Source organism: Protopterus annectens, chromosome 5.part0, assembly GCF_019279795.1.
Source record: "Protopterus annectens isolate FY-2018-M chromosome 5.part0, PAN1.0, whole genome shotgun sequence".
Classification (NCBI taxonomy): domain Eukaryota; kingdom Metazoa; phylum Chordata; order Ceratodontiformes; family Protopteridae; genus Protopterus; species Protopterus annectens.
This window is the reverse complement of record NC_056735.1, coordinates 963,205,615-963,277,703: the sequence shown is the minus strand read 5'-3', so window position 1 is coordinate 963,277,703 and position 72,089 is coordinate 963,205,615.

Sequence of the window (72,089 nt, the reverse complement as noted above, 5' to 3'; positions counted from 1 at the left end):
CTTGGTATAATAAAATAACAAAATTTGCAACCGGCCATAGATCCACTTCCCATCACTGCACTGCCCTACACCAACTGAATTGGCTTGAGCTGTCCAAGTACCTCATCTATATTCAACTTGTCCAAGCACACAAACTTATTTTCACCCCCTCTCTCTGTCCCTCTCTTGCCACCACTTTTAAAATGCATGAACCAAATAGACTTTTGAGATATAATTCCCAATATTTAATTGAACTGCATAAACTTGCCCGTCCACCAGGCAAACATCTAATGTCCTTCTCTCTAGCACACCATTGGAATTCCCTCCTACCTCTCATCCATACCACCAGCAGCCTCTCGCCATTCAAAACCTTACTGCACATACACCTAACTTCACTATGGGAATGCTCTTGCTCCCACTCCACTGTGGGAATGCTCTTGCTCCCACCCCACATAATCTCCCTACACTATAGCTACTCTCTATAAGCTATAATTCACAATAGCCTCCCATTGTTTTGTACCCCTAATAAACTCTAGGAATTTGCATACCTCCTAGAATGGTATAATTCAGTATCCTAGAAATTAATTGCATGAATTAGCATAACTGTTAAAAAATTTAGACTGTTTCTGTTATTGCATTGTGCTAATATGTTAAAATGTTAAAAACTTTGACTGTTTGTAAATATTACTCTTGTTGCATTGTACTAATATGTGCACTCTACTAATATATGTTTTTCTGTGTTTTTAATTTTGCTTCATTTGTGCACATTACATGTCTCTAATAACTTACTCATGTTAAATCTGTAATTTGTAATTTTCTGGAGCTTTTCTCCCCAGGAGTCCATTGAAAACAAGCTAATCATGGCCCAATGGACTATCCTGGCAAACAAACTATAAATAAATAAATCACTAAATAAATAAGTAAATAAGAGCACCAAATTAGCATGCACTGGGGTGCAAGCAGTGCCCATAGCCACCCCCTTTTATTTGTTTGAATAACTCCCCTTCAAAAAATATAAAATTATCATTAAGTATCAAGGAGGTCAACTCCACTATAAAGTTTATCATTGGACAAAACGTTATATTCCATTAAATTGTTTTGAAACATTTGTAATCCTGCTTTGTTCTGGATACATATCTATAACATCAGTTGATAATAATACCATATTATACTTCCAGAAATTGTTTTCTAATTGACCTAAAAATCCCATGAATCCTTGACAAGGTGTGGAATTGTATTGTAATTTAGTTTAAGCCACCTATCCATTAATATTGCTAATGGGGAGGTTTTTCAACCATGGGCCACAACTACCAGTGTAAATGGAGGAGGAATGGGATCCTTGTGGACTTTGGGGATCCCAAAAATGGTTGGGATGATGGGTTTTGTAATTTTCAAAAAATTGTAAGTCTGCCCATCAATCCTGGCACTAATGAAATAGTATGATAATAATAGGTCAATTCGATGGTATGCTATATTGACCTAATCTTTAGACACCGGTATGTACGTATTTACATTGTTTAAAATGTTCAACATAGCACTGAAATAATACACAGAGTTGAATAAAACCATCTCCCTCTCTTGTCAGGCTTCATGATGCTTATAGATCTATCCTTCCATAAATCATGAAGTAAACTCCTTTCTTCCTCAGTTAAATTACTACAATAATTAATGCCATGAAATTTTAGGATTCAGGATGCATGTTAAATACTGGACATGAATATGTTGTCTTTTTAAACCATTTTTATGCATTTTTATTAAACACTTTTAGGTACAAGTCATTTTTATTTAAAGGAAAGGTTTCACTGCATATTTGTAATAACTTGTTATTTATTGCTGGGCTTATTTAGGCATAGTTCTTTAAGATTTTATTGATTGAATCATGTGACTTAGTATTCTTAGTTGTTCTTAACAAGATAAATTTGTATTTAAAAGGAACTGAAAGGATGGGGTGGTTTTATTCTAATAAAAGTCCTTGCACAGGATCATAGGATGTAAGCACTCAATAAACATTTTTCTATAAATTTTTTTTGTGTGACTTGAATACCTGGAGAACACCTTTTACAATTTTATCCTATGCTTGGTTAAAGTTTAAAACTTTGACTATGTAAGTATGCAGGCTATCTCCCTTATTCAGAGTGACTTCGATTGTTGCACAGACACTGTTCGTTATGGGTTATTTTACTTCCTTGTTTCAAATCCCCTCAGCCATGCTAAGTGCAGCATCCAGTGTTTTGTTCTTACTTGTACCTGTCTGTAATGATTAAATTATTTGAATCTCCTCTGTTTCATTGTTTGGATTTCCAGAACAGGTTTCTCTTATGAGGAATCCACATGCCCTCACTGTGTTCACATGGGTTTCTCTGTGTAATCTTGTTTCATTTCATCTCATAAAGACAATATAGTAAGCTTGTCTTCTGTGCTTTTTCCTTTGTCATTTTTACCCCTATGCCCAACCTACACTCTCTCTCTATCTCACGCTTTCTCTCCTGAGTGACATTCTGTCCACCATTTGTGTCTTTGTGTGTGTGTGTATGTGTGTGTGTGTGTGTGTGTGTGTGTGTGTGTGTGTGTGTGTGTGTGTGTGTGTGTGTGTGTGTGTGTGTGTGTGCACCCATGTTTGTGTGTGTGTGTGTGTGTGTGTGTGTGTGTGTGTCTATATCATATGAGCGAATCACACAAATTGCGAAAGCTCATAATATCGAACATACCGGACCTCGAACTTCCTATTGTGGGGGGGTTGCACCCCCCCCCCACTAAATATATATTCCAACTCCAAGATTGCACTACAGTGAGGAAAGGGCAAATATCCCATTCTTCACTGTACCGCAATCTCAGAAAAAGCACTTTGAGGTCCGGTAAATTCGATATTATGAGCGTTTACTATTTGTGCGATTCGCTCATTGATATAGACCCATGAGTGTGTGTGTGTGTGTGTGTGTGTGTGTGTGTGTGTGTGTGTGTGTGTGTGTGTGTGTGTGTGTGTGTGTGTGTGTGTGTGTGTGGACATAGCTATAGATATTGACAGACAGACAACATATATTAGATAGATAGATAGATAGATAGATAGATAGATAGATAGATAGATAGATAGATAAATAGATAGAAAGATAGACAGCTATATAAGGAGTCTCTTGGCCCAGGGTTAAGTAGTAAATCAAAGTCTTGATGTTTTTGTTACAAAAATGCTAACTTCTTCTGAAAGGAAAATAACTAAAACAAAGCAGAGTTTCTTTATTACGAGTTGAAGCAACCATAAGCACAGTGACCTTTGTCCTAGCAGGCCACAAAGAGCAGAATGCAGCAAAATCACCAGTGCTTCCAGATACATACACCAATCATTGATATGCTCAGAGTTTCTCCCAGAGTCTAGTTCTAAAAACAAAAAATACTCTGGACAAAATACTCATCTTCATTTCCATAGGAGGAAATAAATGTTTCCTCAAAGGCAGTCTCCTTTGCACTCTCTTTCTTTATTTCTCCCACTCAAATGAAGGAATTTTAACCCCCATTTCACTGTGGCACTACCCTGCCCTAGTTTCTTCTACTTATAACTCTACAGTATCCTGAACTGCCTATGGCCCAGGTGACCTGAATATGATTAGTTGTTCAGAAGCTTCACGAGGGAGGTAGGGAAGATGGCTGAGTCCTTCCTCAGGACAATCTCAGAGGTTCCATTGATTTAATTCCTCAGAGGCCAGGGATTCACAGGATTGAGGGGTTGTACTGTAGGGGACAATGGCTAGCTGATTCAAATGAGGAAGTGGAGCTGAGATATCAAAGAGCCCATTGCATACCAGCTTTTGGGAGCAGGATAACAGCATTTGGGGGGGATTAGGTAAAAAAAAATCTCCATGGCGACAGTGTGATGATCTGCCAAATACACTCACCTCTGCAATAACCCCAAATATGGGTCAGGATTAAGCCAGGGGAGGCTATGACAGATCCAGCAGACTTGGTGGATGAGGACAGGTATTGTGAGCAGAAGATATTTAGCTGTAGGGTACCCAAAAGAGAATAAAACAGCACAGCTCTACCTTGCCTTAAAATCTGGAGGGATTTAATTCCTTCTTTTTAGCTGCTGCTTAGGGATCTCAAGCCATACTATATCTAGTCAAGTGCACTCAATTTATAGTGCAGCCATGAAGTATGAATATATATATATATATATATATATATATATATATATATATATATATATATATATATATATATATATGTATGTGTGTGTGTGTGTGTGTGTGTGTGTGTGTGTGTGTGTGTTTGTGTAGGTCTATTTAAATTAATACATAGTGTATCAACTCGGCATGCAGTAGCCTATACATTAATTTAGGTAGTGAGGTATTGTGGGTTCTGTCTTTCATGCTGTCATGTCAGGGATTTTTTAACTCTAAGAAAAGATTTCAGGGAACCACCATTATCAACAAAATAAAATGTAAAAACAACACACATTTGGCAGAGGTAATTGGTGCTCATACTTAACTCTGGAACATGACCAATACACTTTAAAGGCACCTCCTCCTATGCCATATTTCATGGTCTGATAAAAGCTAATTTAAGTACCCAGTATAATTATCTAATTAAAATGTATATGTAATCCAACAGGACTTATAACTTAAACCTTCTCACAACTTTCCTGTCTCTCTATATTCTATTTTCTATCCTCTGTCTTTTTTCTGTCCTCTCTCTCTCTCTCTCTCTCTCTCTCTCTCTCTCTCTATATATATATATATATATATATATATATGGGTCCCTATCAGATAATCAAAATTTAATTTACCCAACACCCACTTAATCAGGACAAAAACACTGAGCGCTCAATTAAGCGAATGTTCACATCACCGGATTTCTACACAGGGAATGGAGGTGGTTGGCCAACATGAGGAAATTTGCTCTTTTCACCACTGTAGTCCGATCTCAAAGTTGTCATATTTAGTTAGGGGGTGTGGTGTGTTTGTTGGTTGAGTGTTGGCCATCTGCCTCCATTCACTGTGTAGAAATCCAGTGATGCACTTATTTGAACGTTAAGTGTTTTTGTCCCGGTTAAGTGGGTTTCGGGTAAGTGAAATTTTAATTACCTGAAGCACACCCAGATATATATATATATATATATATATATATATTATATATATATATATATATATATATATATATATATATATATATATATATATATATATATATATATATATATATATATATATATATATATATATATTATACACACTCACACACACACACACACACACACACAAGCACACACACACACACACACACACACACACACACACACACACACACACACACACACACACACACACATATATATATGTGTACCAACAGATAATTATAAAGTATATGGAAGGTATTTCATAGTAATATGGGAATATTATAGCACATATATGTATTCTAAACTGGGAATACTCAATGTTGTTGTTGTGTCTTTCGGCTTTTCCCAGTTATAGAAACCTAAATATTATCTAAGAATGTCTCTCTTATGCTGTCTCCTGTATTAAATTTCATTATTTCTGGTCACATGTTATATACATATCTTACTATAGTATTGGTTTTCTTGAAGAACATTACAGCATCAAATAAAAATAGTGAAATATAGTTAACCACAAGTAAGAGTAGTGAAACATAGTAAACACATCTACAAATAAATGGCAGAGTACTTGATATACCTCTAACAGGTTCCCTTCAGAATTTTAAAATGCTGAAACTCGAATTTCATATGATCAAGATCATATGATCAAAGTTTCAGAATTTCTAAATACTGAACCGAGATCTGCATACAGAGCAGAATGAGAGAGTTGCCTTTTCCTCACTGTAGTGCGTTCTCGGAGTTGGTATATTTATGTATCAGGGGTGTGGGAGGGTGCAGGGGAGCTTGTCCCCTGCATTATCATTTAACTAGTTGTTTGTTTTGGGGGGGGGGTCAGAATTTCTATATTCCGAAACATTGATCATATGGTCTCAATCATACGACATTCGATGTTTCAGAATTTTTAGATTCCAAAGTGAATCCACCTCTAACATATTTAACATGGGTTCCGTTTCTTTCATTGACTAGATTGTGGTTGACTCACAAAATGACAATCATAATCAATTACACTGCAAGTCACAGAACATCAGCAGTGGGAAAACATAAACATACCATCCTCTCAAGTATCAATTTCATACTTTGGATGCAGCATTACAAAACTTGGCTCCATCTGCCTGAGTTGGTGGTAGATCAGGTAGATGTAAAAGATCCTACAGCACCTATTGAAAAGTGTAGGAGTTCTTTATTTAACACAACATAAAAAACATTAATTGTATGTGTCAAAATTTACATAGTTAAAAGCACATATATACTAATTTCTATTTCTTGCTATTTGTCATTTTTCTTATAACATCCTCATTGTCATTCTTCTATAATTGATGCTTTCTTTTCTTTCCACAACTCTAATCTGTTTTTTTACAATATATGTGCCAAATTCCATTTATCCTTAAATACAGTTTCACTCACTCTTTCATTCCAAATAATCCATAAAATAAACCTTTCTGATGCAGTTTTTTTTATTATTATTATAATATTCATATTTAATCATATTCATATCTATATAATTTCTAATAGTCTCAAAAAATTTCTTCACACAACTTTTTCCAGAGTTTCACTATTTTAGATTTCAAAAAAATATGCTCTGTTGCCTCTTCCTACCCACAAAATAAACACACTCTTTAAACTTTTGTATGACATATTCCCTTTTACTGGTATTTTTTTATTACCAGTCTAATCCTGACACTCTACAATCTTTATGCACTATTTTTTCCTTAGTTTAATGACTTTAATGACTTCTGGTAAACCATGAATTTACATAATAATACTGTTTCATCCCATTATTATTATAAAACCCAAGTATTCTATCTTTCTCTGTAATATCAGTTTTTATTTTCCATGTTAGTATGTTTTCTTTATAACTGTTAATTTCTTCATTTGCATATTCTTTTTATTTTTCTTATTTTCATCATCTCCCAGAATGTTTTGTACTTATATTTACACAGTCTTACTTTTAAATTCTCATTCTGTCCCTTTAACCTCTTTAATACTCTGTAAAAGTTTAAAGAAGCAGAATAGACAACTGGATTAAGTAGTCCTGATCCCCCTTCATCTTCAGTCATATACATCCCACCTCTTTTTCTACTGGGTTTAATCTTGAACCCCATATGAAAGAAAACATCAACTGCACAATTTCCTTTTTATTTCATTGGGATCATAGAAGCATTTGACATGTTATAGTCATAAATAAATAACATTATGAATTTACCATATATGCCTTCAGTCAGGAACAATACTTCAGGATGTGCAAACAGAAATGTTATTGTTACAGCACTGGGAGACAATCTTCATAGCCGTTGATAAATCAGTCTCTCTGAAAAGAGACAAACTACATCTTTTATACAGTTTCTTATCAAAACTGGTCATGCAGTTTTATTACATTACAATGATTCTGACTAATAAAAAATTTTGCAAGTGCCCTCATCCCTCGTGATTTTCACCTCGGACTTTATGTGAACACCTTTCTATACAAGAGCCACCTGCTTTCAAGGGGTCTTGTTTCTGACCTTGGATGTTTCAAACCTTCCCTAGCAACAACCCACTCCTAGCCTGGAGGAGTCAGGCTAACAAATTCCTTTTTGTAGTAACTAACATGCCTCGACTTCATGCTACACGTACTTTTTCCTTATTACATATTAAAAGAATGCAACTAGGACACAGTAATAATTTTAGCTTATGAAGCTGTATTTTTTCCAGCTCTGCATACAAATTATATTTGCTTTTTAACAATCATATTATAGCATCATTAATAAACTGAAATTAATATGCATTTTAATAAGCTGGTCTTGTCCCATAAGAGACATATGCACTATTTTACCATTAATACTGAATTTACCAGACAATTTTTCCTGAATGCTAATATATATGTCTTCCACAGAAATCATTTCTTTCATGTCTTTTATCAAACCATCCCATTGTATTAAAACCATATCATTTTCCCAAATGTTATAGCTAGCAAAGATACTTCATTCATTGAGAAATAGATCCCCAGTTTTAAACATGTTCACCCAAACCCTTACTTGTATCTTTATTCACAGTCATTCCTCACTCACTATCATATTTATCACCATTGCAAACAATACACCACTCACAGGGCATCCTTGTATTATACCACACTTCATGCATATTTCTTTACTCAGCCACCCATTCACTTAGAATCTCACTCTGTTATTCTGATATGCTTGCATACACATTCTTATAATTATTTTATTTATCTTGATGTGACCCTGACTTTTGTACAAGAGAAGGGATGCATTCAAAGCCAAATTTACTGTAAAGGCAGTTTGTCAACCAGTATTTACATAAACACAGTTTGCACCCTCAGCACATGAAAAAATGTTGTAAAGGGTCAGTATATCAGACTTAGTAGATTGACTAGTGGTGATGAATGTTTCAACAGTGAAATTGTCACTCTAAGGGGTTACTTTCTTGAATGAGGTTACATCAGTGATTGGTTAAATAAAATTGAACAAGAAGTGTTATTATTCAGAATGAATAGGGCAAGAGCTATCTTAAATAAAGTTGAGCTTCAATTGTCAACAGATCTTTCAGCCATGCCTATAGTACAAAATAACAACAAGACTGTTTTCAGGAATGCATTTCCCCTTCCTATATATAGAGATATGAACATTATAATAAACAGTTAATTAGAAATGTATTCTGGGCAACAGAGATATAGCTCAGATACTAGGTTCGAAGCCATTGTTTACTTACAAAAAGTGATACAATATAAAAACAATTTTAGAATAGTCTACATGGACAGGCAAGAGGCAACACAATAGTAGGGAGAAGGATAGGCATATTTAGGTGCAGACAATGTAAACAGTGCTGCTATATAGCAAACACTTCAAGTATTCCACGGAAAGTTCATAAGATTGTTTTTGCTGCTAAAAAAGGTTTGACTGCACTTCCAGTAGTACAGTTTAATTATGTGACTCATGTTCAAGTTTTTATATAGGGAAAACACTGAGATGCTTAAAATGTAGGGTTGATAAACACAATTTAGCCATTAGAAAATACAATGCAAATAATGCATTGGCTAAATACGCTTTGATTTGTGAAACTTTTAGGAAGTATACATTCTTTGTCATTGACTCTGTAGCAATCCAGTCTTTAGAATGTGATTATAGGGTTCACCTGGAATGCTGCCAATCTAGATGGCAAATAGCATGTATGGCTGATTGAACACCAGGCTTAAATGATATGATCAACATAAAATGTTGTATTTTGGGAGTGAGTTATTAGTTTAGAATGAATGTGTCTGCTGTTGTCTGACTTTAAAAGCAAAGCAAGACTGAGCCTGGTTAGCATTTGGATAGGAGACTGTTTGGGAATATATTTTTAACAATGGATTTTAACACTGTTTTTTGTTTTTGATTGATGGAAAAAGGCATCCAAGATCTATGATAGGTTCCATTTTCTGATTGGCAAAAAAAAAAATTAAGATCTATTGATTGGCTCATTTTTAGTGCATAATGATTGCTCCTGACATCAGGAATGTTTCTTTTTTCATTGTTGAGATTTCTGAAACTAATTTAAATATTGTATTTTATTGGGTGCATGTGCTTTGAATGGTAGTTGATTGGTTATGTGTGTTTGTTAACATAAAGCCTGAAGAGTATTTAAATGATATTGAAACATTTTGTAAAAAGATTCTGAGGAAGTTCTATGGTGAATATATTAAAGAATGAAATCACTTAATCTTAGATGGACTCTTGTGGTTTGTCTTTGGAACTTGTCATTTTCTTTTGTTTCTGTTTTTTTCCATGTTGTTTTTGTTTGGATTTAATTTTTATCAACTTTGGCATGCGTGGAGAGTCCTTTTCTCAGGATATGCTTCTCAATTTATCAACACTCCCAGTTTCAGATGATCTGGTGGATTTAACACTAAAATTTTCTTTAGCTGTGTTGCAGAATTTTAGCATACTGGAGCAATTCACTGGATGATCTGCACTTGTCCATCCATATGGAACCACAACTTTCAGCAATGTGGATTCAGTGAACAATGATTGTAATTTTATGAGCAACAAGTCGACCAATATGGAGAATGTTTTTGAGTTCATCACTTAGACTGTAAGTAACCCTTTTCCATTTCAAATGCTTCTTTCAATAATATTCTTAGCCAATCGGCCACACAGTTGGATGATCTTGACATTTGTAAAAGAGACATTTTCAAATTTGAAAATCTTGTGACCAAATATAAATCTTGGGAATATGAGATTTTTTATTTGGAAGAATGCATTAAACTCAAGTGTGTACCATTTGGTTTGTGAATTTCAATACTTTCAAATGGTGTTGTTTACAATAATAATTTATTCAAAGATATGGTCACTTTATTCAACGAGACTTGACTTAAAAGTATTGAGTTTGCTTACAAATGATTATTCCCATAAATTTAGACAACTTAAGGATTTTTCACCTATTTTGTCTCTGGCCCCTCACCTGACAAATATTTTGTCCAATTCTCGAACCCCAAAGTGATGCCAAAGAAGGAAATTTAAAGGCAAAGGCAGAGGTAAAGGGAGACAATGTTGGAAACATTAAATTTAAACATTGAAATATCAAATTCAGATTTTGGCCCAGTGGTCTTAAATCTTAGTTTTGCAACATTGTGTCCTGAGCATTTTAAAGTACTAGAGAAAGAATTGTCTTTTATTCCTTCACAATCTGCAAGTCTGACCGATACCATTGTCAATTTTAGGCTGTACTTGAGAAATCTAAATTTAAGGTACATCTTATATGATAATCCACAGTATCAAGAAGACTTGAGGGGGTGGAGCATAGATGGCCAACTGAGAGCAGTGAATTTTGAGAGCTCCATAAACTAGTATAATAATATAGGAAAGTTTTATTATTTTCAAGTTTAAACCATCAGAAATCTATAGATAAACCACTAAACTACATAAATATCAATTTTGGTGGAGATATACAAAATTTTCCTGTCAAGTAACTTTGAGATATATTGAGTCACTGAATATGAACAACTCAACTATCTTTGAAGCTGGATGGCTTTAAAAATGACTTTGAAAACCTCAAATTAAATTCTCAAAAACAGACTGATACTGTTAAGGAGCTATTACAGCAACACCATACAAAAATAAATATAGAGACTTCTCTAAATGACATTAAAGGGAGACTCAAAGAGGGAGAATTCCAAAATGAATTTCTGCTTAAACAGAATACATGACTGCTTAACAAAATAGATGACTTAGAAAACAGGGAAAGGAGAAACAACATAAAGATCTTTGGTCTGCCTGAAAAGACTGAAAGAGAAGACATTTCCCGGGATTCACAATGTTTGCGCCAGGCGCAGGAGTAGCGTTGGTGTTCCAACACCAAATATGGCCAGCAAGAGATCCAGGTATGAGCTGTTTTCATGTGCACTTCCTGCGTACGCTACGCCAGCACAGCTCCTGGCTCTTGTATGCTAATCACCCCATTTTCAGCAGTGTAGCATGCAAATGAAGGTATTTAGCAATCCAGGAAGTGGTGCAGGTGTAGCGTAAGCATGCAGAAATGTAAACCGTAAAAAACTGTTTACATTACTGCAAATATTTACATTACTGCAAATATAAAATCAGAGCCATGAACCCACAGTGGTGGTGCTGCGGTAGCATTGTCACCTCACAGTAAGATGCTGTCCGGTTCGACTCTCAGCTAGAGCGTCTTCTGCATGGAGACATGCGTGAATGGGCGTACCTTCATTGAAGGTTGTGCGTCAGGGCTGGCAACTCGGCACGTAAAAATCAACTGCCAATCATTAGCGGAATGGAGTTCCACTGTGGCGACCCCTAACTGGGAAAAAAAAGCCGAAAGACACAACATAAAATTGGAGCCATGTCAGCTGGCCAAACCCATGCATTATAATGTTAATATATGCCAATGGCTAAATATATAGCCATTGGCATAAAAAAATGTACAAAATGTAAAAATAAACAAAATGTACTTTTTTTTCATGCTACCCTGAAGTTTAAGCATAGGGCAGTGGCACGCAAACGGGATCATACGAAAAATAAAGATGTATTCTAACACAATTCATGTTTTCCCCATAATAGTTAATGGCAGGCATGTTAAACTACACCATGGTGCAAGGGTTGCTAAGGGGCTGCGTCACTGTAATGCATGGTTTCTAGGAATTAGTAGGCAATCCTATGCAAATGAGAGGAGCAATACTGAATCACAGATTCCCCCCTGGTGTAAGGATGCACTTCATAGCGTAGTGTTATAATACCGAGGTGTGACCATGAGCTAAAGATCACATCAAGAGAGGGGTGTGTCACCTTTGCTGTAAGCACATTGGAGCATTGCTAACCTGGTTTGTCCATAGCTAAGCAAAGCTGAAGGAAAGGGGTGTGTTGAACTGGCTTTGGCTTTGCTTAGCTGAGAGCACACAAAGTAACCAAGTATGCATGTGAATGAGATTAAAACATGATTAAACCTGGTAAACGGGTTTCCGTGGTGTGCACCGGAGCTGAAACAGGAAGGATATAGGAAAAAAATAAGGAAATGCTGCAGCAGGGAAATTGGAGTACAAATGAGTAATTAACACCTAGAAACCAACAGTGGGCCATTGACAACAGCTAACAAGGCTGCTAGCAGCTACCTGCAGAACAGGAAAGGGGAGGGGTGGTACTGCAAAGAAAACAGTAAAGTGTCACAGCAGAACAAAGCAGAATTGCATTATATCAGCCACATAACACATTTTGCAACACATGACTGGGAAGGGAAAGTACAAAACAAGAAAGCTGGCAGGTGGATGCAAGCCTGACAAGGGGAGGGGATCCAGGTTTAAAAGGGAATTAAAGGGCAACAGATTAATCAAGACAAGCAAGCATAACTCCACACTACAGGCCCCACACTTGCAGTACTCACTGTAAAACCCATAGTTAAGATACCTTGCAGCTGGAATTGCTCATACACAGCCAATGACATCAGCAGCATCTATAGCACAATAGTAAAAAGTAGGAAAGCACCTCACACACACTTGTGTATTCCCATACACTTTGCACCATTGGTGTATACATACAGGGAAGTTTTAATATGTACATGTTAGGGGCTGCCATAGCTTTGATCCACCAGCATGTGTTGGAGACTGAAGGTGGTGTGGAGGATGATGCTGACAACCACCTCAGGCACCAGAGGAGGAAAAGAGTGTTCAGACCCAGGGTAACCTACCAGGGGCTACATGACCTGGAGATAGTAGAGCATTACAGGGTGGACAGGGACACCCTACAGCAACTTGTGGAGCTGTGCTGGCCATGCCTCAGAGCCAGAACAAACAGAGGGGAACTCATCCCAGTGGATACAAAGGTATGTGTAAGGTTGAGAATACTAGCCACAGGTACCTTTCAAAGGCCAACTGGAGATATCATAGGGATCTCATATGTATCAGCATCCAGGGTACTCCACCAGTTCCTGGATGCCATGTTACCACATGCCAGTGAGCACATATACTTCTCCCGAATGCAGGAGGAGTTGGCCAGCAAAATGCGTCTCTTCCACCATGTGGCAGAATACCCAGAGGTACTGGGTGCAATAGACTGCATGCACATACACATCAAGTCACCACCCAGTGAGCAGGGTAGGCGCTACATAAACTGCAAGGAATACCCCTCCATCAACTGCCAGGCCATGTGCAATGTCCAGGGCATTATCATGGATGTGTGTGCTGGCAGCCCTGGAAGCTATCACGACTCCCACATCTGGCATGCCTCACAGATGTATCAGGTATTTGCCAGGGGGACATCCTATATGGCCACCTGGTGGGGGATGCTGGCTATGCACTGGAACTGTGGATGATGACACCCATCAGAAATGCACACACACCCATGCAAGAACGCCATAATGAGGCACATGCACAAACCAGAATCATCATAGAGTGTCTGTTTGGGATGCTTAAATCACGGTTCCGATGCTTGGACATATCCGGTGGAGCCTTGCAGTACTCTCCAGCCATGTGTGCCCACATCTTCATAGTACGTGCCATGCTACACAATATGATCCTGTGGAAACAGCTGCAGCAGGAACAGCATGGGGCAGGGTCACACAGCCACACACCATTGCCAAGGCCTGCACAGGCACAGAGTGACTCAGAGGAGGAACAACTTGAGCCTGCCCCAGTAGGCAGAAGGAGGTGTGTCCAGTATGCCCTGGCCTTGGCAAAGAGGCAATGCATAGCACATGCACTGACACAGTAGGGACCCAGGGAGTGACACCTCTCTCTGACTCACTCATACAGTAAAAGGGATGCCAAACATGACACTACCTGCACTTAACCATGTATAGGGAGTGTACTATGTGCATCCGACATAGGCAGCCATGCAGCACCACCCTCAATACTGGGACACCCACAAGGTAGTTGACTCATACATGCCAGTTGGGGGGGGGGTCACATACCCAACAACAGTCACAGCCAGCAGGATAGGTGTAGACAAACACAAAGAAATGCTGCACAATGGCCTCTGAATGAGTCCTATGGGTAACCCTACCCCTAGGCCTACACAGACGGACTACAGCAGGCCAGGAATTTGGATGTAAGATGTGAAGGCTGTGAAGTTAGAGACCAGTATGTAGGTAATTAAAGGTAGGATCTGTAGTACACTGGTATGCCTCTAGCCAGCATGATAGGTATGACTACAGACTGAAATGGAGTACCCGAAATACCAGTACAGTCGTGTGTACAATGTGTACAACTGTCAGGTGTGCCCCCATTCTACGTACACTTATAGTAACAGTCAGGTGTGCCCCCCCCACTCCTGTGTAGAAATGTAGAATCAGTCAGGTGCCCCCCGCTATGCAGAAATGTAGGAACAGTCAATGCCAAATGACTGATGGATACCCTGTAGACACAGCACGCTACCTGTTGGTGTACAACACAAAGGTCATCACTGCAGTACAAACTACCTGGACTTGATCCACACATGCAATACAGATGGCCATACTGGGCATGCTCACACACTTAGAGGAATAAAGGCAATGTCAGTAAACAACATACTGAAAGGTCATACTGGGCCTGCTCACACACTTAATCACATGAAGGCCATGTCTGCAAACATCAGTGGACCTGACAAATCTGGCAGTCGCAGTTCTTAGTGCAGGCACAAGTCAGTATGCACCTGCCCCTGCCTTGCACACACAGTGGATAGGAAGACAGAGATACATGTAAGGACAACACACTGTAATAAGCCAAAGGTAGATGGACATAGATGTGTGGAAGAGGGTGACCATGACAAGGAGCCATCTGGGCCAGTCCCACCCAGCACACAGCCAAAGGGCCCCAAACACATGAGGTGCAGATGTCACTCACTGCAGATACTAGCCACCAGTATCTGGCAGCATGACAGACTATTGTGGTGCACGTGTCAGCTGTGCAACACAGCTGTACACTGAAGTGGTCATCTAGTAGCTGTATACATGTACCTGTGACATATGACCCTGTGTGCGCCCGCATCTGGCATGTCAACCCCTACATGAATGGGATATGGGCCATGCACAGACCGCCCTCCCCATAGCAGTATTATGATATGCCTGCTGAGGTCATCCAATGTGAAATACACCTCTGGGAGAGCTGTAGATCAGTAATCTCCATGGCGTGTCTCATAACTGCGTAAGTCTGTAGTGATAAACTAGTTAGGTAGTAGTGCTAACCCCAGACTTGCCAAATGTGTGAGTGTGTTTGTGTGTCTGTCTGTCTCTGACTGTGTAGAGAAAAATGCTTAGTTGGCAACTCACACTCCGTACAATTCATATACTCACCATTGGCAAGGCTGCTGATGTCACTCACCTAGGAATATACGTCTGGTAAAAACATAGCCTAGTAATCCCTGTAGCATGTCCTGTAACTGCATACTCCTGTAGTATGATATAGTAGCTAGGTAGGTGTTCTAACCCCAGACTTGGAAACTGTGTGTGTGTGTGTGTGTGTGTGTGTGTGTGTGTGTGTGTGTGTGTGTGTGTGTGTGTGTGTGTGTGTGTGTGTGTGTGTATGTGTCGAACTGAGGAGACAGCAATGCTTTTTAGGCTGCTCACACTCTGTACAAATCACATACTCAGCTTTGGCAAGGCTGCTGATGTCACTCACCTAGAAATACACCTCTGGGGAAGTCATAGCCCTGTAATCTCCGTAGTGCGTCCTGTAACTGCGTACTCCTGTAGTGTGATAAAGTAGTTAGGTAGATGTTCTAACCCCAGACTTGGAAACTGTGTGCGTTTGTGTGTGAATCTGTGTGTGTGTGTCTGACAGAGTAGAGAAATGCTTTTTAGGCTGCTCACACTCCAGACAATTCACATACCCAACTTTGGCAAGGCTGCTGATGTCACTCACCTAGAAATACACCTCTGGGAATATCGTAGCCCAGTAATCTCCATAGCGCATCCTGTAACTGCACACTCCTGTAGTGAGATAAAGTAGGTAGATGTTCTAACCCCAGACTTGGAAATTGTGTGTGTGTGTGTGTGTGTGTGTGTGTGTGTGTGTGTGTGTGTGTGTGTGTGTGTGTGTGTGTGTGTGTGTGTATTACTCACTCTCCGGACATTTCACATACCCAACTTTGGCAAGGCTGCTGATGTCACTCACCTAGAAATACACCTCTGCAAAAATCATAACCCAGTAATCTCCATAGCGTGTCCTATAACTGCATATTGATGTAGTGTGATAAAGTAGTTAGGTAGGTGTTCTAACCCCAGAGCTGGCAACTGTGTGTGTGCAAATCTGTCTGTGTGTTTGTCTGACTGAGTAGAGACCAATGCTTTTTTGGCTGCTCACACTCCGTACAAATCACATACTCAACTTTGGCAAGGCTGCTGATGTCACCCTCCTAGAAATAAACCTCTGGGAAGGTCGTAGCCAAGTAATCTCTGTAGCGCATCCTGTAACTGCATACTGCTGTAGTGTGATTTAGAACCGTGATAGGGTTCCATCTCCACCCATGGGTGTTCTAGATGTTTTGTGTGTGTTTCAATGTCTGTGTAGGGAGCAATGCATTGTAGGCTAGTCATCTGCAGTACAGATAAAATGCCCTTCTTTGGTAGTCCTGCTGATGTCATTCATCGTGAAATACACCTTTGGGGAAGAAGTACTCCAGTAATGTCCATGGCACGTACTATAACTGTGTAGTGCTGTAGTGTAATATACTAGTTAAGTAGGGGGTTCTACACCCAGGCATGATGTGTGTGTGTGTTGTAACTCGTATCCTGTGTAGATGTGGGTGTGAGTGTGTAACACCTGTGGGCAATGTGGAGGGGGTTTTGCTTATCACTTTTATGGTGGCCCTAATGTCAACCATACAGGGATAACAGATGTAAATTAGCTGAGAGGCTGGGGTGCAAACCATACCCATACATGTGGCATCAAGGCCAGCCAATCACAGTTAACAACCCTACTATTACCCAGAGCACACACTCAATGTTTCAGAATTTTTAGATTCCAGAGTGAATCCACCTCTAACATATTTAACATGGGTTCTGTTTCTTTCATTGACTAGATTGTGGTTGACTCACAAAATGACAATCATAATCAATTACACTGCAAGTCACAGAACATCAGCAGTGGGAAGACATAAACATACCATCCCCTCAAGTATCAATTTCATCCTTTGGATGCAGCATTACAAAACTTGGCTCCATCTGCCTGAGTTGGTGGTAGCTCAGGTAGATGAAGAAGATCCTACAGCACCTATGGAAAAGTGCAGGAGTTCTTTATTTAACACAACATAAAAAACATTATTTGTATGTGTGCAAAATTTACATAGTTAAAAGCACTCTATACTCATTTCTATTTCTTGCTATTTGCCATTTTTCTTATAACATCCTCATTGTCATTCTTCTGTAATAGATGCTTTCTCTTCTTTCCACAACTCTAATTTGTTTTTTCACAATATATGTGCCAAACTCCATTTATCCTTAAACACAATTTCACTCACTCTTTCATTCCAAATAATCCATAAAATAAAGTATCTACCTTTCTGATGTAGTTTTTTTCTTATTATAATATCCATATACAATCGTATTCGTATCTATATCATTTCTAATAGTCTCAAAAAATTTCTTCACATAACTTTTTCCAGAGTTTCACCACTATTTTAGATTTCAAAGAAATATGCTCTGTTGCCTCTTCCTACCCACAAAATAAACACACTCTTTAAACTTTTCTGTGGCATATTCCCTTTTACTGGTAAATTTGTTATTACCAGTCTAATCCTGACACTCTACAATCTTTATCCACTACTTTTTCCTTAGTTTAATGACATTAATGGCTTCTGGTAAACCATGGATTTACATAATAATACTGTTTCGTCACATTATTATTATTATTATAATACCCAAGTATTCTATCTTTCTCTGTATCATCAATTTTTATTTTCCATGTTAGTATGTTTTCTTTATAACTGTTAATTTCTTCATTTGCATATTCTTTTTATTTTTCTTATTTTCATCATCTCCCAGAATGTTTTGTACTTATATTTACACAGTCTTACTTTTAAATTCTCATTCTGTCCCTTTAACCTCTTTAATATTCTGTAAAAGTTTAAAGAAGCAGAATAGACAACTGGATTAAGTAGTCCTGATCCCCCTTCATCTTCAGTCATATACACCCCACCTCTTTTCCTACTGGGTTTAATCTTGAACCCCATATGAAAGAAAACATCAACTGCACAATTTCCTTTTTATTTCATTTGGATCATAGAAGCATTTGAAATGTTATAGTCATAAATAAATAACATTATGAATTTACCATATATGCCTTCAGTCAGGAACAATACTTCAGGATGTGCAAACAGAAATTTTATTCTTACAGCACTGGGAGACAATCTTCATAGCCGTTGATAAAACAGTCTCTCTGAAAAGAGACAAACTACATCTTTTATACAGTTTCTTATCAAAACTGGTCATGCAGTTTTATTACATTACAATGATTCTGACTAACAAAAAACTTTGCAAGTGCCCTCATCCCTCGTGATTTTCGCTTCGGACTTCATGTGAACACCTTTCTATACAAGAGCCACCTGCTTTCAAGGGGTCTTGTTTCTGACCTTGGATGTTTCAAACGTTCCCTAGCAGCAACCTACTCCTAGCCTGGAGGAGTCAGGCTAACAAATTCCTTTTTGTAGTAACTAACATGCCTCGACTTCATGCTACACGTACTTTTTCCTTATTACTTATTAAAAGAATGCAACTAGGACACAGTAATACTTTTAGCTTATGAAGCTGTATTGTTTTCAGCTCTGCATACAAATTATATTTGCTTTTTAACAATCATATTATTGCATCATTAATAAACTGAAATTAATATGCATTTTAATAAGCTGGTCTTGTCCCATAAGAGACATATGCACTATTTTACCATTAATACTGAATTTACCAGACAATTTTTCCTGAATGCTAATATATATGTCTTCCACAGAAATCATTTCTTTCATGTCTTTTATCAAACCATCCCATTGTATTAAAACCATATCATTTTCCCAAATGTTATAGCTAGCAAAGATACTTCATTCATTGAGAAATAGATCCCCAGTTTTAAACATGTTCACCCAAACCCTTACTTGTATCTTTATTCACAGTCATTCCTCACTCACTATCATATTTATCACCATTACAAACAATACACCACTCACAGGGCATCCTTATATTATACCACACTTCATGCATATTTCTTTACTCAGCCACCCATTCACTTAGAATCTCACTCTGTTATTCTGATATGCTTGCATACACACTCTCATAATTATTTTATTTATCTTGATGTGACCCTGACTTTTGTACAAGAGAAGGGATGCATTCAAAGCCAAATTTACTGTAAAGGCAGTTTGTCAACCAGTATTTACATAAACACAGTTTGCACCCTCAGCACATGAAAAAATGTTGTAAAGGGTCAGTATATCAGACTTAGTAGATTGACTAGTGGTGATGAATGTTTCAACAGTGAAATTGTCACTCTAAGGGGTTACTTTCTTGAATGAGGTTACATCAGTGATTGGTTAAATAAAATTGAACAAGAAGTGTTATTACTCAGAATGAATAGGGCAAGACCTATCTTAAATAAAGTTGAGCTTCAGTTGTCAACAGATTCTTCAGTCATGCCTATAGTCCAGAATAACAACAAGACTGCTTTCAGGAATGCCTTTCCCCTTCCTATATCTACAGATATGAACATTATAAAAATCAGTTAATTAGAAATGTATTCTGGGCAACAGAGATATAGCTCAGATACTAGGTTCGAAGCCATTGTTTACTTACAAAAAGAGATACACTATAAAAACAATTTTAGAATAGTCTACATGGACAGGCAAGAGGCAACACAATAGTAGGGGGAAGGAGAGGCACATTTAGGAGCAGACAACATAAACAGTGCTGCTATATAGCAAACACTTCAAGTATCCTATTGAATGCTCATAAGATTGTTTTTACTGCTAAAAAAGGTTTGACTGTACTTCCAGTAGGGCAGTTTATTTGGCCTTATGTGACTCATGTTCAGGTTTTTATATAGGTAAAACACTGAGATGCTTAAAATGTAGGATCGATGAACACAATTTAGCCATTAGAAAATACAATGCATTGGCTAAACACGCTTTGATTTGTGAATTTTTAGGAAGTATACATTATTTGTCATTGACTCTGTAGCAATTCAGTCTTTAGAATGTGATTATAGGGTTCACCTGGAATGCTGCCAATCTAGATGGCAAATAGCATGTATGGCTGATTGACCACCAGGATTAAATGATATGATCAACATAAATGTTTTATTTTTGGAGTGAGTTATTAGTTTAGAATGAATGTGTCTGCTGTTCTCTGACTTTAAAAGCTAAGCAGGACTGAGCCTGGTTAGCATTTGGATAGGAGACTGTTTGGGAATATCTTTTTAACAATGGATTTTAACACTGATTTTTTTGTTTTTGATTGATGGAAAAAGGCATCCAAGATCTATGATTGGTTCCATTTTCTGATTGGCAAAAAAAATTAAGATCTATTTATTGGCTCATTTTTAGTGCATAATGATTGCTCCTGACATCAGGAATGTTTCTTTTTTCATTGTTGAGATTTCTGAAACTAATTTAAATATTGTATTTTATTGGGTGCATGTGCTTTGAATGGTAGTTGATTGGTTATGTGTGTTTGTTAACATAAAACCTGAAGAGTGTTTAAATGATATTGAAACATTTTGTAAAAAGATTCTGAGGAAGTTCTATGGTGAATATATTAAAGAATGAAAGCACTTAATCTTAGATGGACTCTTGTGGTTTGTCTTTGGAACTTGTCATTTTCTTTTGTTTCTGTTTTTTTCCATGCTGTTTTTTTTTGGATTGAATTTTTATCAAGTTTGGCATGCATGGAGAGTCCTTTTCTCAGGATATGCTTCTCAATTTATCAACACTCCCAGCTACAGATGATCTGGTGGATTTAACACTAAAATTTTCTTTAGCTGTGTTGCAGACTTTGAGCATCCTGGAGCAATTCGCTGGAAGATCTGCACTTGTCCGTCCATATGAAACCACAACTTTCAGCAATTTGGCTTCAATGAACAATGATTGTAATTTTATGAGCAACAAGTCAACCAATAAAGAGAATGTTTTTGAGTTCATCTCTTAGACTGTAAGTAACCCCTTTTCCATTTCAAATGCTTCTTCCAATAATATTTTTGGCCAATCAGCCACAAAGTTGGATGATCTTAACATTTGTAAAAGAGGCATTTTCAAATTTGAAAATCTTGTGGCCAAATATAAATCTTGGGAATATGAGATTTTTATTTGGAAGGATGCGTTAAACTCAAGTGTGTACCATTTGGTTTGTGAATTTCAATATTTTCAAATGGTGTTGTTTACAATAATGATTTATTCAAAGATTTGGTCACTTTATTCAATGAGAACTTAAAAATATTGAGTTTGCTTATAAATGATTATTCCCATAAATTTAGACAACTTAAGGATTTTTCACCTATTTTGTCTCTGGCCCCACACTTGACAAATTTTTTGGCCAATTCTCGAACCCCAAAGTGGTGCCAAAGAAGGAAATTTAAAGGCAAAGGCAGAGGTAAAGGGAGACAATGTTGGAAACATTAAATTTAAACAATGAAATATCAAATTCAGATTTTGGCCCAGTGGTCTTAAATCTTAGTTTTGCAGCATTGTGTCCTGAGCATTTTAAAGTACTAGAGAAAGAATTGTCTTTTCTTCCTTCACAATCTGCAAGTCTGACTGATACCATTGTCGATTTTAGACTGTACTTGAGAAAACTAAATTCAAGGTACATCTTATATGATTATCCACAGTATCAAAAAGACTTGAGGGGCGGAGCCTAGATGGCCAACTGAGAGCAGTGAATTTTGAGAGCTCCACAAACTAGTATAATAAAATATGAACGTTTTATTATTTTCAAGTTTAAAACATCAGAAATCTATAGATAAACTACTAAACTACATAAATATCAATTTTGGTGAAGATATACAAAACTTTCCTGTCATGTAACTTCAAGATATATTGATTCACTGAATATGAAGAACTCAACTATCTATCTTTGAAGATGGATGGCTTTAAAAATGACTTTGAAAACCTCAAATTAAATTCTCAAAAACAGACTGATACTCTTAAGGAACTATTACAGCAACACCATACAAAAATAAATATAGAGACTTCTCTAAATGACATTGAAGGGAGACTCAAACAGGAAGAATTCCAAAATGAATTTCTGCTTAAACAGAATATATGACTATTTAACAAAATAGATGACTTAGAAAACAGGGAAAGAAGAAACAACATAAAGATCTTTGGCCTGCCTGAAAACACTGAAAGAGAAGACATTTCCTGGGATTCATGAAGCTTGCACCAGGCACAGGAGTAGCATTGGTGTTCCAACATCAAATATGGCCGGCAAGCAATCCAGGTATGAGCTGTTTTCACGTGTATTACCTGCATCTGCTACACCAGCACAGCTCCTGGCTCATGTATGCTAATCACCCCATTTGCAGAAGTGTAGCATGCAAATGAAGGTATTTAGTGATCCAGGAATTGGTGCAGGCATAGTGTAAGCATGCAGAAATGTAAAACGTAAAAAATGGTTTACATTACTGCAAACATAAAATCGGAGCCATGTCAGCCTGCCAAACCTGTGCATTATAATGTTAATATATGCCAATGGCTAAATATATAGCCATTGGCATAAAAAATGTACAAAATGTAAAAATAAACAAAATGTACTTTTTTTTCACTCTACCGCAAAGTTTAAGTGTAGGGCAGCGGCACGGAAATGGGATCGTAAGAAAAATAGAAAAAAAAATAAAGGTGCATTCTAACACAATTCATGTTTTCCCCATAATAGTCAATGGCAGGCATGTTGAACTACACCATGGTGCAAGGGTTGATAAGGGGCTGTGTCAGTGTTATATGTGGTTTCTAGGAATTAGTAGGCAATCCTATGCAAATGAGAGGAGCAATACTGAATCTCAGATTCCCCTCTAGTGTAAGGATGCACCTCACAGTGTAGTGTTATAACACCGAGGTGTGACCATGAGCTAAAGATCACATCAGGAGAGGAGTGTTTCACCTTTACTGTAAGCACATTGGAGCATTGCTAACCTGGTTTGCCCATAGCTAAGCAAAGCTGAAGGAAAGGGATGTTTTGAACTGGCTTTAGCTTTGCTTAGCTGAGAGCACATAAGGTAACCGAGTGTGCATGTGAACGAGATGAAAATGTGCTTAAACCTGGTAAACAGGTTTGTCCAGCGCACACCAGAGCTAAAACAGGAAGGATATAGGAAAAAAATAAGGAAATGCTGCAGCAGGGAAATTGGAGTACAAATGAGCAATTAACACCTAGAAACTTACAGTGGGCCATTGACAACAGCTAACAAGGCTGCTAACAGCTACCTGTAGAACAGGAAAGGGGAGGGGCTGTACTGCAAAGAAAACAGTAAAGTGTCACAGCAGAACAAAGCAGAAATGTATTATATCAGCTACATAACACATTTTGCAACACATGACTGGGTAGGGAAAGTACAAAACAAGAAAGCTGGCAGGTGGATGTAAGCCTGACAATGGGAGGGGATCCAGGTTTAAAAGGGAATTAATGGGCAACAGATTAATCAAGACAGGCAAGCATAACTCCACACTACAGGCCCCACACTTGCAGTACTCACTGTAAAACCCATAATTAAGATTAAGCTGGACTTGCTCATACACAGCCAATGACTTCAGCAGCATCTATAGCATAATAGTATGTGTGAAAGTACCTCACACACACTTGTGGATTCTCATGCACTCTGTACCATTGGTGTATGCATACGGGGAAGTTTTAATATGTGCATGTTAGGGGCTGCCATAGCTTTGATCCACCAGCATGTGTTGGAGACTGAAGGTGGTGTGGAGAATTATGCTGACAACCACCTCAGACACCGAAGGAGGAGGAGAAGAGTGTCCAGACCCAGGGTAACCTACCAGGGGCTACATGATCTGGAGATAGTAGGGCATTACAGGGTGGACAGGGACACCCTACAGCAACTTGTGGAGCTGTGCCGGCCACGTCTCAGAGCCAGAACAAACAGAGGGGAACCCATCCCAGTGGATATGAAGGTATGTGTAAGCTTGAGAATACTAGCCAAAGGTACCTTTCAAAGGCCAACTGGGGATATCATGGGGATCTCACAGGCATCAGCAACCTGGGTACTCCACCAGTTCCTGGATGCCATGTTACCACATGCCAATGAGCACATATACTTCCCCCAAATGCAGGAGGAGTTGGCCAGCAATATGCATCTCTTCCACCATGTGGCAGAATACCAAGAGGTACTGGGTGCAATAGACTACATGCACATGCATATCAAGTCACCACCTGGTGGGCAGGGTAGGTGCTACATAAACTGCAAGGGATACCCCTCCATCAACTGCCAGGTCATGTGCAATGCCCAGGGCATTATCATGGATGTGTGTGCTGGCAGCCCTGGAAGCTATCACGACTCCCACATCTGGCATGCCTTACAGCTGTATCAGGTATTTGCCAGGGGGGACATCCTATATGGCCACCTGATGGGGGATACTGGCTATGCACTGGAACTGTGGATGATGACACCCATCAGAAATGCACACACACCCATGCAAGAATGCCATAATGAGGCACACGCACAAACCAGAATCATCATAGAGCATGTTTGGGATGCTTAAATCATGATTCCGTTGCTTGGACATATCCGGTGGAGCCTTACAGTACTCTTCAGCCATGTGTGCCCACATCTTCATAGTATGTGCCATGCTACACAATATGATCCTGTGGAAACAGCTGCAGCAGGAACAGCATGGGGCAGGGCCACACAGCCACCCACCATTGCCAAGGCCTGCACAGGCACAGAGTGACTTGGAGGTAGAACAACCTCAGCCTGCCCCAGTAGGCAAAAGGAGGCATGCCCAGTATGCCCTGGCCTTGGCAAAGAGGTAATGCATAGCACATGCACTAACACAGTAGGGACCCATGGAATGACACCTCTCTCCAACTCGCACATAGAGTAAAAAGGATGCCAAACATGACACTACCTGTGCTTAACTATGTGTAGGGAGTGAATTATGTGCATCTGACATAGGCAGCCCTGCAACACCACCTTCAATACTAGGACATCCACAAGGTAGTTGACTCACACATGCAGGTTGGGGGGGGGGTCACATACCCAACAACAGTCACAGCCAGCAAGATAGGTGTAGAAAAACACAAAGAAATGCTGTACTATGGCCTCTGAATACCCTATGGGTAACCCCACCCCCAGGCCTACAGATGTACTACAGCTGGCCAGGAATCTGGATGTAAGATGTGAAGGCTGGGAAGTCAAAGACCAATACGTAGGTAATTAAAGGTACGATCTGTAGTACACCGGTATGCCTCTACCCAGCAGGATAGGTATGACTACAGACTGAAATGCAGTACCCGATATACCAGTACAGTCGTAGCAAATGTGTACAACTGTCAGGTGTGGCCTCTCCCATTCTACGTACACTTATAGTAACAGTCAGGTGTGCCTCCCCCACTCCTGTGTAGAAATGTAGAATCAGTCAGGTGCCCCCCCCCCCACTATGCAGAAGTGTAGGAACAGTCAATGCCAAATGACAGATGGATACCCTGTAGACACAGCACGCTACATGTCGGTGTACAACACAAAGGTCATCACTGCAGTACAAACTATCTGTACTTGATCCACACATGAAATACAGATGGCCATACTGGGCATGCTCACAAACTTAGAGGAATGAAGGCAATGCCAGTCAACAACATACTGAAAGGTCATACTGGGCATGCTCACACACTTAAAAAACATGAAGGCCATGTCTGCAAACAGTGGACCTGACAAATATGGCAGTCGCAGTTCTTAGTGCAGGCACAAGTCAGTATGCACCTGCCCCTGCCTTGCACACACAATGGATAGGAATACAGAGATAAATGTAAGGACAACACACTGTAATAAGCCAAAGGTAGATGGCCAAATATGTGTGGAAGAGGGTGACCATGACAAGGAGCCATCTGGGACTTTCCCACCCAGCACACAGCCAAAGAGTCCCAAACACATGAGGTGCAGATGTCACTCACTACAGATACTAACCACCAGTATCTGGCAGCATGACAGACTATTGTGGTGCACGTGTCAGCTGTGCAACATGACTGTACACGGAAGTGGTCATCTAGTAGCTGTATACATGTACCTGTGAAATATGACCCTGTGTGCCCGCATGTGGCATATCAACCCCTACATGAATAGGATATGGGCCATGCACACACTGCTCTCCCTGTAGCAGTATTATGACATGCCTGCTGAGGTCATCCAATGTGAAATACACCTGTGGGAGAGCTGTAGATCAGTAATCTCCATGGCGTGTCTCATAACTGCGTAAGTGTGTAGTGATAAACTAGTTAGGTAGTAGTGCTAACACCAGACTTGACAAATGTATGAGTGTGTTTGTGTGTCTGTCTGTCTCAGACTGTGTAGACAGAAATGCTTAGTTGGCAACTCACACTCCGTACAATTCATATACTCAACATTGGCAAGGCTGCTGATGTCACTCACCTAGAAATACACCTCTGGGGAAGTCATAGCCCTGTAATCTCTAGCGCATCCTGTAGCTGCATACTCCTATAGTGTGATAAAGTAGTTAGGTAGATGTTCTAACCCCAACCTTGGAAACTTTGTGTGTGTGTGTGTGTGTGTGTGTGTGTGTGTGTGTGTGTGTGTGTGTGTGTGTGTGTGTGTGTGTGTGGGTGTGTGTGGGTGTGTGTGTGTGTGTGCCTGACTGAGTAAGAAAATGTTTGCTGCTCACACTCCGGACAATTCACATACCCAACTTTAGCAAAGCTGCTGATGTCACTCACCTAGAAATACACCTTTGGGAAAATCATAGCCCAGTAATCTCTGGAGCGTGTCCTGTAACTGCACACTCCTGTAGTGTGATAAAGTAGGTAGGTGTTCTAACCCCAGACTTGGAAATTGTGTGTGTGTGTGTGTGTGTGTGTGTGTGTGTGTGTGTGTGTGTGTGTGTGTGTGTGTGTGTGTGTGTGTGTGTGTGTGTGTGTGTGTCTGACTGAGTAGGGAAATGCTTTTTAGGCTACTCACACTACAGACAATTCACATACCCAACGTTGGCAAGGCTGCTGATGTCACTCACCTAGAAATACACCTCTGGGATAAACATAGTCGAGTAATCTCCGTAGTGTGTCCTGTAACTACATACTCCTGTAGTGTGATAAAGTAGTTAGGTAGGTGTTTTAACCTCAGACTTGGAAACTGTGTGTGTTTGTGTGTGAATATGTGTGTGTGTGTGTGTGTCTGACTGAGTAGGGAAATGCTTTTTAGGCTACTCACACTCCGGACAATTCACATACCCAACTTTGGCAAGGTTGCTGATGTCACTGACCTAGAAATACACCTCTAGGAAAATCATAACCCAGTAATCTCCATAGCGTGTCCTGTAACTGCATATTGCTGTAGTGTGATAAAGTAGTTAGGTAGGTGTTCTAACCCCAGACCTGACAACTGTGTGTGTATAAATCTGTCTATATGTTTGCCTGACTGAATAGTGAGCAATACTTTTTTGGCTGCTCACACTCCGTACAAATCACATACTCATCTCTGGCAAGGCTGCTGATGTCACCCACCTAGAAATAAACCTCTGGGAAGGTTGTAGCTCAGTAATCTCTGTAGCATGTCCTGTAACTGTGTACTGCTGTAGTGTGATTTAGAACCGTGGTAGGGTTCCACCTCCACCCATGGGTGTTCTAGATGTTTTGTGTGTGTTTCAATGTCTGTGTAGGGAGCAATGCATTGTAGGCTAGTCACCTGCAGTACAGATAAAACGTCCTTCTTTGGTAGTCCTGCTGATGTCATCCATCGTGAAATACACTTTTGGGGAAGAAGTACTCCAGTAATGTCTATGGCACGTACTATAACTGAGTAGTGCTGTAGGGTAATATACTAGTTAAGTAGGGGGTTGTACTCCCAGGCATGATGTGTATGTGTGTTTGTAACCCGTATCCTGTATACAGGTGGGTGTGAGTGTGTAACACCTGTGGGCAATGTGGAGGGGGATTTGCTTATCACTTTTATGGTGGCCCTAATGTCAACCATACAGGGATAAAAGATGTAAATTAGCTGTGAGGCTCTGGTGCAAAGCCATACCCATACATGTGGTAACAAAGCTAGCCAATCACAGTTAACAACCCTACTATTACCCAGAGCACACAATCAATGCATGTGTCATACGCACACACATGCCTAGGCAACAGCCAATATGAGGGTACTACCCTGCATATTGGCCACTGAAAAGAACTATGCAGTGATAGCAGTGTGCTACAGAGGCCATGTCACCCTGCCCATCTGTCCAATATGCACATACATGCAGACCATGCACCTCCACCTTGTTCCCCAATGGACACCTGCACCACCTTTGGTGCCTTCACATTTGACTCACAACTGACATACCATGTGTGACACCATACCCTGTATAGACAGATGACACTGGCATCAGGAAATGCTGTTAGCATGCTATCAATGTAGGTGCAGGGTAAACCTGATGCCTATTACCAGTCCCTTCCACAGGTGGCCAAGCCTGGCACATCTGATGATAATCTGTGTTCACAACATGGGCCAGACACCCCAGGACAGTTCCACATGTCACTGTACATGCATGTGGGAGGTGTGCACATCCCAGACACCATCCATGTCATGGACTAAGGGACACATACATAGAAGTGATGCACAACATTGGCCACACACAATAGTCACCCAGGTGACTGGATGGGGAATGCAATAACCACCTGTGTGGGCAAATGCAGAAACTACAGGCCTGACCCACAATGCAGACCATTGTCATGTGGCCTGATGCCAAGGTATACCCATCGCCTACCCTTGTATAGCCTGCTGGCATGGATGACCATCACACACCCATGCAGACATGCACCCATGCATGTCAGAACTGGCACCCTGTGTATTCGTGTGTGTGTTGTATGGTAAGTATGTCCACATCCACACTCACTACAACCCCAGGGCATACTGAAGCATGCTGTCTGATGTCTGACACCTCCTCATACTCCTTGCCCATACAACCTCCGTATAGCCCATGGGGTGCATGTGATACCTGCACATTGATGTGTTGTGGCAATCCCACTAGTGATGAGTTGCACTCCTGGCCCTGCCAAGTGTGTCAATGTGTGTGCGTCCCTGTGTGAGTGTGCCTGTGTTGATGCTGGCAGCTGTTGATGCAGACAGGCACGTGTACATCACGTACCATATATCTACCGTATCCCTGTTGCAGATGTCACTCATCATTACAAATATGTTCTGAGTGCTACACAGCAGGTAACCTATGTGGCGCATCAAATAACTGCATCGCACTGTGATAGCACTACATAGCTGTTGGGGGTTTGATACCCTGTGCTGGTAGGTGTGTGACACAAACATGCTTCTGTTTTGCTCACCTACCCCTCCCTGACATGTATTTGCCTCTGTCTGCTTCCCCCACTCCCTCTCTTGTGGATGTGGAGACCCACATCTGCTATGTTTAGGCAGCAGCATGTGTATTTCAAGTGATGTTCATGATCAGCTGATGGCCTCTGCAAGAATTGCAGCCCTCCCCTAGCTGATTGCATTTGGAACAGGTGTGGTAACATTCCCATAGCCAATTGCTTGGAAACACACTGCAATACCTAGGAACATCATGGTGGTTTTGGCCCATTTCACTCACTGTGAGCAGGAACTAGATCTGTTGTTTGGCAAACAGCATCTCAGATGGATTGGGGATTTACCTCTAACAACGTACACTGTGGAAAGATGCCAACAAACAGGAAGGGGATGTGCCTGACCTGACTACAGACTGTAAGTGCTGCCATACTGCATTTGGAGTAATGTTGGTTTAACAGTGTTTGTCTGGATATGCTTGTTGTACATGTTGCACTACCTGCCATGTCAGTTCCATGTATATGAGGAATCCCTATCTGCAGATTGGGCAGTGTTGTGCCTTTGGTTTCATGTGTTAGCCATGGTGCATCTATCTGTGGAATGCAGAAGGTAGCGTGAGGATTGCAGTCTGTAGAAGGTGAAGGCCATGACAGTTACTGACTCCATATACCTCATAGGACATATGTTGCAACAAACCCTGTTACAATGGCAAATGTATGAGGTTATCACAGCAACATGTCTATACTGGCTCTGTGTATGTGCTGTCAGACACACCTCTGTCAACTGTTGTCTAGATGATGTGCATGAAGTGGTGCATATGTGCTTTACACCATAAATAGTGTCATCATCTCTGCTGACAAGGCAGTGATATATCGGACTGCTACACATGTCATGTACAGTAGGGGTCATATTACATGACATAACCTGGACAATCTGTAGATGTTTGTACAGTACTGAGGTCTGTGTAGTGATGGTGAATGTTGGCAGTGTGTGTATTGCTAATATGTACTTTAGCCTGTGTACAGACTGTGGTGGATGTAATTGTTCTAGCTCCCCTTCTATGTGATGTTACATGCTGCCCCACTGTATGGTACCGTTTTGTCGTACATGTTTGTATGGCCATACACACACATGTCCCATACCACAGACATCCATCAGACCAAACTGTGTAGCAGCCCAGTATATGTAGGGCATTCTTTGAGTGGCACATATGAGGATGGTGTCCAACAGATAGTCCATATACTGTAATATTATGCTAGCTTACCATGTGTGGCTGTGGCTGTGTTCATATTGGTTGTGGTTATGCACTGTCACACAGGTGTATCTTACCCTGTGCTGTGACATGGCTGTTGAGCCTGCTATATATGCAGGTACATGTGTATTCCCCATAGGAGATGTAGGCCAGTGTTGAGCCAGTCTGCATGTAGCCTGCACAGTGCATTGTGACATGCCTAGCAGCGTAGTGTACTTATCCAGTGAGATGTCATGTGCAAATACATGCCAGATGTACTGCTGCCGGGCCTCCCTTAAAGGTCATGTATGTCAGACTGAGCAGTGGGATGCTGTACAGATGTATGTCAATATCTAGTGGGTAGTATGTGTCCATGGCACCCCTGTACCAGCATTCATTATGTGTCAGGCCACACAGGAGTGTGTGAATCCAAAACCTATGGTGGCGAATGTATATATGTCGTTATGTGTTCTACCCATCTACATGGTTGTCTACATCCATAACGTCAGGCCTGGTACACATGCTGTGCAATAAGGGATTATGTGTAAACCTCTGGACTGTACAGGGTGTGTCCAAATTTCCACATATACATGCTAGCTGCAGTACTCTACAATGAGTTCCTTAGAATGTCTGTCACTAGGCAATGGCACACATGTTATGAGCAGATGTCCCCTTCCACACACACACACACACCATGTCTGTGAAGACAATCCGAATGACAGTAGCAATAGTCTAGTAATGTACCTGCTACACATACCTGGCTTCCCCTTGCATTATCACTTTGGAACTATAGGGGATGGGGTAGGGCCACACACCAAGTCCAGGACATGTGGTGGAAATATATGTACATAGACTCATCCAGATACCCATATATATATATATATATATATATATATATATATATATATATATATATATATATATATATATATATATATATATATATATATATATATATATATATATATGTTTACACATGTGTACTACTTCCAATTAACACTGTCATGGCAACCACCCACTATAAATCTCTACAGCATGTGGGTGTGGTCCCATTACATATCCTGTGTGATGGACATCTTTCCTGTTGGTGGGCGTCAGTGTTACAGAGAGCAGGTAGCAATACCTCTTAAAGGAGAACCTGCACACTCAGAGTTGCCACATATATGTAGGAGGAGAAGGAACTACACACAGACTGTGAGTAGAGTTGTATTATGCTTTGCATGGTACTGGTGTTATAGGGTGTGTGTGTGTACATACTAGTGTACCTTGGAATTCAGGCTGTCTGCACAGCTCACTACTGTGGGCCTATCCTCTTAATGGACAGAGGTACAGAGGTATGCCTATCATGTGTTATCCGTCTACCACACAGGTCCTGTGTCAGATATTACACTGGCAGTGTGTGCGTTGCCTGCTATCAGTACATGGCTATATCCATTTTTGGGTCTAACCTCAATTCCCTGACTAAGGGTATGTTGCAGACTATCCTGTAACACCAGCACCTTACTTAGTGTATGGCAACAGTGTTCCACATATGTGCCTGTGTTCCAGCCTCTGTCCTCCATCTACATACCAAGCTTTTCACATATGTGATGCTGCTGGGGGTTGTTCCGTAGTGGGCTGTGAGTATATCACACTGCCATTGCTGCCATTAGTCCACTGCTATTGTATCCCCCACACATACAGTGGGGCTGGGGCCATAAATGTGTTGGCATCATCTACACAATACTTGTGTGCCCGTATGCACTCCAGAGGCCAGTGTATGTAACAGTGGTATATGGGCCTGTATTGGTGGGGAGCACCATAAATGACTTAGGCTGTTGCAAAATGTGGGGGTCGCAGGGGTGGGCTGCCACAAGGTAACTGGATGTACAGTACCGTATACTTCACCTATAGTGACATTACTTACATGAATTGGGGTACTGCAAGCCTACTTCCCCCTACCATACAGACTGTCCTGTCTGTCGGTGTGCTCGTGATGGTGTCAGTTATGCCTTGTTAAGTACCAGTTGCAACCCATTAGACCACAAAGCATCTTTAACTCCCTCCTAGTGAGTTTGTACAGAGTGTAGATAGAGGCCGCAGAACTACACACCTGCAGTACATACTGTTGATTGTTTGGTATCCTGTGGGCCAGTCTGTCTTCACTATTGTACAATTTGAAGGGATTGGCCTGGATAGCAACAGTTGTGAACCTTTCCAGATGACTGTAGTAGTGTAACAGTTTCACAGTTGCAGTACTCTGTTTATATGGTTGTCAGTATCTGAGCAGCTCTATGGCATGGCATATAGAACTGTTATAGTACACAATTAAAAGATTCCCATGTCTGCAAACCTGTGGTGGTGTCTTTCCTATGGTCTATCTATGGGTATATGTTGCAGGCAATGATTGACAATTGTATGGGTGGCCCATACAGTGTCCAGTTGTTCAGGTGTTAACAGTAGGCATAGTGGCTGTTCCATATTGTGTGCACCTTCTACATATGTATCTTTCTGTACATATGTCTGCGTGTGAATGTGTAGTCACATGTAGATATATATATATGTATATCTGTGTCTGTGTATCTGTATCCTGGGGATGTTGATGGCTTCCACATAGTACATGTCCTGTGGGAGGCAGACTGTACTTGGTAGTGTATTGCTGGGTGCACGTGTTTGGGCTGTGGGGGGATGCCTATCCATACAAGACATATAGTGTGAGAGGCCTCTCAACCCCAATAACGGTGCATGTGGACATATGTGTATTTGTTAATCTGCCATTGCTATGTACAGATGTATGGCCATATATACCTATATATATATATATATATATATATATATATATATATATATATATATATATATGTATATAGAGAGAGAGAGAGATAGATATAGATATATATGACTATGTCCGTATAGACCTACATAGATAAATATCTGCGTGCACATATGTAACGTGCTGTGTATATGTAGACATATAGGTGTAGACACATATATTTGTCAATTTAGGCATATGCATGTATATATGTGCATATATATATATGTGCATATATATATATATATATATATATATATATATACCTCTTAAATATAGATATATTGATATATATGCATATAGCTTTAGAAATTACTCTCTCTCTGTATATATATATATATATATATATATATATATATATATATATATATATATATATATATATATATATATACACATCTACATAGCTAGATATGTTGTATCTGTTTAGATATTAATATATTTACACACACATACACCTAGATGTCAGTATGCATTCTCTGTACTGTTGCATGACTGGACTGGATGATATGTTTATGAAAACATAAAATATCTTTGTATCTATCATGGCTTAGTGGTAAATCAGTTTGGCTATGGAGTGCAGGGTCCTGGGTTTAAGCCTAGCAGAGGCTGTTTATTTTGTTGCTAGGCAAAACAAAGACCATTAGATACTGAGTTATTAAGGCACTGTTAAGCAGTTGTGAGTGGATGTGCGTGGGTTTGCGCAACGGTAAGCAGTGGTAACTTTTGGTTACAGTTCCTTACACTCAGTTACCTTCTTGATTGCTTAACCTGTGTAGGCAATGCTTACTCCCATGCAAACAGGCTGAAACCCGCTCACTGCTGCTTACAAGTGCTTACTCCCGCTTAGCCCAATATTAATTTCTTTAAAAGAAATGAAAAAAGGAGTGATAGGAAAGTGGTGAAAAGGGTAGCTAGGGGATGTGCAGGAAGGGTGTAGGGAAGGTCCATAGCTGTCCATTTCTTCTACAGCAACGGCTGTGCATATGCAATGAATTTGGAAGTACATTTGGACACTCAAACCCCTGAGAGAGGGGTGAGGACAACAATAGTATGTTGTGATGCCAATTAGAAATGTTTACATGTGTCCATTGGAAATGGACAGCTATGTCTGGGGCATGCTTTTTTTGCGGGAACAGATTGCCCTTTTCTTCTTTTATTTTTAGGTGAGAGTGGAATGTTGAGGAAGGAGAGTAGGTATGATCAGGGAGGATAGGTTGTGTAGGATGACAGACAAGACATACAAGATGCGTACAGGGGTGGTATATGACACATGTTGGGGGAACACCTTGGATGGGGAGAGGTGTTTGGAATTCACAAGCCCATGAGCCCACAAATGGACACAGTGGGACTGAGGTCCCCACCCATGGGCAGTCACCACTGCACCTTCACAGCCCAGAAGGTTGCTGTGCTGGGGGCTGTGTAGGAGGGGCAGGCTCACCCTCTAGTTGTGCCACTCGACCCTCAAGCTGGCATAGGCAGTCTTGAATCTCCCTGTCAAGCTTCCTACGCACCACTGCATGGACCATACCATGGGTGACAGGTTCCTGTCTGCTTCCGCTCCCAGGGGGGTGAGCCCCATCCCCTGTGGTGGTTCCACCCAAAGGTGGTGCAGGGCCAACATACGAGGGGGTCCCAAGCTGGGCCCCAGATGTGTTGGCGCCCAGAGCCATGGCCAGCTGAGGTGGAGCAGGTGTGTCCGCTGGGCCCAGCCTTCTCATATGAGCTATGTTGTAGCAAGTTTAAGGCAGCTATGGGTTAGTAATAGTCAACAGCATTCAGGATTAGTTATAGCAGCATGCATAGGTATTCCCATTACCCAGGGCACCAGTTATAAAATAGTTGCAGAGCAGGCAGAACAACAGTGGCCATTACAACAACATGCAGATTTCATTGATGGCAACAGGCCACCAATATGGGAGTATTTTAACATGGCACATGCATATAAACAGATGTGAATATTTATAAACCAATAGGACATATGTCCCAACAAAGGTTAGGAGTGTAGACATACCGATGAGTTGTGTAAATCGGTTATTTTTGCACATATGGTAGGGGTGAGAGAGAGAGAGAGTTCAATTAACAACTAATAAATCCTTGTAGTTTTCACAACATTCGTAGTCACTGCAGTGGTCTGTCCCTTATATGTATTATTACACTACCCAATGGCCTTATATTGTACAATGGTATGTTTGTAGATTGGTATGTTCAGGACCTGTGTCTTACGTACTAGCTTGACAAGATGCAGGTGTTAATGCAACATGTTTTGAGATTGCTCTCATACACTTTGGGTAAGATGCTGAGATGACAGGTTTGTTTGCATGTTCATTTTCTAACTATGTACAAGTCTGACTATCAGTTATATGTCATTAACAGCTGCCTACATTTCTTGGATCATCACACTAATTTGTCAGGGGAGCAGGGCAAAAGGCAGGTGATGTGGGACATGTATCTGGCCATACTGGGCAGACTGGAACAGTTGAGGGGTATGGATATGCATACCACTCTCTATTTGGGCATTCTAGCAAAATCTGTACAGGTGTTAAGTGTTAATATGCATACAACTTTCTCTCTGAACATTCTAACAAACTCTGTACAGTTGTGTGGAATGATTATGCATACAACTTACTAGCACTCCTGGGATTCAAAACCCTGCTGTGTGTGACAAAAGCATTACAGATAAGATCACTGTACACTTTGCTATCAGGCAATTGTTGTGAAACTTTGCAATGTTTTCTGTCTAATATGACTGACCTGTTTGCACTTCCAACATTGTTGTACAGAACTTCATACACATTTTATCTGCATACCACAGTGTGAGTAACACTGCTTACTACAATGGTACTATTTAATGACTGCAACAGTACAACAACATATGACTGCATAGTAAACAGAAGCAATGCAGGGGTTATACCTTTATTCGCAGCATATTACACAATTCTCTATACTGGTACAACACTTTCTGAGGCTTCTACATTTATTTATGACAGTATATGCAGGCTATTTACTAACCTGCCTCATGACACATCCTTTGCAGCCTAGCATCATAGGCTTGATGGTTCACAGCATGCTCATCGGTAGCTGTCAGAGAAATACAGTGATATTTAGCCATAACTATCCATAGTATACACAAGCTAGGCAATTATTAATTACTTAGTGGAAGGAGTACTTACTCAGTTCTGGAGCATTCTGCATCTGCCTTGCTTCCTGGATCCACTGTTCCAGGACATCCCCCTCCACCGCTTCAGGTCTGCATGGTGGTGCCTGACCTGCTCACCAGTCCAGGGGATACCTGTGACACTAGTGAGGTCATGGGCAAGACTGTCCCAGGCCTCCATTTTGTACTGCGAGCCCTGGTACTGGCCAAGCAGTAGTCTTCTGTCATGGTGCTTTACCAGGAGCCGTACCATGAATTTGGACTCCTGGATGCCCCAGCGCTGCGCTCTAAAGTGAGTGCCTTCTCCCACTCCAGCCATTCTGCCTGCAGGGGGATGCTACAACCAGTTATGAGCCATATTCCCACTTTTTTCCATTTAAGTAAGTCTGGATTCCCACACTTTTCCTTAATTGGCCGGTTTTGAAAAGGCTACGCTATGGGCACACCTGCTTACTTCAGGTTGGCACTGCTTAAATTGGTATACCTGTGGGCAGATTGCATTGGCTTCCCTACACATTGCTTACACTTACTAAGTTAGGCTGTGATGAGGTTAGCATTGCTTACTGGTTATCTAGCATTATATTTGCCTTTTGGCACCAATTTATTATTCATTACTGGTTATATATGTGTCTGGTATCCATGATTTATGTGTACATACACTGTATGGGGTCCTGGGGACTTCAGACCTTTATTACGATAACACCTCAACTCTATGTTTACTGTAGTGCTCCAAATCACATATTTATGGTCTGTAGCAGGTTAGAGAACATCACACTGTACATAGATTCAGTTCACATGTTTGATTTGATTTTCCTGTGGTGAGGATTAGTTTGCTGATACCAGCTTTACATGTATTGCTATGATGGCTTAGTGGTTAACTACTGTGACTGTGATATACAGGGTACAGAGTGATTAAGGAACTTTAAAGCAGTTGTGAGTGGGTGCATGAGTTTGCGTGGAGTTAAGCAATGCTAAACTCCGGTTACAGTTTCTTACACTCATTTAGCTTCTACTTTGCTTAGTCTGTGTAGGCAATGCATACCCCAGTGCAAATGCACTTAAACATGCTTACTGGTGCTTATATATGCTTACTACTGCTTATTTATGCTTAAACCTGCTTACTAGTGCCTTATTCATTATGACACTAACACTTTAATTAAGTAAACGTTTAATGCAGTACTCCAGTTCACATTTACATGTTATTATGTAGGTTATACAGCAAAAGGATGTTAAAATATGTTCATATACACATTCTACATGGAAAATGATATGTGCTGCACTAGGACTCAAACCGGGAATGCTTGTTCGTGATGCGGATGCTCTGACCACTACACTATTGATGTTAACATTGATTCTGCATGTGTTTTTTCTATTTGAATGATTTTGACATGTAAGCTCCGCTAAGCAAAGGGCAGTGACTCGCAAACACGCTTTGCTTTGCTTTCACTTTCAATAATGAAGAGATACAACAGTAACATAGGGACACTGGGAATTTAAATGTAATAGTTCTAGGGACAGGGGCTTAACATTCAACTATGTGCTTGTCTCGTTACACCTTTGATTTTATTTCAGTGTTCGTGTATACTCTTGTATGCTTTGCATACATTTCAGTATCCACGGACACTGACATATCGCTTACTATTAGAGGCAGGGTCAAATAGTAAGTAATGTAGGTTGTGCAACTGTGGGGGCATGTTTAACCCTCTGTAAAGCACTTACACATGCCCCCTGCACTTGCACATTGAGGGTGCGGCAGTATGCCCTCATGAATATTCATATGGTGCTGCTGCACCATCTCTGAGGAGGACACTTGGCGCAAGGCTAAAACTGTCCTTGCGCCGAGCTTCATGAATCCCGGGGTTTATTTCATTCTTAACAACCTGGATTCCTACATGTTTAGACTTGAAAGAGGGACTTTCATTTGGAATTGAAACTGCTCATACAGCACTGAGGAAACCTGCTTTTAACTCAACAAATACTCCACCTATATCCATACTTATAAAATTTCTTTCATTTCTGGACAAGGAACTAATATTAAAATCTGCTTGGAGAAAATCACCCTTAAAATACAATCAAAGCCTGATAAGGTTTGACAATGATTATTCTTCCAGATTACTAGAACAAAGGAAAAAAGACTGGCCAATAATAAAACTGTTGAAACAAAACAACATTAAAGCACAGCGGGCCTTTCCAGCCAAGATAAAAAATACTTTTTGCCAATGAGATGAGAACCTTTAATGACTTAGAAGAAGCTACTATATTCATAGAAAACAACAACATAGTGCCCGGGATTCGTGAAGCTCAGCGCAAGGCCAGCATTAGGCTTGTGCTGACCGTGCAGCATGTAGATGGCGCAGTAGCGCCATATGCATATTAATGAAGGCGCGCTGCCGCCACAGCCACGTGCATAGGAAACAAGCGCGAGTGCATAAGGCATGTTGAAGTGCCGCATGGAGGTGTGGAAATGTCGGCTGTCGACATTTAACCTAAAATGCTTGAATATAACAATTTGCCTGCAATAGTAATCACACCTGTCAGTGTCCGTGGATACTGAAACATATGCAAAGCATGCCAGACAGTTCTTGTGAACACAAAATTAAGAAGCAAACACAAATGCACGGTAGCGAATATCGAGTCTCCATCCCTCGAACAAATGACATTTAAAACCGTGTGCCCGTATTCTAACACAGTGTAGATAGTTATACCAAGTGGAAGTGAAACCGCATCATGTTAGTGTGCCGCCAATAGCTACATCTAGCCCAATGGTCAGGGTTACCACCTGTCCCACATTGTGAGGGATAGTACACAGCTGGGCAGTTGTGTCCATACCAAAACCATTATAAATGTAAAATATCCAGCGACCGTATGACATAATTATATCCCACATCGCATGTAATAGTCACATGCAATAGGTATGTCCGTATGTAACATACCACATGTGACAAGAAAGAGAATAAGCAAGAAAATGAAACAGAAGGAGCATATAAACTGCTACAACAATAACTAACATGTAGGCAGAAAACAAAAGTATTATCCATAGTACTGACTGTGGGTATGTGTTGTCCTGCAAAATCTGATTTGTGTCCGGAATATGTCCCAGCCTGGCCATATGAAAAGGTGGCAACCCTACCAATGGTCAGAGCATTCAGCCAAAATCCGCTCATATGCGGTCTAAGCCATTCTTGTCAGGATGTGTCACAGTTGAACAGGTATTACCCGGGTGTACCAACCATGTCATGAAAGTTAAGTATGTGCGTGTACCTATGTGCATGATGTACAGCATGTGGAAGGTGAAAAATGCCAGGGTAGTCCACACAACCATACAGGTACCTGACATGTAGTGTATGCAATGTGTTCCCTTGACCATGTCATGGGCCATCAACCAAAGAAGGGATGGATGGAGTGTCAGGAATATGTGTGTGGGGGGGGTAATGGTATAATCAACAAAGGCGAGACTGTGTTGGATGCACAATAGGTGAACTGGAGGTGTATGAGGGAGCAGTGGGTGAATCAGAAAGAAACACAAAGAACAAGTATACACATCTGCAATACAACAGGCCATACTGTAGAACACAATCACACAAACATATGAATATTAAAATGTGCGATACACATGTACAGAAATGTCACCAGCACATACCCACAGAATGGTCTGGATGGAACTGGCCCATCCAAATGCAACACACCTGGATGCATAATTGAATACCCATCATCCCCTCCACAGCACACAACCCGACCCATACCTGAACGTCCACCAAATCTAGCCATACTCGGGCTACTAGCTTGGCGCAACCATATCTACACATACTGACCACTACTCATATGTAGTAGGCAGTGTCACCCTAGGCAGTGTCAGGATTTCAAACTATGTATCCCTTGCATGTAAAACCCCATCATATTTTCGTACGTCCAGAAAAATCGAAGGTTGTTTTCTTGTTCAATTTTTAGGTTCATAGGTTCATAGGTAGATACTAGGCTATCTGCCCTAGGGAATTTATAAGCCTAGCCAGAGTGTATTTGGCTTCTGCCTCCCTATTAGATTAGCTTACTGTGCCTCTGTAAAGTAGGTCACAGAAGGTACCCTTTTAAGATTAGTTTACTGTGCCTCTGTCTAGCAGGGACACAGAAGAGATCCCAGGGGTGAATTTGCGATTTCCCATCCACGCGTCCAGATTTCGCTTGAAGAGAGTCAGCGAGGGGCTATGTCTAACATGAATTAGGATTCTATTCCAGAGTGAGGGGAGCCTCTGGGAAATGAATCTGTCCCTCCAGCATGTCCTATTTATTTTAGTGCTGAGGTTTAGGTCCCTGGAGCGTGTAGCTCTAAGGGACTTGGATTTTTTGAGGTGGAGCCTGTCCATTAATTCTGGGTTTGACATGGCTTTGTACGTCAGGCATAGATCGCCTCTGAGTAGGTGGTAAGCAACTGAGTAGAGCTGGAGTTTCTTTAGTCAAGCTGCATAGGACATCTGTTTGTAGCCCATGATCCTCTTGGTGAGGTACTTTTGGGGTATATCCAGTTGCTGCAGGTGTCGGGTAAGGTACATCCCAAAAGGGGCATTGTATTCAATTATGGGCCTGATGACTGACGAGTAGAGGGGCACAATGACCTCTCTTGATATAGATGAGAACCCTTTTGTGATAAGGTGGGCTATATAGAAGGTCTTTTAACCACTTTGGCAACGTGATTATCAAAGGAGAGATTACTATCTACGTTGGTCCCAAAATCAATAATTACTTCTTCCGTACTTAATGGATTACCACCTATGTGGTAATTTGTAGGCACCTTGTTTTTCCCAAAGGGGATGACTATGCACTTTTTAGCATTTAGCTTGAGGCCGTGCCACTGGCACCAAGCATCCGTTTCTGTGAGACCCTTCTGGAGGATACTTGTGTCAGCTGGAGATTTGGATATCCCTCATGGGATAAGTAACCTGTGTAAACATCAGACTTGGTATCACGACACGATGTCCAGTCCTGTAGACATCTGGACACAAGTTGAATGTGCAGTAGTGGTGCACGAGACTGTTCAGCCTCTAGACGGTCATGCAGAACCTACTACCCAGGATCAAACAACTGCCCGTGATGCACGTCTCCTCACATGAATAATCGAGAGAATACATTGTACACATTCGCATAGTGACACTTGGAAATAGGGTGATTAAGGCGCTGATGTAAACAGGGTACCTCCTGACCCACTGTGTGAGGGACAGTCACTGTTTGGGTAGGTGTGTCCTGACCAAGAATGATACAATGGCAAATGTCCTGTGATTGTAGGAAATAACTATGTACCATACTTCATGTAAAAGTTGCCTAAAGCAGTTATGTCTGGATATAAAATACGTAATTCATACAAGAAACAGAATAAGCAACTAAAGTGCTAAAGGAATAGGCTCTCAACTAGGACAATATTGAATGTTCTAAACCATGCACTGACCGTGGTTATGTGTTGGCCTAAACAATCTGGTGTCTCCAGAATATATCCCATCCCGTACTTATGTAAATGTGGCAACCCTACCAATGGTCAGAGCATTCGCACAATAACTGGCCAGCCTCTTAATCACTCTCAAAGCCAGTGACCTTTGGAGGAAAGGTGTTAAATGAGAATGACTAATGACAATAATTAAGAGTAATAGATGCTTTTAATTGCAGAAAATAAGTAGTAATACATATGTATCCGAATCTGTCAATACATTTCAAGTTAATAGTACTAATATTGTAGAACTGACCGTGATTGTCCCTGATTTGTCATTGCCTTTTCCCTGTCACTGTTGAAATTAGTCCCTGAGTATCACAGAGGTCCGTAGACATATGTACACCAACCAACTGTCACATTTGTTGACAGTACTATTGTATACCTGTAGTGAATTCATAAGTGATGTCCAGAATAATATTCATCGTATATATGAATGAATTAAATAGTCAATGTGAAGGGAAAAACCAGTGGAAACACCCTGCCACCCTGTATTATGTAGTGGAACCACCCTCCAACCTATATAATGTAGTGCCAACCTAATAATGTGGTCAGAAGTGCCCAAACCCCTGCGTCTGTAAACACAGATAGAATGTTAAAATCGGGACCAACTCTGTCCATGTGCTACATCTGATATTTGAACAGATACAGGGCAGTTCCAATCACCAGTCAGACAAGCCTAAAACTGGAGCAGCACATGAAGACCCTGACAATAAAGCACATGTATGTGCCAGGACTATAAGCGTTGGAGTTCTGAATATCCTTGGAGTGAGTAAACATGCAGCACGGGTCCATAGCAGTAGGGAATAGGGAATGTTTAATGTTGCATGTGTAGTACTGCAGTTTTCCCAGCAGGAGAATGGATGGCTGTTGTGTAAGTGAAGCGGTGAGGCATATGTTAGGGTAGCTATGAACCATGGGTATACATATAAATGAGGCAGAACACTAACATAAAGGCATTCCCGGTTCAAGTACGACTATAGCACATATCATTTTTTGTGTAATGAATGCCTCTGTGCTGTAAAGCCAACATTTAAACATGTAAAGGTGAACGCGTGTTTCGCATGGGGCCGTTAACTGGATTCCATCAATCAAAGTGGTACTGTCATAATGAATAAGGCACATGTAAGCACAAAGAAGTGGCAGTAAACATATGTAACTCACAATAAGGAGATGCAAGTGCGCCTGTACGGGTGTAAGCAGCTCCCAGCATAGCAAATGTATGTTGTTTTGTACAGATGTAACTTATCTATGTATATATATGTATATATGTGTATATATATATATATATATATATATATATAGATATGTGTGTATAGATACATATCCACAGACATAAAAGAAATATGCAATTATATATATATATATATATATATATATATATATATATATATATAAATAAAATGAACGCCGAAAGACAAAAGCATACACAAGGGTTGTGAAGGGAATCTAGAGCAACTAAGGTATTATATAGTGCTTGCAGCATATGTCAGATAAGGCTGCACAAGAGTGAGTTGAGCACCACTATTCACACCAGAGGCAGGGTTATACCAGTGACCATAATATCATTGAAGTGCTACATCAACATTACACACAGACGGAATGTAGTTCATGTTGTGACCACCTAAACTTGTAACCCGCAAAATGTTCATAATCCATAACACCAGAAAAGGCACGTATGTGCAAATATAAATGGAGGGAGACCCTGTGAATACACAAGGGGGTACAAAATGTGTGTAGGGCCCCTAACGCTCTGGAGAGGGCAATGTGTAAAGGTGTGTCATGGCTGCGATATCAGGTGGATAATGGCTGTTACGCATGGAAACTCAACACGGGTGGGCTGGAGAAACTATGGCTATGCGATTATGGACACAGGAGTGCCAGGGTTGGTTGCTCCTGTTGCAATGGAGCGACCCATGTAGGTCAGCTAGTACATAGGTGCGATTCCCAGCTAGATTGTCTTCTGCGTGGAGACATGCGTGAATGGGCGTACCTTCGTTGAAGGTTGTGCGTCAGGGCTGGCATCTCAGCACGTAAAACCTATCTGCCAATCATTAGCGGACCGGAGTTCTGCTGTGGCGACCCCTAACTGGGAAAAGCCGAAAGACACAACAACATGCAGACATCAATATGTTGACGTACATTCTCTGTAACACATGCACACCATTTATTAACATAAATAATATGAATGTGCACAGAAACAAATACAGTAGCAGGAATAATAGGCTGTGCAGATGAGAAATAGGTCAAATGACACTGTATCACATCACACTTATCAGCGGTACTCCATACATGAACAAAAAGTGCGACATCTGTCCGCTGTATAACGTGCTGTATACTGATTACAAGTTAACTGGAGTGAAGAGTCAGTGTCATAATTACTAAGGCAATAGTATGCTGTTGAAACAGAGATAAAACCCAATACGCATGTGTAAGTGTGTATGTCCAGGAAATGTATTGGTTAATGGACACAAAGACGTATATATACATATATATATATATATATATATATATATATATATATATATATATATATATATATATATATATATATGCACATACACACACACACAAATATATATATATATATATATATATATATATATATATATATATATATATATATATATATATATACATATATATATATATATATATATATATACAGCAGTTATTGATATATACACATATACACACAAAGCAAATATATATGTCATTGTAGATATACACATGTACATAACTAGGTTACTTTACAGCAATTATGGGTAACATATGTTCAGACCGGGCATATGTTACTGGGAGGTCCATTAAACAAACGATTACCTCCCACACTGCCCAGCTAGGCCAGTCAGACATACAGACAGGCAATAAAGATAAATACACTGCTGCTTTCTAAACCACCGGCAGGAAAGTACCAGTGGGAGAGATCTGCAAGGTCTACACTTTAAACATGGATAACGGTGTCCCTTGCGGGACACCAAAAATTCACTTTACTCGTGAACCCTTGGTTATCGATGCGAGCAGGATGTAGGTGTACATGGAACAGTAGGTTGTGCAAGTGTGATAATACATGGGTTGACAAAACGTATGACATGTGTCCCGAGATGGGCAATGTGTAGGGGTGTGCTCATACCCCAGCTGCGCTCACAGTAAGTATTTGTCATGAGTGCTGTAGAGGGGTGCCAGGTAGGTGAACCATGGGTATGCAATAATTGGCCTAAGTGTGCAGGTGCTGGTTGGCAGAGATGTAGTAGGCCCGCCCAGTAGAAGTCATTAATATTCCTATGTGGGCATAGCAGACGCCTATACCTCCCAAACCTGAAGAGCACATCTACCGGATAGTCTGTAAACCATTGGGGGAATACATAGGGACCAAATCAGTGCCATGTACCTGATTAGCATGGATGTCCATAGTTATGAATCAGAATGTAACAAAGTCCAACTAAACACTTCCAGAACTAGTGATATTAGGTGGACAGGTGGCGGAATACAGGTAATGACTGATGACAACATGTATGAGTCATAAACAGCATGTACCTCGACAGACATGAATGAATACATATGCCCTGTGACTGTCAATGTGTCTGGTTAATAGAACCAATCATCTAAATGTGTCCCTCAGGGTGTTATGCAGTGTCCCTGATACAGTGTTCATTCTCCCCCATTGGTATGTGAGGTCTGCTAGTGACGGAAAGCGCATATTCCGCTGACCACCTTAGGTAGATGGTAGCATAATAGATTTGGATTACCACATGTTCACCTTTGAGAGGGACACACCACTCTGGGCAGTTGTGTCCTGCAAAATGAATGTTATGGCACATGGCCTGTGATTTCAGGAAAGGAGGTCATATATTGTGTGTAGTGGTGTCATAAAATTATTTTTTTGTATCAGAAACAGCTACATGTTATCGGAAACAGTATTAGCAACTATAATGCTACAAGAATAACCTTAACGTATGCAAACCGGTGAAGTAGTCAGTTTACTACTGGCTGTGGGTATGTGTTGCCTTGCCAAACGTGATAGCTCTACATATAGGTCCTATAGGGCTGCCACCATTCCAAATGGCCAAAGTGGGACCTGCTCTGTAGAAATGTCAGACATACCAGGGCAGAACATACCTACAGCCATGCATAGTACAGAAATATACATATTAGCACAAATCAAAGCTTAGTCTAGCAGCAGTCAAGTTGCTTATGCTACTTCACAAAACATATCGACGTGTCATGTATAGAAGAACCATTACATGCAACTATTACAGACACGTACAATATAAGAATGTCCTCTAATCAGGACAGTTGCAATGGCTAGAGTATTTTCGCATGACAAATATGTCTAATGAGGGACTGTCCCATGCAAAGTGGGAAAGGTGTTACTCCTAGAGTGTCCCGTTGTCCAATCTAAAAGGTGGAAAACCTACAATAGGTATGCGGTAGCATGACCCGGCAGAGAGCTGCGTTTCCCAAATAACATTTACATGTTAGCATTGCAGAGTATCAGTTCCCATGTATCAGCCAGATGGGAGCAGATTGCATGAGGAACAAGCATATAATATGATTATGTCACTGGACAGGCCACCAAGTCCGTACAGTCGAACGCCTGCCGTCGCCTAATGGGTAGACATACCTGATACTGTAATCATGTAGTCCAATGTAATAGGCATCACAAGGGATCGTGCCCACCCAGTGTGAGTGACAAATGTAAGCACAAATGTCGGTGCATGTGCAAGTGAGTGAGCGAGCGGGTGTAAGCGTGTTTGTCTACCAGTATGCCAGTAGTGCACTGTTAAAGAAATGTGGAGTCTAAAAGTATAAATACAACTTCAGGCCAGTCCTCAAAAGAGGCTACTAGCATAGTGAGACTAACACAGTAAACAAAAAATAAATAAAAATATGTGGGTTAGAATCTCTGTGTAGAAAGTTTTAGATGATATTTTGCCACTGCTGTATTTCCTATTTATCAAAAGATATGGAAGATGCTTGCATGGTAAGTTATGCAGTACAGTTTTTACACATCTAGTGTTTACATGGTGCAATGACACCTACAGCTCTTAGGACTTGGATGATAGTGAATATCTCCATCTTCTGCAAATTTTCTGGAAGCATCTATCTATGTCAATAAGGTTCTGTATCTAAATACTGGGTAATGTATACGTATGTTAGCTGTGCATTTTGAATTACACAATATTATGTTATAATCCATTCTTGTTTAGCATTGACTGCCCTCCTACCTAAGTTACATGTTGATGTATTAAATACTGCTGATGAACAATAATTCTTATAATGTGTAGTTATATCTCAAGTTTGAGTAGTAACTCAAATCTCTCACTTCTCTTGTCTCAAATGAATCCCGTGGAATTTACCATGTCAGCTTCTTTTTTTCCTGATATTTCCACCTTGTATTTCTCTTCCCTCTGTACCAACTTAGACCTGTATTACCTCTGATATGAGGCCAATTGTTTTTAAAATTAAATATCTGTTCTGCTTCTAAATACCCTCCTTATATCATGTTTTTATGAATGTAACTATTAATGCCTGTATCTCTGGCTTCCCTTTTCAATTCTATATAATAGTTGTTTAATATAATATCAGTTTTTATCTATGTAACAATGTACTAACTGTATATGTGGAGCTTTTCTCCCCGGGCCTCTGCTGAAAATGGACATGTATCCAGATGGATTTTCCCGGTCAACAAATGTAAAATAAATAAATAAATAAATATATCTTTCATGTGCAGTCACATGCTTTATTGCAAAGTATGACACTTTGAACTCTGAAGTGTTAGAGCTGTTTATTATTGCTATAAGCAATGTGCTGACATGCACTCAAGACTACATGCTTTTGTGATTCAAATGCATACCAGATGGTAGCAGTTGTACTTTTCTTTTACTCATCCTGTAATTTAGAAGCACAAAGTCATATTGTGTTTAATTCTTCACTGCATATCCATACAAATGAGTTTTTTAATTTCCATCAATTGATGAAATCACAACCAAGATGGATTAGCTAGGCAGGTAAGAATTAGGGTTGTAGTGCAAATATAGATAAGAATCATAGGTTTCAATCTTGGGTTCTCCAGTTTGTACACAGTGCTCCTTGTGTGTCCAGTACTGAGTGCAACACAGTAATGTCTCAATATAAAATTGTATTTCGTGTTCAGGTTAGCTGACATGTGATGCTCACTGTTTTGTTGTACACAGAGATCATTATATATTGACTTGACAGAATCATTCTGTGGCAGTAATGCATCCTGTTTTCCTGTTTTCAGGTGATGAAGACCATGCCTATAATCACTATCTCTGCATACAGTGAAGACGAAGCAGCAGAGGGGAGAAGGGTATGTGTTATAAGTGGCGACTTTTATTTCCCTAGAAAGACAGAAGGCTGATAACATAGTTAAAAATTAGATTTAAATGTGTATTGATTGCGCATTCAGGCATTCTTATTTTAATGCCAGACTACCCATAGTGCATCTGCATGGTAAACGCAATAGTCATTGATTTATTGTCAATAACAGTATAAATATAATTTAAATGCAGTCCTTGCAGTTATAAACAGGATATATTTAATAACGGCAATTTAAGTGTTTTTTTGGTGTCAGAACCTAATGGCAGACATATGTGTGTAACTGTCATAGTGGTTTTACTTGAAATGTTTCACATATAAGTTGCTTGTACTGTTATTGTCATTTGAACAATATGTAGTGTTTACAGACTGTTACATTGTGTATAGCCTGCCTATTCTATTATCGAATGTATTTCTGTTGTCTCAACATTCTAAATGCTGTTGACAGATATTTTCTGACATGTACTTGACTTCCACATGCCTTGCAGTTCTGTATAACTGCCCAGTGATGGTTTGTTTAACAGAAAATTACATACCATTTTTTATTACTGTTGTGGCCAAAGCCATTCATGTTTATCTGGCATGTTTGACTTGTTACATATTACAGTAAACTCTCAGTTAACCAGCACCCATGGGGATTAGTAGGTACCTGATAACTGTAGTTTCTGGTTGCTTGAGATTTACTATTAAAAATAAGACTGATTAATACTGTACCCTATACTTTTTGTTTGGTTTGATTTATGCTCAGGTTGGGGAGAGAGATTTTTTTTTTCCTATATTCATTTTTAATACTCTAAAACTCTAAAAACATAAGATATGTTTCTGCGGGGGGAAAACAGAAATTGCAACACCGACTACCAAACAAATTCCTAAAAATAGCAGATCCATCCATCACTTATCCTGTTTCTATACTAATCAATCATTCTGTCTCTGAATAATATGTGCCTCACTTCTGGAAAATCTCTCACATCATCCCCCTTCACAAGGGGGACCCCTATAGAGATATTTCTAACTACAGCCCCTTTGCTATCCTCCCACCCATAGCTAAAATCCTAGAGAAATGTATTCAGCAACCACTCTTAATCACCTTACCACTAATAACCTTCTATCCAATACCAGCATGGCTTTTGACCCAAGCATAGTACTAAAACATAAAATATCAAAAACATTGGTTACACATGGCTGGTATAAAAAAGAATATTATTAAATAGTGAGCACTTTCACGGTTCTTCTGATCTCTTCATCAGACTACATAGAAATAAAAAAACAACTTGACTTAAATAGAAATACAAACCAATTAAATAATCACCGTAATCAGCCATGCAGGCTAATAAATAAAATATTTAAAGAGATAATGTCAGTATTCAGGTCTAAAAGCATACATAGAAGAATATATAACATAAAAACACATCTATGCTGATATTTCTTTTCAGTGTTTAAGTGCCCTGACTTTTAGGAAGGGCTTAAGAGACCCTCTACTATTCATACCAGGAGGTTTGTCAGCATACAACAGAAGTATCCACTTCTGTTCAGCTCCCTCAGTAAGGTTCTAAAATCACCCCCTCTTAACCCTTCATTAAGAATTTCCAATACAAAAAATTTAAAAACATGATTTCTACCTTCTCTAGCAACATGTTGAGCTAAGGCATTCATCTCTTTGGCATGATTAATATCTCTAAAATGTTCTAATATTCTGTCCTTTAAAGAACGATTAGTTTTGCCTACATAAACCATGAAACATGCAGTACAGAAACTGAAATAAATAAGACTTCTCGTCTTACAGTCTGGATAAAACTAAGTTCAATCTTGAAACCTAGCTGTGGCTGCACAAACTGTCTCCCTGCAAAAATGTGGCTGCATGCCAAACAATTTTTGCAGGCATATGCCCCTAACCTATCCGAAACTTCTCTACATTAATTGCCCTATAGCATAGCTGTCTCTTAAGAGATGTATTATTATGAAAAGGAAATTGTGGTCTTTCTTCTATAACATCTCTCAGCTCATCTATAGTAGTTAAAATATTCCAGTTTTTCTTAATAACTTCACATACTATATTTATATTACTGGAATATGATAGGGGTATTCTCATAGCATTATTCACTGAACATAGCGAAAAGGCCCCTATATTATCAACCTTGCTAGTAACATTAACTAATTGAGCCACTTCACCATTATAATGGGGTTTACATTTATTCTGTCGTTCTTTCCATGTATCACTTATACATTTATCTATGTCTTTCTCTCTATAACCTCTGCCAAGAAACTCTTGTTTAAGACTAAGAAGTGCCGACTTTAATTTCAGATCTTCATTATGTATTGTTATACCTGAACATGACAGAAGGTAACTCTGGGACTATACAAATTGAACTTGCTTATAATCCTGTCAATGGGACTGATTTAATGATGACCAAAACTAAGCACTTAAATAGAATACTTGAAGTAAATATGAATCCTTTGCTTTTGAATGAGGTAATTACACAAGCAGTACCTAATTCGAATGAAGGTGAATTACTGGGCAGTTTTCATAATAAATATAATATACTTGAAGATAAATTGTATAGGTTTAAGTGTTTACAATGGCAATGCTTTCATATGGAAGCCTCACTTAAATATGAGGTAGCACCGATGGAGCTTAGAGTTTTAAATATGCCCAGTTATAGACAAACTTACCTCGAACTGTTAAGACAGTGGCAAATGCTTAATTTGAAATTGAGTGCTCAGTACATGCAATTATTGATTGACTTCTTCTGACCACAAGAAATGGATTTATTAGACGAGATTAACTCGCTACAGAATGAGATCTATGATATATATCCTATGGATATAATTGGAGACAAGATGGATATGCTGTATGATAACATTGCACTGTATGAAAAACATCTACAAGCAACTAAAGTTCGTAAGCTACAGAGAGATCTGCAAGATTTTCAGTGAGGTGCTGTTTTTTCCTGGCCCAGGGAAAGAGGTGAGGCTTTAACCACATCATGGAGGCCTGAGTCGAGATTGACAACTGATCAACCTATGGGTGACATCAGCATATTGAATTTCAACTTAGATGTGATTCAGTCATCACAAAGTGAAACAGGAAGCAGTAACAGAGGGAGTTCCATGAATGCATGTGAACAGCCACTACTAGCAGTTAATGAGAATGTGATACCAATGTAGAAACAAGTGGACGTGAATGTCACTTGTCCAGATGAGAAGGCTGTTAGGCAAAATACTGTTCCTTCTACTCCAGGGGTATTGAATTCTATGGATTATCCACAAGCATTGGCAGACAACCGTTTTTTGTTGAACAACCCCTTACCCATCAAAGAGGGCTCGAGGAGTCGAGTGAGGGAAGGCAGGGTACAGCGTTTGAACAGCGTGAACAGTTTGCTCAACCAAGGGAAGACTTGGAGGTGAGATTAACAGGTTTAGTTATTAATATTTCTTTTTTTGCACTTACTGAAGCGCAAAAGTCTTTGTTAACAAAAGGTCTGAATTTTATTCCAGCTCAGAGAGGAAATTTGGTAAACTTCCTTAGGGGCTTGAAACTTTTTGGCAGAACATTAACTTTAAAAACAATGATTAAAAACACTAATGAGCAACAAGATATTTCTAAGAAACCAAGAACATATGTTCCCCCACCACATCCAACTATTGAAGCTTTTATAGATGTCTGCAATAAACAGATTAGAGATGAATTTTTGAAAGAAACTAAGCCATGTTATTATAATATGTCTTCACTAGAATATAATGCATTACGTGAATTGAAAGAAATGTCTTTTATTGAAATTAGACCTGCTGATAAAGGAGAGGGTGTGATAGTATTAGATAAGGAATTGTATATACAGCAAATGCAATGTCTATTGAATGATGTGGGTACATATCTACGCATATCTAGTAATGTTGTTAAAGGTATTACTGATAAAATCTCATTCTTAATTTTTGATTTATTAATTACAAGGATGATCCCACAATCATTGTTTGATTACTTTAATGTAGAACAGCCACTGGTTCCCAGTATTTATGGTCTACCCAAAGTACACAAACATCTCACTATCCCACCAATGAGACCAATAGTCTCTAGTAAAGGTTGGGCGACCGAACTCCTCTCTATTTACATTGAGAAGAATCTACACCCTCTATTGGATGAGTGTGAAACTATACTGAAAGATACTGGTAAATTTTTACAGAATTTATATGTGAGAACAAGGGATATCAGTACAGAATATCTGTTGGTTACCTTGGATATAGAATCATTTACAGTTATACCCAATACATGGGGTATTGATAGTATTACAGATTTTTTGAATGATAGAGGCTTTAACTTGAGTAAGGCAAGGCTGATATGTACTCTATTAGAAATTATTCTTAAGAATAATGTGTGTTTGGTGGTGACTTTTACTTGCAAACGGTTGGCGAGGCTATGGGCACAGCCTGTGCCAATAGCTATGCCAACCTAGCATTAGTGCAATGGGAAACCAATAATGTTTTAGGGAATTAGAAGTATGGAACATCGATAATATGGTATGTGTATTTTGTTGATATTTTCTTATTACGGCAGGGTACTGAAGAGAGTTTAAGAGAACTCATCGACTACTTGCATACCACGACTGATTTTCTAAAATTTACTTATAAATATTCATCTGAAGAAATATATTTCCTTGATGTGAGGATGAATAAGAATCAATTAAGTAAGACAGAAACCAGTCTATATAGGAAACCTACGAGAAAGAATAACTAGTTGCATAATAAAAGTATGCACTCTAAATATGTTAAGTTTAACATACTGAAAGGCTAGGTATATAGGATTATGCGATTACATAATAAAGATCTGAAATTAAAATTGGCCCTTCTTAGTTTTAAACAAGAGTTTCTTGACAGAGGTTGTAGAGAGAAAGACATAGATAAATATATAAGTGACGCATGGAAAGAATGACAGAATAAATGTAAACCCCATTATAATGGTGAAGTGGCTCTATTAGTTAATGTTACTAGCAGGGTTAAAAATATAGGGGCCTTTTCGCTAGGTTCAGTGAATAATGCTATGAGAATACCCCCAGGGCTGGTACTAGCATTTTAGGGGCCCCCAGCAAATGTCAAGTTGGGGGGGCCCGGTAATCGCAAGAAATTGCATGACCCCCTTATTTTAGCCTTGCGCAAATTTAGGAGTTCCGGGTAATGGTAGCTACCAAAACTGTAACATTTGTCCAAATTTAAAAAGGGATCACAAAATGCACCATTAGTAAAAAATGAAACAAAATGTTGGGGCGTGAGTAGGAGGGGGGTAAGCTGTGCCCACCGTTTCAGCCCCCCAAAAAATTGGGGCTAAAATCAAATTAGGTTAAAAGGTTTTTTTCATTTTAATACTATCAACAAAAAAAATAAAAAATTGGGGGGAACTCTTTTGAAAATTTTTTTTATTTTCCAACCCTTTTTCCATTATCAACAGAAATTAAATGTTAAAGGAAAAAAATTCAGTTTTTTTCACTTTGGGGTTTTCCCCCTTTCATCCTTTAAAAGCCTTAGACGGGGAATTAATAACCCCTTTTGGAAATTTCTGGGAACCCCTACCATGTATAGGTCTTATTAATTTGGTTGAACTTATAGCTGTGCATTTTGAATTACACAATATTATGTTATAATCCATTCTTGTTTAGCATTGACTGCCCTCCTACCTAAGTTACATGTTGATGTATTAAATACTGCTGATGAACAATAATTCTTATAATGTGTAGTTATATCTTTCATGTGTAGTCACATGCTTTATTGCAAAGTATGACACTTTGAACTCTGAAGTGTTAGAGCTGTTTATTATTGCTATAAGCAATGTGCTGACATGCACTCAAGACTACATGCTTTTGTGATTCAAATGCATAACAGATGGTAGCAGTTGTACTTTTCTTTTACTCATCCTGTAATTTAGAAGCACAAAGTCATATTGTGTTTAATTCTTCACTGCATATCCATACAAATGAGTTTTTTAATTTCCATCAATTGATGAAATCACAACCAAGATGGATTAGCTAGGCAGGTAAGAATTAGGGTTGTAGTGCAAATATAGATAAGAATCATAGGTTTCAATCTTGGGTTCTCCAGTTTGTACACACTGCTCCTTGTGTGTCCAGTACTGAGTGCAACACAGTAATGTCTCAATATAAAATTGTATTTCGTGTTCAGGTTAGCTGACATGTGATGCTCACTGTTTTGTTGTACACAGAGATCATTATATATTGACTTGACAGAATCATTCTGTGGCAGTAATACATCCTGTTTTCCTGTTTTCAGGTGATGAAGACCATGCCTATAATCACTATCTCTGCATACAGTGAAGTTGAAGCAGCAGAGGGGAGAAGGGTATGTGTTATAAGTGGCGACATTTATTTCCCTAGAAAGACAGAAGGCTGATAACATAGTTAAAAATTAGATTTAAATGTGTATTGATTGCGCATTCAGGCATTCTTATTTTAATGCCAGACTACCCATAGTGCATCTGCATGGTAAATGCAATAGTAATTGATTTATTGTCAATAACAGTATAAATATAATTTAAATGCAGTCCTTGCAGTTATAAACAGGATATATTTAATAATGGCAATTTAAGTGTTTTTTTGGTGTCAGAACCTAATGGCAGACATATGTGTGTAACTGTCATAGTGGTTTTACTTGAAATGTTTCACATATAAGTTGCTTGTACTTTTATTGTCATTTGAACAATATGTAGTGCTTACAGACTGTTACATTGTGTATAGCCTGCCTATTCTATTATCGAATGTATTTCTGTTGTCTCAACATTCTAAATGCTGTTGACAGATATTTTCTGACATGTACTTGACTTCCACATGTCTTGCAGTTCTGTATAACTGCCCAGTGATGGTTTGTTTAACAGAAAATTACATACCATTTTTTATTACTGTTGTGGCCAAAGCCATTCATGTTTATCTGGCATGTTTGACTTGTTACATATTACAGTAAACTCTCAGTTAACCAGCACCCATGGGGATTAGTAGGTACCCGATAACTGTAGTTTCTGGTTGCTTGAGATTTACTATTAAAAATAAGACTGATTAATACTGTACCCTATACTTTTTGTTTGGTTTGATTTATGCTCAGGTTGGGGAGAGAGAATTTCTTTTTCCTATATTCATTTTTAATACTCTAAAACTCTAAAAACATAAGATATGTTTCTGCAGGGGGAAAACAGAAATTGCAACACCGACTACCAAACAAATTCCTAAAAATAGCAGCTCCATCCATCACTTATCCTGTTTCTATACTAATCAATCATTCTGTCTCTGAATAATATGTGCCTCACTTCTGGAAAATCTCTCACATCATCCCCCTTCACAAGGGGGACCCCTATAGAGATAGTGCTTTCACTTTGTGATGACTGAATCACATCTAAGTTGAAATTCAATATGCTGATGTCACCCATAGGTTGATCAGTTGTCAATCTCGACTCAGGCCTCCTTGATGTGGTTAAAGCCTCACCTCTTTCCCTGGGCCAGGAAAAAACAGCACCTCGCTGAAAATCTTGCAGATCTCTCTGTAGCTTATGAACTTTAGTTGCTTGTAGATGTTTTTCATACAGTGCAATGTTATCATACAGCATATCCATCTTGTCTCCAATTATATCCATAGGATATATATCATAGATCTCATTCTGTAGCGAGTTAATCTCGTCTAATAAATCCATTTCTTGTGGTCAGAAGAAGTCAATCAATAATTGCATGTACTGAGCGCTCAATTTCAAATTAAGCATTTGCCACTGTCTTAACAGTTCGGGGTAAGTTTGTCTATAACTGGGCATATTTAAAACTCTAAGCTCCATCGGTGCTATCTCATATTTAAGTAAGGCTTCCATATGAAAGCATTGCCATTGTAAACACATAAACCTATACAATTTATCTTCAAGTATATTATATTTATTATGAAAACTGCCCAGTAATTCACCTTCATTCGAATTAGGTACTGCTTGTGTAATTACCTCATTCAAAAGCAAAGGATTCATATTTACTTCAAGTATTCTATTTAAGTGCTTAGTTATGGTCATCATTAAATCAGTCCCATTCACAGGATTATAAGCAAGTTCAATTTGTATAGTCCCAGAGTTATCTTCTGTCATGTTCAGGTATAACAATACATAATGAAGATCTGAAATTAAAGTCAGCACTTCTTAGTCTTAAACAAGAGTTTCTTGGCAGAGGTTATAGAGAGAAAGACATAGATAAATGTATAAGTGATACATGGAAAGAATGACAGAATAAATGTAAACCCCATTATAATGGTGAAGTGGCTCAAATAGTTAATGTTACTAGCAAGGTTGATAATATAGGGGCCTTTTCACTATGTTCAGTGAATAATGCTATGAGAATACCCCTATCATATTCCAGTGATATAAATATAGTATGTGACATTATTAAGAAAAAACTGGAATATTTTAACTACTATAGATGAGCTGAGAGATGTTATAGAAGAAAGATCACAATTTTCTTTTCGTAATAATAAATCTCTTAAGAGACAGCTATGCTATAGGGTAACTAATGTAGAGACGTTTGTGCAATCGGATAGGTTACGGGCATATGCCTGCAGAAATTGTTCAGCATGCAGCCACATTTTTGCAAGGAGACAGTTTGTGTAGCCACAGCTAGGTTTCAAGATTGAACTTAGTTTTATCCAGACTGTAAGACGAGAAATTTTATTTATTTCAGTTTCTGCACTGCACGTTTCATGTTTTATGTAGGCAAAACTAATCATTCTTTAAAGGACAGAATATTAGAACATTTTAGAGATATTAATAATGCCAAAGAGATGAATGCCTTAGTTCAACACGTTGCTAGAGAGGGTAGAAATCATTTTTAAATTTTTTGTATTGGAAATTCTTAATGAAGGGTTGAGAGGGGGTTATTTTAGGAACCTTACTGAGGCGGCTGAACAGAAGTGGATACTTCTGTTTCATGCTGACAGACCTCCTGGTTTGAATAGTAGGGTGTCTCTTAAGCCCTTCCTAAAAGCCAGGGCACTTAAACACTAAATAGAAATATCAGCATAGATGGGTTTTTATGTTATATATTCTTCTATGTATGCTTTTAGACCTAATACTGACACTGTCTCTTTAAATGCTTTTATTCATTAGCCTGCATGGTTGATTACAGTGATTATTTAATTGGTTTGTATTTCTATTTAAGTCAAGTTGTTTTTTATTTCTATGTAGTCTGATGAAGCGGTCAGTAAAACCGTGAAAGCGCTCACTATTTAATAAATATTCTTTTTTATACCGGCCATGTGTAACCAAAGTTTCTGATATTCTATCTGTTATCGTTTTATTCTTTGGTTACTCTATTCAGGTTCATAGGATTGCTTTATTTGTTGGCATAGTACTAACACAGCCTTATTATCCTTCACCAACACTATTCATCACCTTATAAACAATTGACAGCTAGTCTCTGCAATTTTCTTGGACCAGTCAAAAGCTTTTGATACCATTTCCCAAACCTGCTCTGTACGATCTCAGGTCATCATCCCTAACATGGTTTCAGAGTTATCTATCAAACTGTCAACAGGCTACTAAATGGGAGAACAATCTCTCCTCTCTACTGCCAGTATCCAGTGGAGAACCCCAAGGATCCATACTTGGCCCCCTTCTCTTTATCATATTTACTAATAACCTAAATTCAGCAACCCAAATTGCCTCAGTCATACAGTATGCAGATGATACATCTCTTATCTGCTCTGCCCCTTCCCCACAAGAAATACAAGATAAGATGCAAAAATAATTTCAGGAAATTGAAACTTACCCATCAAAACACCAACTCATTCTTAACCCAAATAAGACTAAGTTAATGATTTTCACAAACAAAGCTAGCAAGCACTGCTCTCTACCCCTTTGTATTGAATCCGCTAATGGTACCAAACTTGAGTCTACAAACCAGGCCAAGCTCCTAGGTATTACAATAGATAACCGGCTAAAATTTTATATTCATATTTCCCAAACAATCAAAAAAGTCCATGCTAAATGCGGTGCTCTCTATAGGGCCAAATCTTAAGTAACACCCCAAATCAGGTTAGCGGCAGCTAGATCTCAGCTTCTGTCTACCCTTCTCTACTGCTCACACAGCTTCACCAACTTACACAAGGCCAACCCTCATAACCTAGAATCCTGCTATAACAAAATAGCAAAGGTTGCCACCAATCATCCCCATAAAGCCCATCATTGTACTGTTCTTCAACAACTTAATTGGCTAGAACTCCCCACCCTGTTAACATTAAACCAACTTACCCTCACCCACAAAATCATTTGCAACCCCAATAACTGCCCTGCAATTTCAACCCTGGTCCAACTAAATGTCAACAGCAGGTCCCTTAGGTCTTGCGATAGGCCACTGCTCAAACTAACACAGTTTCATAACTACCATGGTGACTCCCTCTGCTTGAACAAAATAGCAAAGTCCTGGAATGCTCTCCCTCTAAACATACAAAGCACCCCCTGCTATTCTTCTTTTAAAATAAAAATAAAAGCATATCTTAAAAGCAACTGGCTCTGTCTTTGTAGTTCTCCTGGATAATTCCTCTCTCCTAGTATTTCTCATCTAGTTTCATTCACCTTTATACAGCTCAAGCTATTTACTTCATTGTTATGATGATTGTTTGCTCTCTGATAGATTTAAATACTTTCAGTATTTCAAATATTCTCTGTAAACATGCTATGCACTATGTGTTTCATATGCGTTTTTTGGCATGCTTTCTGACAGCTTCAAATTTTACTCAGTCATCAAAAAGTCTGTAGTTTATGTTTCTAAATCGTTCCTTATTTGTAATATTTAACTAGTTTTACTTAACATATGATTGTATAGGGTATTACTCAGAGCTTATGATTGTAATTTCTGTACTTTTATCTATCTTGGTTTTGGAGCTTTTCTCCCTTGGTCTCCATGGAAAACGAGCTACTAGCCCAGTCAGGTGCTACCTGGTAAACAAATGTAAATAAATAAATAAATAAAATGAAAATTGTACAGTATTTCTTTTTTTTTTTGCTGGTTGCTTGAGAGTGCAGGTTGCCTGAGTTCCAGTTAACTGAGAGTTTACTGTATAATCATGATCATCTTTGCAATGTTTTAATTGTGCAGGTGCAGATATAAACATTATAAAAACTTAAGTAGTGACAGCAGTAAATTTGCTGATGAACAGTAATGTATGTATGTCATACCCTAAAATTCTAAATGTAACATGCTATCACTGTGGTTGTGATTGCCCTGTTGTTAGAAGGTTTTCTATTCCATTCTAATTATATGATGTTTTCATGTCAGCCATTAACCATGTTGCATTGCTCATCTCATTTGTATAGAATTTTTAAGTTTACCACTCTTCTTAATATATGTTTAGAATAAACATATTGTATTTATGGGATGTCAACATGACATAGTACTTGCACATAAAAATGTGTTTAGTGAAAAAAAAAATAATTGGCATGCTAACACCTCAACATAAATGTGTGAGGCACATATACAAATAAATGAAGTTTTTTTTTTGGTTGAATTTTTGATTGGTGTTGTTTTAAGATTTTTGTATCAATTTTGTTTTAAGTTAGTACTGTTAGCTTACAGCAAGATATTTCTTTTGTAATGGAAAAGTATGTTAATGTTGCATGCTATGATATTCTCTGCTGGCCGTGCATGTGTGTGTTTTGCATGTATACTGATAGCTGATACTTTAAGTAGCAACAGCATTTTTTCTGATAAACTATATAATGCATGGCATGTAATGTACAAGAGTAGCATACGTACATATGATGGGCACACTGGCCATACTTGGCCTTCTATTCATATCATCAATACATATAGATAATAGGACAGTGGGGATGTTGTGTGATCGTGATCATATACCTGCTATCATCACAATTTTGTTGTTATACAATGCATAAATACACCCTATTGGCTATATCATCTGACAATTACATTTAAATGACAACTGTACTGTAGTGTGATATACCTTGAGCAAACATGTCACATATCCTGTCTCATATGTTTTGATTTTGTTAATGGCATATCATATACTATCCTTAGCATTATGTAGGTGCACATCCAATTAGGTTTTATTACAGACCTGTTTTGCACATGACTGTGATGTATATTACACACCATTTTGTACATTGTCATAGACTGAATTCATGCCTTTCATCACATACGGTGTTACAGTTGCATGTAGATTGCATCAGTTTGTACGACATGTTATGTTTTTGGTTAGATACAATAAAGCTCAAGGAATCTGGCACAGCTCACCAAGTTCCAGATAAAAGCTGTAAATAACCAAGTAATGTGCAAATATGTCTCAGTTTACAGAGAATAACTCAATGCAACGCAGATTTAATGAGCAACGTCAGCACAATCTCATTCATGTGAAATCTGTATATCAATAAAAGCTGTTCATAAACTGACATGTATATATATATATATATATATATATATAGAGAGAGAGAGAGAGAGAGAGAATCTATAAATGTGCTTTATGAACATCAGTCTACAGAAATTATAGAAGCTCAATGCAACTGACTGCAATAACTGAAATTTACTAAAGAAATACAGATGTTCAGCAATCTATCTTTAAACTGATAAACATCCACAAACACAGATATCATCGTAATTTGTAGATATATTTTCATAAGTACATATCACAATTTGTAACGTTTCTAATAAAAAAATTAAGTGAGGCAAACAGCAAAGGGCAGTTATGGCCACTTTTGACATAGATAACAGTAGCTGACAATGGATGTGGGACATGTATGGGGAACATAAGTAATGCAAACACCCAAGGAAATATGGTGATAGAATAGCAGATGTGGGGTAAGGGTGAAGAAGGGGAACACATAAGAGGTATGATGAAATAGGAAGGTCTATGGGAGAGTCAGGGGGGACATGGGCATTTTTTCTTTGGGAATAGGACACATTTTTTTAAGAAGAGAAGGAATGTAAAGGACAGTGAAAGAGGAGGAGGGCAAAAGAGAAAGTATAAACATATAACAAATATCACAAGACTTGATAGACAAAGGTTGGGAATAAACATAAAGGACAGCACATATTCAGGCTATACAACATGAGTGAAGAAAAATGGACAAACATGGTGGCAATGTATGCCAGCCATGGTGCAAAGCACAAATGCGTATGTACTTAGGTACAACTCATATTGGGATGTTGCAAACTGTGAGACAATCATACCAGTATGTGTACGACCAATGGTAGGTGTGTGCTGTAGAAAAATAAATCGGGAGACCACTCATTGCAGTACGCATTGGATATTGACTCCAGTCATCAATTAATCTGGCAGCCGTACAAGTATAAGCCAAGCAACAACATGGATGAGCAAATCCAACCAAGGAAATGCAGGTTAAAACAAGACAGATTAGAACCTCCAACCCTGCATGTGAAAGGCAAACAATCAAGCACAGAGCAGTACTGTAGGAAAGAAAAATTGTGGCTTTCTAATACACAAATAAGTGAACAATGCCTAAACATAAGTGAAATGTGATCCATATGTCAAAGAAATATGCCATGTCAGTGGCAACAGAGATGGGTTGTTAGGTATGCAATGTATATGTGTGACATGCAATGGAATAACACAATCCTATCAGAAAGAAATTTCAGCACACACATATACACACTGATGACATGGAATGTTATGTAAATTGAGACATGTATGAGTACTGACTAGTAAAGAATGCCAGCCTGTGCATAGAAAGGAAGAAAACTAATTCCTGCATATTGCTCAATACACAAGTATAACATGAATGATGATGGGAACCCAATTAATTGCCATCATCTTGCATGCATATGGCGTGCATGTGTATGATGCACGACATGTTGGCACAAGGTACTATTGTAACAGTACAAATACATGACAATGATAATAATGTAGCTGAAGGTAAACATACACATAATGTATGCAATATATAGGCCAAAGTTAAAAGGGAAAGAGAAATGGACAACACAGGCCCACAACAGTGAGGAAATGACAATAGAAAGTAGGCACACAATAAAGCAGGACAATGTTATCTAAGGAGACACATTGCAATTGCATTTGTTCACTGCATAGGGTTCTGTGGAAGTCCTCCAAAGCTACACTGAAGCAAATGACAACCATATGTCACATGGGAATACAGGATTGCTGATGGCTATAAACATATCTGAGTACAAATGAGAAGAATACAGCAATGTGCAACTGTTAAACAGCAAGATGCATAGGTACACAAAAAAAAATTGATTATCAAATAAAAATATACACTGTCATGCAAATATAATATAACAGGCACCACAAACACTGTTACTGATATAAATAGCACAATCCATGTGTAGGGCTGATCAAAGAACAGTCCTGTGAACAATAGTTCAACAAATGAAGATGGAACAACTGTACATACACAGACACATATTACAACTGCATTTGTGTGTCGATCATAATACAGGCATGCACATATACATTTATGTAAATCATTGCATATATATACTACAAGGGGCGGCTGCAGGGGTGCAGCGGTTTGCATTGCCACCTCACAGCAAGAGGTTCTCTGGTTCGATCCTCGGCTGGGGTGCCTTCTTTGCAGAGTCTGCATGTCCTCCTTGTGGTCACATGGGTTTCCTTTGGGTGCTCCAGTTTCTTTCCACATCCCAAATACATGCTGTAGGTGGATTGGACTCTCTAAATTGGCCCTAGGTGTGAGTGCATGCATGTGTATGTGCCTTCTGTGGAAGGTTGGGCACCAGGCTGGCAACTCAACACCATAAAACTTCACTGCCAATCATAAGCAGACAGGTGAGCCACTGTGGTGACTCCTAACCAGGAAAAAATGAAAGAAGAAGAAGAAGAAGAAAATTGCATATATACTACAAATGCATACACATGCAGATGCATGCAAATCTGTTTATGCATGCCCTAAGATAAAGTATTATCAAAAAGACTAACTATTAAGATAAGGAAAAACAAGGCATTAAGAAATTATGCTTAATAATGGATCACCTCTTCTGTATATTCACAAATGGACCGGTGAATGTCTATGCAGTATGTGATGGATACCTGCTCATATATACCAGTCACAGTAATTTGATATAACATGGCACAATATTTCTTACTACATGCCACACACAAAGATATTGAGCCAGTGCAAGAACATGACATCAGCAATGTTACATAAATCACATAAGCAAGAACCTGTCATGTTATTGAACACATATATGACAGCAATGACCAATAAAGAAATGGGTGCAATGCATACACATGGATACCATATGCAAATAAACACAATGGACACACCTCACTGTGTTATGTGAGAACTAAGAGAATAATGTGTATTTGAGTTGCTGTCATCCCACCTTATGAACTCATAGCTTCTGGTGAATGAGTTTATGTATGTATGTATGTATGTATGAATTTTTATTTTACTGTGTTGAACCTTAACAGAGAGTGGGACCCATGGCACTTCACCTATTGTATGCAAAAAAATGACATGCCAGACCACTGCCATGCAAATTGGAATTGGAGGATCAGGATAGTGACCATAATGGGGTTGAAGATGATGATGACAGGCTGGGACTTGAACATGCCATCATTCCTGCTGCTCATCATAAAAGACATCCACCACCATGCCAAAGACACAATTTGTGGGACAAAATCTGGGAGGTGATGACAAACATCTTCTAGACACATATGAGGGACCTGATGGGCAACTTCTTGCAGGATAAGATGCAGGATATGCATGACTCCTGGAAGATCACTAGAGAGATCTTTCATGATTTTTGACCCCATCAGAGTGACTCCTCAAGACTGTAAGCATTGTCTGTGTGATCAACTTATGTAATGCTGCCACCATGGTATTGCTGTCATGCTTTTTTGACATACATCATACTATATTTTTCACAGCGCATGCCATATGTGGCATTATGTTGCTGCTGTAGTATGGCACACATTGTCAAATAACACATGCAGTAATCAATTTGTTGTACGTGATGTACTGTAATTACTGCATGCTTTGCTCCATATGGACATGGGTGTTATTCCTTATGTGCATGTGTGTGTGTGTGTGTGTGTGTGTGTGTGTGTGTGTGTGTGTGTGTGTGTGTGTGTGTGTGTGTGTGTGTATTTCTATGCATGCAATGCAGCATAATATTGTTATGTCCGATACATTCTGGCCCTGTATGTGACAGATATGACTGTTGCAATTACCATGCTGCAAGTGAAACACAATTGTTCTGCTTGAGCTGTTCCAGTGTATACTAAGGTGGGATATGTATAAGCACACTTGTACTGTATTGAACAGTACACTGAGTTAAGCAGTGTTTAATAACAATGCCAATAGGGTGTCATACATGCCAGTAATGTAATGGATTGTGAAACTGTAACAATACACTACAAACCACTCCTTATCAGTACTAGCAGCTTACTTTGAGAAACAATCTTTGCTATTTGCTTGTGGATATTTGTGGAAACATTTATAGATTATTAAAATGTGGTGGTTTCGGATTTCCCATTTTTATATTATTCCTGCTAATCTAAGAATATCCATGTATGGTGTCTAGCATGTGCAAGTCTCTGCAGTCATGCACTCCATGAGCAGTCACTCCAGTTAAGCAGCATGCTGACAAGTTGTATCACTTTCTGATGTGCAGAATAAGATGGATAATAAAAAAGAGGTGGAGTGTGCCTACTACCATGTTATACTTTAAAGCTCACTAATAGACTTAAAAACATGTGACACTACTCAACAACAGTACACGTATTGCAGATTTACATGACAAGTACTATTCACCAGTTCAAAAGTGTATAATGCCTTTCACAATACTAATGTGTATTTTCAGTGTGAATTATTCAGATGTTAACTACAACATATAACTGTACAGAATATGGAATTTTTCCTGTACAGAAGGTCAAAATAAGTACAACTTTGGCTACCTTTAAGGCTAGTCTTGATGGCTGGATGGATTGACACAAATTTACATCAGGTTAATCATGCTAGGCCATCATAGATATCATTTGACATTTGTCTGCTTAAAGGTATATATATGACCAGACATCTTACGGTCCCTGTGGCCTGTTGTCTAATATTGTGCCTATGTTCCTATATACAGTGCAACTGTATATACCTAAAATGGGAATATGTACTCCTAATTTAGATAAATTACATTATTAGAAGGGTACAATGCAAATCAATTGCGGTGAATCCCCAAACTGTCTGCCAGTTTTGACTACATTGTTATATTAAACCCCAACCTGTTAGCCACTAACAAAACCCCAAAAAGCAAGTTTATTCCTAATATCTTCACAGCTGCACACAATCACACCAAGCTAAACCACCCCAAACAAACCATTTCCCAAGAACCCACTACATAGTCCATTAAATAAAAGTAGAACATATTATTTTACATATCTGTAATATTCATTATACATATGGTTGCAGGTACAATTTGCTTAATTTGTGCATGCCAGTTCTTGGAGTACACCAAGTATCACATGTTTCTTGTTTATGTCACTATATAACATTTCCTACAAGTATGCAACAAACATTCATGGGTATTGAATAATATGCTAATCATAAAGACCAGCAAGGCAAAGCCTTTCATATTAATATGAGATACTGGTTAGTATGAATATTAGTACAACTTAGAGATCAAGTATAAAGTTATATTTTTTCTGCTTCTTTTTGCTGTACTTTCCCTATCATCTTGTAAAGTACCCTTTAATTCAATACCTCAAGGTACTGATAACTGCATACTGTTTTGCCTTTTATGACATCATCAATAGGTGCTGCCATTTGATAGAGAATCAAGAAATAGCCAGAAAGGTGATTAACATGCAGCACATAAAAAAACAAGTTTTTAAAACTTAATAAATACAGTTCTACTGAAATAACTAAAGTAAGCACTCCATGTTTTAGAATCAGAAAGACTACCAGGAGGATGCCAGGTCTGACATATAGGTGGAAGATCATGACTATGAGGCAGTCAGATACAGGAGCTCCACCTTTAGGGTGTCAAGGTCAACATATCTGCATTGTCCCCTTCCCAGATGATGGATAGGCTTGTAAGGCTAGCAGCCTACCAGGAAATTAAGTATATTTTTAAAACAGAACACTTTAAGCCATCTTCACAGAGTTAGGAGAATGCCTCTCAATACATGAAATTGTGCCTATGCATGACCTCAGGCTGTCCCCCTGACTTCTGAAGCCAACAATACAGCTCCACCTCTGTGTCTCTCAGCAGGTGCTTGCAGTATATAATTTCAAATACAAGTGGATCTTCTTCCTTAACAAGAAGCCCGGAAAGCTCAATGAGCATTTCTCATTCCATCACTAATCCAGTTATGTATAACATGAACATACTTTATTGTAGGCTTTCATTGTGGTGATTCATGTAGCCCTAATTTTCTTCCTATGACTGATCATCTTATAGTACACAACTGCTTATTACAGCTGTGTTACTAACCTGTATGCCAAGCATTATGCAAATAATTTATTCATGTGCCATTTCTCATTTTGTTTTTTATTTGGATATAAATGTATTTATATGAAAAGATTTGACAATTCTGTAACTCTGCTTATCTCTCACTCTAGTAATATGCCCTACATTATATAGATGTTCTTCTGCAGGACTTTTTTTCTATTCTGCACATCTGTGATACTTCTTTAGGATGTAATGACTTCTGATAAAGGATTGCTCTCCCGAGCCCTGGTCTACATTAAAACCCCAGTTACACAATGACATAATGTAGAAACAACAGCAGGCAATGATACATCTGGTAGAATACCAAGTAATCCAAGAGTAAAATAGCGGAAAACACCAGAAATAAGGCAGGATACAATGATTCAGCTTTAATGAAACACTTTAAAACAGTAAAACACTTTAAAAATGCCCAGGGATACCACGTTATTAATGGTGGAGTTCCTGGGTGTTATTAAAGTGTTTTAGTGTTTTAAAGTGTTTCATTAAAGCTGAGTCATTGTATCCTGTGTTTTCTGCTATTTTACACAGTGATATCCCCCCAGACCATGCTCACATGTTAGTATGGACTGACAGAGGCTGGCTTTAATATAATACTGGGAACCCACACGTGATGTACGGAAGAGACTTTTATTTGTCAGAGATCTCCATGCTGTGATTCAGAAGATCATTGTAAACTGCCCATAATCCCCTCCTTAAGTTGTGGTACCCCTCATATTCTGCATATTCACGTTACCTGGCCTCTGTTCACAGGTCTGGGCTTCACTGAGACTTCAAAAATGGTCTGCATCTCACCACCATGTTATTATGCCCATGCATACATAGCCTTACCATTCATCCCTTCCCCACCTCTTACAAGTGCTTGGGGCCACTAATTGAAACTGAGGTACCAAGGTTATAATAAAGATGTTATCTGTCTACACCAACAAAGTTGGTTTTCTCTGCAATACTTGTGGATTTTGGCAATTATTTTTAGACTTAACAAGGTTTGGCACTGTGTGCTTTCAGTCACTGACATTCTGAAACATTGCATGCTAATGAGGTCCATTAGGGATATACGGTGCTAAACAGCAAAATATGGCAGCTAATATGTCAAATAAGTGTGTAGCATTCTGAGATCCTAACATATATAGGATTACCTTTACCTGGGGAAATAAAGCACTGCCTGATACTAGGGCATTTGTACTTATTTTATGTCTTGTCAGTTGTACTTTATAATACAGTCATGTAAGTAAACTTACCATAATAGTCAATGTTCTAATAAATCACCATTGTAGCTTCAGCTAATTAGATTGTATCTTGCCAAGGGTATGCTGACCATCTAACTTGCAAAGCTTCAGGCATCTGTTGTGTGCCCTAAATGCCAGTGGTTCAAGCAGATCCACATAAAAAGGCAGTTTGAGTGCTAAAAGATATAGCGTTTTCTTGCTTCAAGAAGGGAGGCTATAGCCCTGAAAGGAAATATTCATGAAAAAAAGGAAAAAGTCAAATATATGTAACAATGTAGACAAACGTATAAACAGCCACACCCTTGCAATATATAGCGTCATAGGTTAGTACTAGGCTAACTACCCTTGCTGGCCATTTTAATCCTAGCCAGTTATCTCATTTGGTACATAAAACTAACATATCCCATTGAAGGTTAGAGTAACCTAACCTTTTCCAAGCTATGTAGTTATATATTACTCTAGTGATAATTACTAGATCAAAACATAGATATTTAGAGGGGCTGATGCCTTGAGATAAAGCATTTAGGAGCTGCCTCTGTTCATTCATAGTACAGGAGGAATCCTAGGATAAATTTCCTATTTCTCATCCATTGATCCAAATTACACTTGAATATGGTCAGGGATGAGCTTTGCTTTACATAGATGGAGAGTCTGTTCCAGACTACTAGTATCAGCTAAACCTGTCCCACCAAACCATTCTGTTAATGTTGCAAAAAGGTCTAGGTCCCCGGATTAAGTATTTCTGATACCAATTGAATTGCAATGTGTAGTAAGTCCATCAGTAATGGGTTGGTGGGTGCCTTGTTTGCTAGACACAGATCAGCTTTTAGCAGTATGTAAGAGGCCAGATATAGTGAAAGGGCTTTAAGGTGGCCCATGTAGGACATATTGTTTAGGCCTTGTATCCTTTTTGCAAAATATGTCTGTGTGTGTTCCAATTGTTGCATGTGCATGGACAGATATATGCCAACAGTGGTATTATACTCAATGATTGGCCTAATGAGGGCTAAGTAAAGTGGGACAATGACATCCCTAGATCTACGCCAAAAACAGAAAACAAGGGGGGTGGAGGGAGTAGATGGTTATCCTAACAGTGATTTCTTAGAATATCAATGGTTATGGTAAAGGTTACTTACACAGATGTAATATGTTCAGCATTAGATCACTATTGCAGTGGCCTAAGCTAATTGGGTTGATAACAATAGCTTAGGAATATATAGAGAGGAAATAATTCAAGAGTCCTTGTGACCCTGAGGAATGGTCTTAGGAAAGCAAATTCTTAATCTGGAAAGGGAATCCATATTGGAATGTTTTAAAAAAGTATGAGCAAAGGACCAAGTTGATGCCTTTGAACACTTCTAGAATCCACCCCTTTTCAGAAAGCCAAAAACAAAGCCAAAGCCCTTGTTTGCAAGGAAACTTGGAGAAGAGTTTTTTAACTCTGTTTTAAAAGGAGATAACAGATCTACTTGAGCTGTTCCCCAGATGGATTGATACTTGTGAGGCCCCAATGTACAATTTCCATTTTTGAGGATCTGTTCCGGTCTGGCTCTGGTTGTTTCTGCAATATTTTGCTCTGAGAATATATATATATATATATATATATATATATATATATATATATATATATATATATATATATATATATATCTTCAAGAGTCAAAATAAGCTGAGTTGCTATCTCCTAGGCAATCATTAAGACTTAAAACAAAGTAATATCTGGCACCCTCCTGTTAGTATATGTGGAGATATCTGTGATTATTTGCAGAGATCCTGGATATCAGAGATGATTTAAAGCTTTCAAAGCATTTATTATTGCCATCATCTCCTTGATATTAATGTTCTGTTGTCTGTCTTACTTGTTCCACAGAATGTGCACTTTCACTCTGCTTGATACAGCCCAGCAAGTGAAGTCTTAAGCCTCTATTGTAACAAAATGAAGGGGGGGGGGGCAGAAGAGAGAAGGGAAAACTTGTGTTGAGAGAATGAACTACTCTACCCACCACAGTACCTCCCTTTTCGCAAACCCAGGTGTACTGGAATCTGATATAATATGGGTTGTTTATGCTAAGACTAGTCTGACCTAAGATATGAATTAATTTTTTTATGTGAAATCTGGCTAAAGAAATTATAATAATCATACAAGCCATGAAATCCAGAATCTTGAGGAATTTCTTGGCAGCCAGAGAGGGGTTGTCAAAGCTCAGGAAGATTTCTTTGGACAGTTCGACTTTTCCCAGTGAAAGAAGATCTCCCCCTAAAGAAGTGGCCAGAAAACATCCAAGAAAAAAAAATCTGTGTGAAGGAATGAGAGATGATTTCTATAAATGTAGTTGAAATCCCAGCATGAGCATGAGTTTCTTGATACATGTCAGCAAATGTTGATAACTGGAAAAAGTCAGCAAATAGAAGACAAGCATCCAAATGTGGAATTATGTGAATGCCTTGAAGCAATTATGGGACCCCTTTGAATTTGTGATACACCTGGTGGATTATATGGGCAACAATATAAGACAGAGAACTGAAATGTAAGCCAGATACAGAAAATGTTAACAAACATTAGAAATCTTTGCAATTGGAATATGATGGTAAGCATTTTAGGTCTAAAGTTAACAGGAAACTGAGTAAAGAAATGATAGGTAACAAGGTTTGCAGGGATAAGATTTTGATCTTGGGGCCTTGACAATATGACTGAGAAATGATAGGACATTGTCTCAAATTTATTTCTTTGTTTGGCATCAGAAAAATCCCTGAATAAAAATTGTTGTCTATCTGATCTGATGGCACTATTTCTATGACTCCTAAGACAATAATTTTATAAAGCTGGAGGGAAAAAAGATTAGAAAGAATCATCTGAAAAGAAGGGATAGACTCCAACTGCCATCTGTACCCCTGCTGAATGATTTTCAGAACCCATTTGTCTGAAATGACATGATGCCACCTGGAAAAGTGCAGACCTAGACTGAGAGAAATATTGGCAGGGTGGGCCGAGGGAATTTGAATAAGTGAGTAGCCATTCTGACTTTTTGCAATATCTTTGGTTCTGCGAAGCTTTCCCTGTGTTTTTAGAGCCTTATTGCCATTGCTTTTACAATCCTGTTGGTTAGTGCCTTTCTGCTTAAATTGCTTCTTGAAAAGGGGTGCTGAATTAAAAGGACAGCTGTTATTAAACTTAGAAAAGGAGGGCTGAAAAATGTGGGTCAACCCTTGAATCAATTTTCCTCTTTCATCAAATTTTAAAGCACCTCAACAGCAGAAGAGCAAAACAGAACACCCTCATCTATGTCAGAATTTCAAATCAAAGCTTTAACATCTTCTGGTAAGTTCTGAGAATGTAACCAAGCAAACCTCATAACTGACCCAATAGTAGCAGCTCTGGAGACAGTGTCAGCAGAATCTTAAGTGGGTT